The sequence below is a fragment of the Coturnix japonica genome, chromosome 2 (genome assembly GCF_054131305.1).
Source record: "Coturnix japonica strain WE chromosome 2, WE-NBRP24, whole genome shotgun sequence".
NCBI classification, from domain to species: domain Eukaryota; kingdom Metazoa; phylum Chordata; class Aves; order Galliformes; family Phasianidae; genus Coturnix; species Coturnix japonica.
In genome coordinates, this window is record NC_140664.1 from 67,482,811 (window position 1) to 67,552,235 (window position 69,425).

At 44.7% G+C, this 69,425-nt stretch overlaps 2 protein-coding genes, 4 long non-coding RNA genes and 1 pseudogene across 8 annotated transcripts; 5 read left to right on the forward strand and 2 right to left on the reverse strand.

Annotated features, from left to right (window-relative positions):
* Positions 1-5,990: 5,990 nt before the first annotated feature.
* Positions 5,991-8,422, reverse strand: LOC146761890 (uncharacterized). The gene is made up of 3 exons (XR_014942710.1): positions 8,336-8,422; positions 6,558-6,976; positions 5,991-6,136 (listed from the first exon to the last, which is right to left on the reverse strand). It is a non-coding gene; the product is annotated as an uncharacterized LOC146761890 (long non-coding RNA).
* A 564-nt stretch (positions 8,423-8,986) lies between these two features.
* On the forward strand, positions 8,987-11,908 carry LOC146761891 (uncharacterized). The gene is made up of 2 exons (XR_014942712.1): positions 8,987-11,737; positions 11,852-11,908. It is a non-coding gene; the product is annotated as an uncharacterized LOC146761891 (long non-coding RNA).
* Positions 11,909-12,841: 933 nt separating this feature from the next.
* LOC146761892 (uncharacterized) lies at positions 12,842-14,855 on the forward strand. Of its 2 annotated transcripts, XR_014942705.1 has the most exons (5): positions 12,842-12,904; positions 13,157-13,243; positions 13,534-13,830; positions 14,166-14,236; positions 14,696-14,855. XR_014942705.1 is itself a non-coding variant. In XM_085537736.1 (4 exons), exons 1-4 carry the CDS (start codon positions 12,958-12,960, stop codon positions 14,753-14,755), a joined length of 714 nt encoding a protein of 237 aa, XP_085393862.1. In that variant the 5' UTR covers positions 12,938-12,957; the 3' UTR covers positions 14,756-14,855. The 2 variants fall into 2 exon arrangements, 1 of the variants encoding a protein (XP_085393862.1); XM_085537736.1 differs by lacking the exon at positions 12,842-12,904 and having other exon boundaries at positions 12,938-13,243.
* Positions 14,856-18,641: 3,786 nt separating this feature from the next.
* LOC146761893 (uncharacterized) lies at positions 18,642-24,976 on the forward strand. Its single transcript, XR_014942707.1, has 2 exons — positions 18,642-19,659; positions 19,948-24,976. It is a non-coding gene; the product is annotated as an uncharacterized LOC146761893 (long non-coding RNA).
* A 23-nt stretch (positions 24,977-24,999) lies between these two features.
* LOC146761894 (uncharacterized) lies at positions 25,000-44,843 on the forward strand (annotated as a pseudogene).
* Positions 44,844-47,677: 2,834 nt separating this feature from the next.
* On the reverse strand, positions 47,678-54,931 carry LOC146761895 (uncharacterized). Its single transcript, XR_014942700.1, has 5 exons — positions 54,851-54,931; positions 53,067-53,213; positions 52,613-52,656; positions 51,502-51,586; positions 47,678-49,491 (listed from the first exon to the last, which is right to left on the reverse strand). It is a non-coding gene; the product is annotated as an uncharacterized LOC146761895 (long non-coding RNA).
* Positions 54,932-60,423: 5,492 nt separating this feature from the next.
* On the forward strand, positions 60,424-63,576 carry LOC146761896 (zinc finger CCCH domain-containing protein 11A-like). Of its 2 annotated transcripts, XR_014943713.1 has the most exons (6): positions 60,424-61,081; positions 61,361-61,448; positions 61,566-61,628; positions 61,881-61,967; positions 62,258-62,960; positions 63,420-63,576. XR_014943713.1 is itself a non-coding variant. In XM_085540878.1 (5 exons), the coding sequence occupies exons 1-5, from the start codon at positions 61,028-61,030 to the stop codon at positions 62,725-62,727; spliced, it is 762 nt and encodes a 253-aa protein (XP_085397004.1). In that variant the 5' UTR covers positions 60,424-61,027; the 3' UTR covers positions 62,728-63,057. The 2 variants fall into 2 exon arrangements, 1 of the variants encoding a protein (XP_085397004.1); XM_085540878.1 differs by lacking the exon at positions 63,420-63,576 and having other exon boundaries at positions 62,258-63,057.
* Positions 63,577-69,425: the final 5,849 nt, after the last annotated feature.

A 69,425-nucleotide genomic window follows, 5' to 3' on the forward strand; every position in this document is an offset into this window, starting at 1 on the left:
CCAAGGGCTGAAGCAAAAGGCAAAGGGAAAATACAAAACACAAGCGCAGAAGCACCCAGCAAGGCGAACAGGCAAAGGCAATACGTATGCAAAAGGCAACGACAAATGTAAAATGCAAAAGGCAAAAGAGAATAAACAAAAGGAAGATGGTACGTGGCATAGGACAAAAGGCCAAGGCAATAGGGAAATGAAAAAGGAAAAAAGAAAGAGCAAAGGAAAGGGCAAATTGCATACGACAGAAGGCACTGGCAAACGTCAAAAGGAAAACTGAAAATGCAAAGGCAACGGGTAAAAGAAAACAGAAAGAGCAAAAGACAAAGCGTAATGGCAAAGGCAAAACACAAAGGCAAATGGCAAAGTCAAAAGGTAAGTAGTGTAGGACAAAAAGGCAGAAGGGAAATGCAAAAGGTAAAGTGAAAAAGCTAATGCCAAAGGTAGACGAAGAAGGCAATCGGCACAGGACAAAAGGCAAAGGCAAACGCCAAAAGCAAACTGCAAAATGCAAAGGCAAAGGGCAAAAGCAAATGGCAGTGCAAAAAGCAAAAACCTGAGGGCAAATTCAATGGAGGAAAGGCAAAAGGCAAAAGCAAAATAGAAAGGCAACAAGCAAAGTCAAATGTGAAATGCAAAAGGGAAAAGCAAAAGGAAAAGGAAGAAGGCAAATGGCATTGGACAAAAGGCAAAGGCAACAAGCAAAAGGAAATGGCAGTGGCATAAGACAAAACATAAAGGCAAAGGCAAAAGGCAGACTAGGTAAGTGGACTAGGTCAAACAGAATGATACAATGTCATGTCAAAGCAAAGAGTCCAAGGAAGATTAACCAATAAAAAACGCTCCCTGACCTTAATTAACGAGCATTAATGATGCGGTGCTCAGTGACAAAGTGTAGTGGAGGGCTGTTAGAGTTAGGCTAGTATGGTTAGGTTGTGGTTGGACTTGATGATCCTTAATGCCTTTTCCAACCTGAGCAATTCTATGATTCTATGAGATGTAACACCACAGTCCTTGTGGCAGCTGTGATGGAACTTGCAGTGTCTCTGGCTTCCCCACAATCACTTTCTCCAGGCAGATTCTTAGGCCCTGCAACTTCTTGAAAACCAAGTACACACCTCTGTCCAGTTTCCGCACCAGCTCCTGCAGTGACATCTCTGACAGCTTGCTCCTCAAAGGAAAAACCAAGCAGGTGGTTGAGTCACCACCCCTGCATGTGTTTAAGAACAATTTGGATGTGGTGCTCAGGGACATGATTTGGCAGCAGGTTGTCAGGTTTAGGGTACATTTGGTCAGGTTATGGTTGGACTTGACCATCTTTAAGGTCTTTTCCAACCTGAGCAATTCTATGACTCTATGATCCCTATCAAAGCTGACCTTCTGCAGTTTCTATAATCACTCTGCACTCTGCAAAATGTTACTCTCTGCATCCTCCTGCCTTCCAAGTCTAAGTACAGAAGCCTATCTGCCAACCAGTCGTCTTTGCTGGGCTGGTTGCTGATATTACCCACCAACAATGAAGAGACAACAATACAAAGAGAAGTACACCAGCTGAATCAGTCACGCTTTAGACTACCAGATGCTATTAAGATCTAAACTACCTGAGCCGCCACGGGAACACTTCTTCAAGCTACACTATCATCTACTGCAGCTAGGAATTATGCTCTGCGTTCCTAAGCCTATTTCTTCAGCTGATTGGAAAGAATGCTTTAATCAGCAGCACAATATCAAGAGCTCGGTGTTCCAGTTACGTGTAGTAAAACTCGCTCTTAACAGAGACATCTTGAACTATTCTGGAAGCCACTGACTGGTTCCTGTCGACAGGAAAGATCAAATGAAATCCAACAAGCCTGCACTCTCAGCCTGTGCACTCAAGTCACATGACAAGTTCCACTAAAGTGGGATGCGAGAATGACACGAGTCCTCCGGCAGTCAGAAGCTTCATTTTAAAAATAACCACATTTCTCTGAGGCTGTAACAGCAAGTGAAATGAGCTCCCCCCCACGCCCCTGCTCACACAAGTAACCTGCTGCTGGTCGGGGTCCTGATTGGCAGGGAGCTGCAAAAAGTGCTGCCTCACACCAATCCGAGGCTGCCTTCATCAGCACAGGGCAGCACTAAGCCCAGCACCAGGCAGGGCAACTTGCACAGCACACACCAGGCTGTGGCTGGCTCAGCTTCCATGCCGCTGTGCCTGCAGTCCCACTGACCCCATGCTGCAGCGGGCGCTGTGTCATCACAAGACTGAGTGACAACAGAGGCATATTCCCTGTGGGCTCTGCCCCATAAATGCCATCACACAACCTGGTACTCTGAAGTTTACATGGGTTAATACCTTTGGAGCCCTCTCTTCAAAGAGCTAGTTCTACATGTCTGAGTCCCACAAAGGGTGGGCGACGATGACAATCAGCAGTGTGGAAGATACCCTATCCTAAGCACGACTGTTTCCCTAAGACGTTCAAATTAGTGCTGCACAACCCTACTTAATTTTCTGTATTCATCTCTGTATTGATCTCACGTGGGTCAAGATAACACAGTCAGCACCTGCAACGAGTCTAGACCGAGCAAAACTTTTGATGGAGGGAGCAAAGAGGTCAAGACAAGATGATGTAGTGCGATGCATTCAAAGCAGCTGGCCAAGCAAAAGCTATGTGCATGCATTTCCAAGCTGAGCACGCACCTGGAGTTGGGACACTATCACTCATTGTCAGAAAAGAATTCCTGAGTACCCTCCTAAAGAAAGCTATACACCGACATGACTAGAGTCTGTTTACATTAATTAGCCCTCTTTACATTTTAATATGCACCATTTACTACTCCAAAGTTGCACATCCCTTTGCCTTTCCACCTGAAGGGCTTTGAAAAGTCTCTGAAATAGAAATTCCATGACTGCTGTAATACACTTGAGCAGGTATGTGGACTTCCATCCTGAGACATCCAGTGCCTTTTACGGAAATAAAGAATACTCAAGGACTTACCCCACTAAATTCACACTCAGTTTTACACCACTGGTTTTTAGTCTGATAGGCAGGAGGCAGCAAAAGGCAACAAAAGGCAGCTATTCAGCAATCCCAGGAAGTCAGCTGGGCTCTAGGGAGACAAAAAGGGCAGTAAGGTGACAAACAACCATTGCCATTCATCCTTCTTCACAGATCTTAACATCTTTATTTCCTCCTCTCCTTCACACTCTCCCTTTGTCCAGAGGCCAGCAAGTCCTCTCTGATGGCCTGAACTGCTCAGCAAAATGGAAATCAGACAAACTGTTCTCTACTCTGGGAGAGTTCCAAATCTTTTAATCTGGGGCGAAACACGGGTGCTTCACAATATTTTTCCAACCCTTAAAACCACTATCTTTCTTTATGTGTGTATTACCCATCTTGACGTTTATCAACAGTTCCTGAAGATCCTAGAGAAAAGAACCAAGAGACATTCCTCCTTATTTCTCCTATCTCCTGGCCACTACTTTGTGCTCCTCCATAACAATCAAACACTACTGGCATATTCATTATCCTTTCTATTCATAAAATAACAAGTACTTCCACTTGAGGGTTTTGGTTTTTATCTTCATTTCCCCATGCAATTCATTTGAAAATTAGCGATGGACAAACCTCAAGCTTTTGAGAGGTTTGAGCTGGTTATGAGAAGCATCCAGAAGCTCAGAGGCTTAGCCAAAACTAATCTGGACATTTCCAAAGCAAAAAGCTCCACACAGAGGCACAGAAACCCGGTGGCTCAGGACTCCTACCACCACTTGGCTCGCCTCTCTCAACACTGCTCCCTCACCAAACATCCAGGACTGGTTTTTATTACGTCCTTGCCACGGAGAACACAAGATACTCAAGCACACCTTGTTCCATATATACTCCGCAAAGCTATAAACACGTTTTTAAGTCCTACAGGAAACAGAGAAACTTAAAACATATGCCTGAGGCCCCTGTTAAGCAGTAACTGTTTGCTGAATTTGGGCTCACAATAGGATTCCAACTTATCACATCCAAAGCCTTAATGTCCCTCCCAAAAAGCAGCTACTTCATCAAACACAGAAGAAGGAAGGTCGCAGCAACATACACCACACACCAGCCATGCTCGTAAGGACAGGTAACTCTTCTGTGACAGATTCATCAAAACCTTACTGGATTAGCCTTGCTATCACCTGCAACTAGTTCTAAACACTGTTTTGAGGGGTCAGTTCCCAAACTCTGCCAAAAGGCCACATACCATCATGAGATCAGGTACACCTGAGGCAACCACACCACTAAGGCTCCTCTGCTAAACTGAAGCAGTCCCCAGTGATGGTTAAGAAAAAAATAAAAATAAAAAAATGCAGAGTTCCAAACACAAACACTTCTCTCAGTATCCCAACACCTCTGCCTTGTCCATCACTGGCCAGCAGGACTAAAGTCAAAGCAGTGCAAACCACAATCCGAGTGAAGTAGCTGGATGCTCTGTTTCATCTTCTCACAAGGTTAGCAGATCAGAGATCAACGAATGCAGGCTAAGCACAAGTTGCTCACAGAGAACAGGGGCTCTGCTATCACCAGCACCTGCTATACATCAAGAAGGTATGTGTGCTGTAGCATTCATTTTCCTTGACACAACTAGGAGTTCCCCATGACTGTCAGCACTGGAAGGAAAGCAGGCTGAAGAGAAACACAAATAAATCCAGACAGGACAGATAAGCAGGGAGAACAAAGGACGTTTTTTTGGGGGTTTTTTTTGGTTTTTTTTTTTTTGTTTGTTTTGGTTTGGTTGTTGTTTTTTTTGTTTGTTTAAAAAAAGGACAACACGTAAAGAAATCAGGATGGATATAATTTGAAAACACTTTTCATGTGGCCTGGCATCTAAGGGCAAACTGAAGACTACACAGAACACCAACAGAAAAAGAGAGAACTAACAGCCTAGGGAAGTGCCACAGAGAAACTGGGAAGCGACCAAGTCTCTGCTCAGATAACAACTGCTGTGTGAGATAGAAAGCTGATGGTGATACCTTCTGCCAAGGAGGAGGAGAAGGGTGAGGAAGGATGCCATCTGCAGCACAGGCACACACACCAGCGGTATAGCCTAGCTCAGAGCTACAATGCCAAAGTAATTAGAAGGTTTTATTTAACAGCTCTGTAAGGGACGATTCAACTACTTCAAGCTCCAGCAAGCTGCTAGTGACTGATAAACCAAGACTTCTCAGCGACCTCAAAAGCTGACAGCCTTTCAAAAAATAAACTGATTGTATGCTTTTTGAGATGGTTTGTTCAATCTACAGAAATTAATCCAGTAGGCAGCCCAATGGTCAAATTCTGTGCTGCCAGTAGAGCTATTTCATGAGCATTAGGAACAACCCCAGTTACAGAGCTACCACAGCACTGGCAGAAAATACACAGTCACCTAGGAGAATAGAAAAAAAAAGAAACACCTTACCCTAACCTTATCTAACTCCCCTCCCAAATTTAGAATTGAAGCTATGAGTGCAAATGCCATTAAAAAATTGGGGGAAAATTCATCAGGTAATTCCAGGAAGGGCCACCCAAAAGCAAACAGCCTTTAAGCTGCAGCAGCTCAGGGCCAGGCCAGAAGTAAGAATTTTGTTTATATTGTTCATGACATAAGAAACTTTTGCCTGGTGGTAACAACAGTCCATTCCCATTGTGTCCCTCTGTGTTATGAATACTGCAATTGGCCTTCTGAAAGCCTCCTGGATGAATCCACCAAAAGCAAGGAAGCACCCTGCACTTACTCTGAAGACAGAAAGAAAGCAAGGTTCATGGAAACAGGCACACAAGGCTCGCAACCAGACACTGTGCTCCAAATCATGACAGAGATAGGACTATCACAGTGCCAGAACATGGTTTACCACTAAAGGAAACATCCGGGAGCACATTCACAACTTCAGCTCAAGCTGTAACGGCTCAGCATGTTTAGCTTTCTTATCATTCAGCTGGAAAACAAGATACTCCAAAACATCAGCCAGCAAGAACTTGGATGAGCCTGCCCTCTGGTTTTCATGATGACAGACATCATTACTGCCGCCTCTTACACCTTACCAGGAGATGCTTCCATTTATTAGCCTGGACTCGACTCCTTCCACAAGCAGCTGCTCCTAAACTGACCTCGATTCATACAGCGATGCCATCGACTTCTAGCACGAGCTGACCTGAAAGACAGAGAAGAGAAAGCAGGATAGAAACAAACACTGACATAGTATGTTCTAAAATTCTTGAACAAGCACAAGAGACAAAACAGGAGATAAACACATCCGCAGCAACACCCCAGTTCATAAAGAAATGGAAATCCAGCCTGGCCTCAGCAGCCCTTATATATTTCTTACACATTTGATGAAGCTGACTGCAGTTTGAACCAGGAAAATTCACAGTCTCTTGCAAATGTCACCATAAAGCAGAACATGACACAGTAATAAAAAAAAAAACACACACACACACAAAAAAGCAATACAAAGCAAAATAAAGGAAAAAGCAAGCCAAAGACCCGGGAATCAAAGTTTAGCACTGCAAAGGAAAAAAACAGCACAGCACAGCAGAGCCAAGCACAGACGACAAAAAACAAGGAAAACGCACCTCCCTGACATGACATCTTGCCTCCTGAGCAGGTCACGGTGTCCCTCACTCAGGTGCAGGGCAGGAAGGAAGCTGAGACCCTGTTGGATCATTGCTGTGCACTCCCATCTAAAAGGTCCATATGCTCCTTGGGAAGCACAATGCCACCTGTGGAAAAGAGAAAGCAGGAACATGACATGCAGGTGGCTATCACCCAGCAGAAGGCCAGATCCTTCCATCTGTTATCCACTCCTCTTTTTAGTCCTAACAGGGCCCTGAGAATACAGAAACAGCAGTGCTTAGCAGAAGGTCTCAGGGTAGGATCAGTAGAAACTGTCAGGAGGACAACTGGCATCGCGTGGACACAAACAGGCTGTTGGTGCAAGGAAGGAAATGGCACCTGAGCATTTCACCAGACAAGTTCCCTCCTCTCTGTCTTCCTGAAAAGATAAAAGTATAAAAACCTCTTTTCCTCTGAGCAACAACTGGAAACAAGTTCAGAAAATTATTCATTCAAAGGCATTTCTAGGAGATCTACAACAGAGTCCTTCCCAGTTACACGAGCTTACGCTGTGGCCTTTGGAAAAAAAAGCTGCCTTTGTGGACCTGGGTCCTGAGGGCTCCTTTTCATCACCTGTTGGGCACAGCAGGAGAGCTTTTCTTGTACAAATCTATGCCCTGTGAACCTTTCTCCATCCCAACACAAAGTCCAACCTAGAGCTGTGGTGCAGACACTGGATGCAGACCAGAGCAGTAAAAGAACAGAAGAGGGGAAAAACAGATACAGGTAAGACAACTAAAGAAGAGGAAAAGAGAAGAAAAGAAGAAAGGATATAGGTAAGAAAGAAGGACAGAAGATGGAAAGTGCAATAGAGGAAAGGACTGGACATGAGCAGGAAAGGAGCAGATGCAGAGCTACATCAAGGTGTGGCTTCACTCTGTCCCTGCCCACCACTGGCAAAATCCCCCATTGACAGGGATGCTGCTGCCCCAGCAGCTGATGGGGTTGTGGCCTGGGGCTGTGTTCCATGCAGAGCCTCTAAAACCTGCTACAGAACCCCAGTTCCCTGCCACTTCTCTTTTTCAGGTATCCGCACACGAGGAACAGGCGTTCCTCATGCCTTGCATGCTGGTAATTAGTGTGAGTAATTCCTGGGTGGGAATTGTGGGAAGGAAATTCAAGGTTTGGATGGTGAGGGGAAGTGGCATTTGAGGGGAATGGAATATTTTTAGGGGGTGGGAAATGGTTTGGGTGGGATTTTGGAGATCAGACATGACTGTTAGGATGGGGGATATTTGGTTGGAAATATTGTTATTTCTATTACTCATTGCTTTGTATGATAAGTTATTAATTGCTTTGTGTTCCCTCTGCTGCATCTCTGCTTGCAGTCATTTGCACAGTGTCAAAGGTTCTCAGCTCTACATGCCCATCTCCAGGGTAGGATGGGGCACCACAGATGGCAGTGTTCCACAACTGCCAACAGCAGCCCCAGCTCGCCCCTCCACACCTGAGGTGTAAATGGCTGTGAGAGGAATGTCTCTGTGGAAGTGCAGCTCATTCCTCCCCTCTGATAAGGGCAGAAGGCATGAGACAAAAGAGGAAGGCAGAAGGCATCTGCATTTCCCTCATGGCTCTTATTTCCAGTGTTACTGTGGGAAATGAGCTGAGCCACTGTGCCTCTCTGTTATGGCTAGCTCTACAGCTCTGCCACTGTCTTTATACTCAGGTGTTCCTGTGTGTAATGCTCCACACTTGGACCCTGCAGAGCCCAAAGGCCTCCTTGGCTGCTGTTACTCACCTGGAGATTGAGGGAGCTGGGTCTCCACTCTGTACCTGCTTCCAGGTCTCACTTGTAAGACACTGCGAGTCCACCTGGTTGGAACTGAAGTCAATAAACACAAACGTGAAAGAAATAGGAAAGGATTCTTTCATTTCACAGGCTTTAATCTTCATTGAAAGATGTTCTGCTGTGGAGCACAGCTGGAAGCATTTCAAATGTGCAAAAAAGGGGGAGAGCCTGGTTCCTGCCCTCCCTAATCTCATCTAAGAGCTGGCTGTCTAAGAGAAAGAGTCTCTACTTGGAGATCTGCTCCATAGTAACATTTAGTGAATCCTGTTCTTCAGAAAAGTGTATTTGGGATTTTTTGTTTAGATTTGTGTTGGTTTTTTTTCCAGAAATTCTGTTTCTGTTTGCTAGCTCGAGTTCTTCACCATTCTTAGGAAAATTAAAACAGAGTAAAGCAGCTGTATCAGCTCCTGCCTTTCACTACAGTTACCATTTGAGGTTATGGTTAACGGTTGAACTGGAGAGTCTGAGTGCTGCCACAAGGCCCTGGCTGTGCCGGGCCCCTTTCCAGCCTGGGCCCCAAAGCAGCCCCGACTGTGCTGGGTTCCCCTCTCACCTGGGCCCTGCAGTGGCCTCAACTGTGCCGGGTTCCTCTCCAGTCTGGGCCCTGAGCTGGCCCCAGCTGTGCCTGGTCCTCCTCCATCCTGGGCCCCAAGGCCCTGCCTCTGCCTGCTCCCCCTCTGCTCCGGGCCCTGAGCTGGCCCTAACTGTGCCAGGCCCCCCTCTGGCACAGGCCCTGCCTCAAGCCCCACCCCCTGTGGGCAGCACTGCTAGTGCCTGGATTTTTGCTCTCTTCCCTCTTCTTTCCCTGTTCTCTTAACAAATGCATTCAGGTCCCCCAGGATGACGGGCACTGATACTGCTGCATTCTTCCTGAACAAACTTTCTGGACAGCTCAGCTTTTTCTGCAGAGCAGCATGCCTTTGGAAATGCTTGGAGTATGTAAACTAACAGCAAGAGAACACTGAGCTCTTCTGGGTCTTTCTAGGAATGGCAAACAGACAGGAGAGTGTGCCCAGCCTCGTGTGGTTGCTTGTATGCAGAAATCCCTGTCACGGTTGTCAACATCTGTGCTGTTCTGCTTTAAGGCACTAGTGTGTGACAAGAAGCCTAGAGTTACCAATTTAGAGGAGGTAATTAATTGTAACAGTTCCCCTTTCTTCTTCCCTTGACACTTGGGTTATGGAGTTCTCCTTTGCGATGTGCCAGTGTAATATCTCTGAGCCACAGAAGTGCTGCGTTTAGCAAAGCTCATGGCAACAGGCTTTGGACAACCTCAGAGCTTTGTAGATGAGGATAAGATATCCGATGATAAGAGAGAGAAAATGAAGAAGATACAGGTAAGTGTTGTTTATTCCTTCTAGTCAGCACGCCATCCCTAAATCTTCCATGCTATGACTTTTATCTTAAGAGTGATGATCCCTTAACCTCACACCTTTAGCTCAACATTTTCTGTGGAGATTCCCACCAGTGACAAAGTATTAGTGCCGCTTTTCTGCCTATTTCTTATTTGTCTGTATTTTCCAGAATGTGGGGATTTCTTTCATTGCCCACAAACACTGTCCAGTTCAGGAGGAGGCAGGGACGAGAGTCATGAGCAAGGGCAGAATGGTTTCTCTGTTACTGAATGGAATGACAGTGTTTTCTGCATGTGGACTTGCCATAGTGCTTCTTACAAGGCCTAACAGTGGGATGAAATGTGCCCAGAAGCAGGTGTAGTTTTTTTAGGAAGGCAAAAGAGAAATGCAAATAATGCTAAGCGGGGCCACGAAGATGATCAGAGGGCTGGATCACCTTTCCTACGAGGACAGGTTGAGGGAACTGGGCTTTTTTTGCTTGGCTTAAGGGAGACCTAACTGTGGCCTTGTAGTATTTGAAGGGAGCATATGAACAGGAGGGGGAACGGCTGTTTACGAGGGTGGATAGTGATAGGACCAGGCCAGGCAGGATGTGGCTCTGGGCAGCCTGGTCGGTTGGTTGGTGACCCTGCACGCTGTGGTCCTTTTCAACCCAGGCTATTCTATGAGTCTATGACTGTACGATTGTATCAGACCTCAGGGAAGTCACATGGAAGAGGCAAGCCTCTGAAATTAAGCTTGATTCGCTTTGCCCCTCATACACCTGATCACTGCATCCCTTACTTGGCAAATGGTCTTTCTGTGGGGTGTAGATGAGGAAAGGGAAGGAGAAAAATAAAGCAGCTGCTTTGTCCTAGAGCTCTTGTTTCATTGGGGTCTGGCCCTATTTTCTGAAACTAAAAGACCATGTGTGAAAGAAGGACGGGAAAGGTGCAAGGAGGTTTTGGTTTTGGTGCTGACTCCAGCCTGGTGCTTGCTGCTGGGAAAGGCACACTTGGCTCCAAGGAAGGATGCATGGGTGGAAAGCCAGAGGCCAGGGGTCAGGGATCCCCAGCAATAGAGGGCAACAGCCCAACCAAGAGCTGGGGTGATTTGCTTTTAAACTGCATCCAGTGAAGTCCTGTCCCATTGGATCTGACATATGTCTCCCCATTCCCTTCCAGTTTGTGCAGAGGTGGCATGAGACAGAGGGCATTGCTTTCTGCCAGACTGCAGGAGCAGAAGCATTTCAGGTGCCTAAATGGTTTGCTTTCCACATTGTGGTTGAAAGGGGTACATATAGAAGGAGGACTTCCATTCTTGGGGTGGATATGCATATGGGAGGCTACAAAGAGAAGGCTCCATCCTGGCCAGTTCAGCCAGCAGCTGTATCCAGCTGGAAGACGCACCACTCAGTGAGGCCAGCAGTGGTCCAAGGGCCTCAAACCCCAGCCCATGAGGCCGGCACTGGCCCTGGGCCATAAAGCCACAGTAAGGGAAGCCAACATCGGCTCTGGAGACTAAAGCCACAGTCAGAGAGGTGAGCACCAGCCTCGGGGCATACAGATGTGCACCCCTATTCCTTCCCACTATCTCCCCTGGGACTCCATTGAGCACTATGAGGCCACATTAGTCTTGACCGGTTTTTAATGAAAATTGCAAAACCATGACAGCTGCACAAGAGTCACCTTCACTTCCCTGTTGTTTGACTTCAGATCACCCCATGGGCTGACCCTGGTGTTGGTTTCCTTAAATTCGGATCTAGGAGGCATCCACTTCCATTATGATGAAAGCGCAGAAGTCATGCGAGCATTGCTGAGGTCACAATGGTTGGCACGGTGGGAGGAGCACATGTCCCACAGGTGGTGAGCAGAGCTGGTGCTCTGGCGAGCGTGCTGCACGCGGAGACTGAGCTCTGTGCATTTCGTGGAACAGATCACCCTGGCAGAGCCTGTCCGAAGGACTGCTGTGCTGTGTTGGTGAGCTGAGCGCAGCTTAGGCTGAACAGGCCCAACAGGTGAGCTGGGTTTGGTGCTGGCTGGCTGCTGGGAGGTGTCTCTACAGACATGAAATGCTAGGCCGGGGGGAAGTCTCCAGCTCCAGCAGTGCCCCTCCACATGGCTGTTCCCAGGGGAAAGAGGTTCTTGTGGAGATTCCAACCCGTGTTTTGGTGAGGATGATGAAACACCATTCATAAGGAAACCAAGCGCAACTTGTGCCTCACTACCACACGGATGGCTGGGTGCAGAGCTCCTGAGGAGATGGAGAAGAGCACTTGCTGACACAAGCCACGGCAGTCAGACACAAGCTGCAGCTAGCGTTGGGACGTTCTTGCAGCCAGCTGATTCCCAGACCATTCCCTCCACAAGAGACTCAATTGCATGGCAGAAGAAAGCTGGGAATATACTTCTCCCATTGACTTTTCTCTTGTGGATGATTTCTGCAGGATTCCTGTTTGCAGGGAGATTTGGAGGATCGAGGCAATCTTAGGAAGAGTGAAGCCAGCTCTTTCCAAGAGCAGGGAAAGTTCCTGTGGAGAGAGCTTGTGAGAGAACTTGTGCTTCCTCTGACACTTGAGCCATCATGTCTCAGCAAGGAGACAAGTGTGGATCCAATGCCTGCTCTGTGAGCGGAAAGGTATGGCTGGGTTCCTTTGGCTTGACTTTTCTTCTTTGTTCTCATTTTTAAGGGGAAGGAGTGGAGCAGGGGGAGCCCTGCTGGTCCTTTGGGACCTCAGTATGCGGTTGGGTCGTCAGCTCACTGCTGACAGCCTGGGCTAATGGCACGGGCAGGGCTCAGGCTGTATTTTCCCTTAGTGATCAATGATGTCTCAGCACTCTGAAATCCCGTCTCTGGCACGATCTGGAAGCTCTCAGCTGCCCGTTCCGACCTGAGTTTCTTCCTTTCTCTCTTCAGAGGCGGCGCAGCTGCCAGACATCCAGCTGCACCTTTCAGCGCGCAGAGGGACGCAATGGGGATGGACCGTCTTTACTGCCACGCAAAAGTGAGTTTCTCTTCTGTCTGTATAACAGGGTCTTTCTTTAGTGGGGGGTGGACACGGGCTAACAGGACAATACTGCTACTGTCATCTGTGAAATCAACACACGATCTCTTCTTTTAGGGACAGAGCCCGTGCGTTCATTGAATGGTGCTGGGCAAGGTGGGAAACGGAAAGCCCACGCAGGTAAGAACCTCTTGTGAGCTGTGGTGTGGGTACCTGCCACTAAATAGGGCTGCATGAAGGGGTGCATGTGTGATGGAAGAGTGAATAAAGTCCACTGCAGATCTGTGCTGACTGCAGAAATGGCACCATGCTGTAGCAGCAAAAAGGAAAATGGTAGGAACTACACTTGGAGAGTTGAAGTTGGTGGTTGGCTGTGCTCAAATCTTCCTCCCAAGAGATGCTCTTCAAGTGTTTCTTGTTTCTTTCTGCTAGAAGATGACGCAAGCGGCCTTCCAGCAAAGCGCAGCCTTGCGGCAGGTCTGGGGAGGACTGCAGCCTGTGACGTGGCACCCAAGAGAGGTACAGATGCACAACAGGCATCAGGGTTTGATTCGATGTCGTTCTAGTCAGGCTTTCTGTCTTTTCTTTCCTGGGAGTGTTGTTGCTGCATGTTGCTTGAGGTCTTTGTCCCTGGGATTTACAAGTACCTTCCCTGTCCAGATTTGAAATGAAAACCCACACTATACCTAAGATCTGCTGCTGTGAACACTCAAGATGACATTTCCTAGTATTGTGGCCCATTCTGCAGACTGAAAGTAGCCTTGGGCTCCCTTGAAGTCTAACTGCTTCTCCTTTCTTGATTATAATAGATGTACAACATGAGCAAAATGGAAAGAACAACGTGAAAGCACTGCAGAGAGTGCTTTCTGGGAGAGATCATCTCCAGGCTGGAGGGCTTCCAGTAACAGCAGGTCCCAGCTCAGGGAGAAGACCTTCCCTGGCTGTGTGCCCCCGCTCTGTCTCCAAGACCCTGGCTGGAGGGAAACGCAAGGGCTTGGACGAAGAGCAACAGGCAGCAGCGCAGTTGCCTGCTAACAAAAGAGCCAGGGGCCAGAGCACAGGCAGTGTGCCGGCCCCAGCCCCACCACGGAGCTCCAAGCAAAGAGGTAAGAAGGTGCTGAGGCACCGTCCCGGTGAAGTGCTGTCCTTATCAAACACACTGAGTTTGCTTAGGGCTTGCTTTACCTTTTCCTTCTCTGTGGAGGGTAAAAGAGTTGAAGGCTACAAAGTCCAAAGGCAGCGAGGTGCCAGAATACCTAAACGCATCTCTTTCCATTAACTTCACTATGCTCTTCTGTATTTCCCCCTGGAAATGTTACTCACTGAGAGGCTTCCTAGTCCCATTTGCTTTGTCTTTGGACTGCCATTTGTTTTCTCGGCACCCATGTTTCGGCAGCTTTGCTGTTGACAAAATGAATTCATTGGTATTCTTGCTTTCCAGCAAGAAGACAACAACAAAAACAAAGGAAAAGGGAAATGAAAAAGGCTTCTTTGAGAGCTGCACGTGCACTGGTGAGTCCTTGGTGAACACAGACACGCATTCTCTTGTTGGTTTCAGTGCCTACATCTGTCAGACATAAAAGAGATGGTAAAATCCCGAGGGAAGTGATGGAATAGAAAAATTGCCAGCTGTGTGTTTGAGGAAATTACACTGTCAGTGAGAGCTGCCATGGGGAGCTTGGATACCTTGCTCTGGCTTGAGAACAATGTGGTTGGTAACAGCCAGAAGGTTTTGCTGTGATAAAGAAGCTTGCCATGCTGGGCACTGCAACCTTTGAAACGACCTTCCCATGACAGAGCATGAATCTTACCATAGACAACGTGTCATGGGAAGTAGTGTCAGTGACCTGAATGAAAGGAACGTGCTGTTCCGCACGGGGTCATTCTGGAAGTTTACTGGTCAGGCTTTCTTCATGAGATCTCCCTAGATTGTTTCTGTCCTACTTCTACGCTTGCTTTGTTTCTTTCCAGTTCTTCGCAGAGATGAACATACTTGCGGAGATGATGCAGAAGGTGCACATGAAGGACTGAGAGGAAAAGCGTCACAAGGCAGCGGCTGCAGTGCACAGCATTTCAGTTGCAGCCCAACTCAGCATTCCATGTTTTACTACATTCTGGGATTTCTTTTACTTATTTTCTTTTTTTTTTTTTTTTTTTTCCTTTTTTTTTTTTCTTTAATGCATTCAATCAATAAACTATCATAATTACATATTCACAAAGACTGCATAGCCTGATTTGTCCAGTGGCATTCCATGAGCAGCTGCACAGCATTTGGTCCAGAGTAGCATCTACGCATCTTCGGTCCACTATGCAACTTCGGCCCACCACAGCCCATCCCAGCACCGTTCTTCCAGGCAGTGCTCCAAGTGCTCCTGCTGTTGCTAGCACTCATAGAGGTTTCCCATGGAGCTCCATGGCACGCAGGACCTGGCCCCCGCACACAGCTGTACAACCCCACTCCATTGCACAGCCCTGCACACAAACATGGGCAGCTCCTCTCTTGCACACAGCCACATGCCTGCTCATACTTGTATGACCCCAGCCATTTGAATAACACTGTGCACACACATTGATGTGCAACCCTGTCCTTCTGTCTACCCATGTGCATGGGCATCTATGTGTGCCACCATGCCTCCTTTGAACACCCAGGTGCCCACACAACATTCCATGCCCTTGTACTGATACTTGCTGCTACTCCTTCCCAGGCTGAAGATTCTGCACTTGCTTTTGTTAAACCTCTTCACGTTTATTGATGCCCAGCTCTCCAGTCTGTCCAGCTCTTGCTGAATGGCAGCACAGACTTCAGGTGTGCCAGCCATTCTTCCCAGCTTTGTATCATAGGCGTACTTACAGAGCATGGACACTATCCCCTCCTCAAGGTCATCAGTGAAGATACTGAACAAGATCAGACACAGCACCAAGCCCTGGGGAACACTGCAGGCCACAGGTCTCCAAATGGACTCTGTACTGTGATGCCATTATAGAAGGCTGCAGGGTTGGTTGAGCATGACTTTTCCTCGGTGAATCCAAGCTGAATACTGCTGATAAACTTCTTCCTTTCCAATTGCTCGCAGAAGGCATCCAGACCAAACTGTTCCAGCACCTTTCCAGGGACAGAGGTGAAACTGACTGCCATGCAGTTTACCAGATCCTCCTCCTGGTCCTTTCTGAACACTGCAGAGTCACAGGCTCTCCTCCAGTTTTCAGGCACTTCTCTTCTCCAAGACCTGTCAAAGATGACAGAGTTTGGCAATTACCTCTGCCAGCTCCCTCCGCACATGTGGATGCATCCCATCAGAGTCTATGGATTTGTGCACACTGATCTCACCCAGATGCTCCCAGATCACCCCGTCCTCACCCAGAGGAAAGCTCTCCATTTCCCAGGCTTTCTCTCTTCGCTCCAGGGTCCAGGAGTCCCAAGGGGCAGTCTTTAAAGTGAAAACCAAAGTAAAGAAGGCGTTCAGCATGTCCAGCATCTCAGCATCACCCATTTCCAGGACACCCCCCTTCCCTATTTCCTACCTTTAGGGATGAACCAATCCTGAGCTCCAAAGAAGCGCTATTTAAATACTGCCCAGCTCTCATGGCTAGGAATGGATTTCAAATAAGACTCATAGTCATAACGTGGTGTTGAGTGACCTGCAGTAAGCATTGTTACTGCTAGAAATGGCCTGCAGTCTCAAGGAAAGGTAAACAAACCCATGCTAGGTATTACACTGAATCGCATCAGTGCAAAGGGCTTTATGACAGATTGCTTTTGTGTCAGCATCTATCAGATATCAGATGGGTCCCTTGGCTCATTTCCCACTTTGTTAGGAATTTGGAAGCACCGTGGAGGAGCTACATGCAAATCACAGTCAGTTTGACTAAATGGGGTGACAGAAGAGATGGTGTCACTGTGCAGGGAGCACCAGAAAGCCAGGATGACCTGAAAAAACTCTGAACGCAATTGTGAAGTGTAACAGATCCAAGGACTGATATCAGTCACAACCCACAGCTGCAACAAACCATATAGATGTTCTGTTTCTGCCTTTGTAGCTCTACGGACAGACAGACCGTACAAATGTGTGGTGCTCACGGGTACGTCTCAGAAAACCAGTGGTGGAGGAGCACATTTGGCTGCAACATCCTTCCTGCTTCCCTCGAGATGTCGGTCTCCAGCAGGTGGCGCTGTGATTCAACTTTTGCCACCGGAGGAACTTTTTCCTGGGTGCTTTACTTTAATGTGCTCCAAGTGATCAGTGCTATTCCAAGAGACTGAGAGAGATTTCTCATCAGGAAATTAAGGACTGGTTAGATTGGTTCCCTTGATCCACAGTCTTTGCACCATTCAGTGCACTGCAGAACATGCTGTGACTTTTATCTTGAGAGTGATGATCCCTTAACCTCACACCTTTAGCACAACACATTCTGTGGAGATTCCCACCAGTGACAAAGTATTAGTGCCACTTTTCTGCCTCTTTCTTTTTTGTCTGTATTTTCTGGAATGTGGGGATTTCTTTCATTGCCCACAAACACTGCCCAGTTCAGGAGGAGGCAGGGACGAGAGACATGAGCAAGGGCAGAATGGTTTCTCTGTTACTAAATGGAATGACAGTGTTTTCTGCATGTGGACTTGCCATAGTGCTTCTTACAAGGCCTAACAGTGGGATGAAATGTGCCCGGAAGCAGGTGTGTTTTTTAGGAAGGGGATTGAGAAATGCAAATAATGCTAAGGGCGGCCACGATGATGATCAGAGGGCTGGAGCACCTTTACTACGAGGACAGGTTGAGGGAACTGGGCTTTTTTTGCTTGGCTTCAGGGAGACCTAACTGTGGCCTTGTAGTATTTGAAGGGAGCATATAAACAGCAAGGGGGAATGGCTGTTTACGAGGGTGGATAGTGATAGGACCAGGCCAGGCAGGATGTGGCTCTGGGCAGCCTGGTCTGGTGGTTGATGACCCTGCACGCTGTTGTCCTTTTCAACCCAAGCTATTCTATGAGTCTATGACTGTACAATTATATCAGACCTCAGGGAAGTCACGTGGAAGAGACAAGCCTTTGAAATTAAGCTTGAATCGCTTTGCCCCTCATACACCTGATCACTGCATCCCTTACTTGGCAAATGGTCTTTCTGTGGGGTGTAGATGAGGAAAGGGAAAGAGGAAAATAAAGCAGCTGCTTTGTCCTAGAGCTCTTGTTTCACTGGGGTCTGGCCCTATTTTCTGAAACTAAAAGACCATGTGTGAAAGAAGGACGGGAAAGGTGCAAGGAGGTTTTGGTTTTGGTGCTGACTCCAGCCTGGTGCTTGCTGCTGGGAAAGGCACACTTGGCTCCAAGGAAGGATGCATGGGTGGAAAGCCAGAGGCCAGGGGTCAGGGATCCCCAGCAATAGAGGGCAACAGCCCAACCAAGAGCTGGGGTGATTTGCTTTTAAACTGCATTCAGTGAAGTTCTGTCCCATTGGATCTGACATATGTCTCCCCATTCCCTTCCAGTTTGTGCAGAGGTGGCATGAAATAGAGGGCATTGCTTTCTGCCAGACTGCAGGAGCAGAAGCATTTCAGGTGCCTAAATGGTTTGCTTTCCACATTGTGGTTGAATGGGGTACATATAGAAGGAGGACTTCCATTCTTGGGGTGGATATGCACATGGGAGGCTACAAAGGGAAGGCTCCATCCTGGCCAGTTCATCCAGCAGCTGTATCCAACTGGCAGAAGGCCCACTCAGTGAGGCCAGCAATGGTCCAAGGGCCTCAAGCCCCAGCCCATGAGGCCAGCACTGGCCCTGGGCCATAAAGCCACAGTAAGGGAAGTCAACATCGGCTCTGGAGACTAAAGCCACAGTCAGAGAGGTGAGCACCAGCCTCGGGGCATACAGATGTGCACCCCTATTCCTTCCCACTATCTCTCCCGAGACTCCATTGAGCACTATGAGGCCACATTATTCTTGACTGGTTTTTAATGAAAATTGCAAAACCATGACAGCTGCACAAGAGTCACCTTCACTTCCCTGTTGTTTGACTTCAGATCACCCCATGGGCTGACCCTGGCGTTGGTTTCCTTAAATTCGGATCTAGGAGGCGTCCACTTCCTTCCATTATGATGAAAGCACAGAAGTCATGCGAGCATTGCTGAGGTCACAATGATTGGCACGGTGGGAGGAGCACGTGTCCCACAGGTGGTGAGCAGAGCTGGTGCTCTGGCGAGCGTGCTGCACGCGGAGACTGAGCTCTGTGCATTTCGTGGAACAGATCACCCTGGCAGAGCCTGTCCGAAGGACTGCTGTGCTGTGTTGGTGAGCTGAGCGCAGCTTAGGCTGAACAGGCCCAACAGGTGAGCTGGGTTTGGTGCTGGCTGGCTGTGGGAGGTGTCTCTACAGACATGAAATGCTAGACCGGGGACAAGTCCCCAGCTCCAGCAGTGCCCCTCCACATGGCTGTTCCCAGGGGAAAGAGGTTCTTGTGGAGATTCCAACCCGTGTTTTGGTGAGGATGATGAAACACCATTCAAAAGGAAACCAAGCGCAACTTGTGCCTCACTACCACACGGATGGCTGGGTGCAGAGCTCCTGAGGAGATGGAGAAGAGCACTTGCTGACACAAGCCACGGCAGTCAGACACAAGCTGCAGCTAGCGTTGGGACGTTCTTGCAGCCAGCTGATTCCCAGACCTTTCCCTCCACAAGAGACTCAATTGCATGGCAGAACAAAGCTGGGAATATACTTCTCCCTCATGACTTTTCACTTGTGGATGATTTCTGCAGAGTTCCTGTTTGAAGGGAGATTTGGAGGATCGAGGCAGTCTTAGGAAGAGTGAAGCCAGCTCTTTCCAAGAGCAGGGAAAGTTCCTGTGGAGAGAGCTTGTGAGAGAACTTGTGCTTCCTCTGACACTTGAGCCATCATGTCTCAGCAAGGAGACAAGTGCGGATCCAATGCCTGCTCTGTGAGCGGAAAGGTATGGCTGGGTTCCTTTGGCTTGACTTTTCTTCTTTGTTCTCAGTTGTAAGGGGAAGGAGTGGAGCTGGGGGAGCCCTGCTGGTCCTTTGGGACCTCAGTAAGCGGTTGGATCCTGAGCTCACTGCTGACAGCCTGGGCTAATGGCACGGGCAGGGCTCAGGCTGTATTTTCCCTTAGAGATCAATGATGTCTCAGCACTCTGATATCCCATCTCTGGCATGATCTGGAAGCTCTCTGCCAAACTCAGCTGCCCGTTCCCACCAGCGTTTGTCCTTTCTCTCTTCAGAGAGGAGCTCCAGGCCCACCACTGGATGTCACAGGCACCATCACCTGCGCTTCTGGAACCTTTGTGGTGTCACAGTCAGTTCCCAAGACAATGATGGGCCATCCACAAAGACAGCTGGCACCTGTTTACAAGCACCTCATCTCTGTGTCTGAGAGCAGCCCTAGCAGCAGACAGCGCAGATTCATCCTGTCTGGATTATGGTAAAGTGCCACTATTTAGTGTTACTGTTCATTGTGGAGGGGTACTCTTTTCCATTAGGGTTTAAGATTACTCTTTTAGTGATGGTTTAAAATTGTAATGTGACAGTTGTGATTTACCAGTGTTAAAGTCGTCATGACCCTTGAGTGTTAAGTTTTAAGGAAAATGCTTTAGGATGAGGATAAAGGTTACTGTTAGAGGCCAGTGTTTAGGGTAAAGAATTAACAAATTAGGTGAGGATGCAGGGCTACACTTTTAATCTAAACTAACGGATAACAATCAGAGTAGAGTTCAGAATTCATATTTCGGGCTATGGTTAAGGGCAAACATTTGTACATAGGACTAAGGGCGGCCCATTTTTTGTTAGGGATAAGGCTATATCTGTTGTTTTAAAACGCCTAAGGGCTATAAATTTTTAGGGATAAAGATTATCCTTTTTTCTCGGGGTAAAGAACTGCAGGCTATAAATTAAGGTAAGTGATAACGAGATAAAATTTAAAGATTAAGAGAAATGAAAAAAAACGGCATAAGGAAAAAAAAACCACACATTCAACAATTCAACAACAACCGAAACAAAGGAAAACAGATCAAAAAAAGGATAAGGAAAAGAATGCACACCCATGGTGATGCAGAGATGACAACAGAGCCAGAAAAAGGCCAAGATATCACCAACAAAAAAAAGGAAGAGGAATAGGTAGCTACAGGGCATGCTGCCTCCTCCACCAGAGATGCAACAAGAGTATAGCCAGCCTAGAGAAAAGACCATATCTGCCAATAACCAAAAAACAACTCTCAGGAGGAACGCAGAGCACGTGCTTCAAAATAAGGAGGAGGTAAGGATAGTTACTGGGAAATGAATCTCAGAAGTGATAAGAAAAATAGAAAAAGACAGAAAGTTAAGAAAATGGACTGGCAGGAGAGGCACACAGGCAGGAAACACAAAGTGGCAGGACACAAGCACTGGCAGGAGACATGAACTGATCGAAGGCATACACTGGCAGGTAACACACACAAACAAAAAAAAGAAAAAGAAAAAAAAACAGTGCAGAAAAACACTACGCAACAACACTAAGTAAAATCAATGAGGAAAAACACTGAAGAAAATGCATGAATGGAAAGCACTAGGGAAAAGTAGTATCAAAGACAGAATGCAGACATGCAAACAGAGTCTCGAGGACACAAAAAGTAATACATCCATGCCAGGGAGGAGGAATGGGTAGCTACAGGGCATGCTGCTGCCTCAACCAGAGATGCTACATCAGGGTGACAAGCCCAGACTGGGTCTCCGGATGACATTTAGAACAAAAGATATCTTTGTAGGAATGCAAAGCATCTGCAGTCATGCCAAGGAGGATGTAAGGGTAGCTACCAGGCATGGATTTAAGCAGCCATGAGAGTAAAAAGAGAAATATTAAAAGACAGAAAGAAAAAACACACTGGCAGGAGACACACACATGAGAAGGACACACACACACTGGCAGGAGACACACACTGGCAGGACACACAAAGAGGAAAAGAAAGAAAAACAATATTAAAAAATCACTTAGGAAAAAAACTAACAAATTCCACTAAGCAAAAGCACTAAGCAAAAACACTAAGCAAGAACACTATCAGAAATACTAAGAAAACACCTAAGCATAAACACAAAGCAAAAACTAAGGAAGAACAGTATGTAAAAACACAAATGAGAAACAAGGAGCAAAATCACGAATGAAAATGAATAACCTAAAGCTCTAAGCAAAAGAACTGTTCAAAAGCAATAATCAAAAGCACTAAGGAAAATAAATGATCAAAAGCAAAAATCAAGAGCACTAAGCGAATACACTAAAAACGCTAAGCAAGAACGCTAAGCAAAAACGCCAAGCAAAAAAGCCAAGTAAAACACTAAGAAAAAAAACAAAAAAACACGAAGCAAAAACACGAAGCAAAAACACTAGCCAAAAACAAAAAGCAAAAACACGAATGAGAAAAATAAGCAAAAACACAATTAACAAACAATAAGCAAAAGCACTGAGCTAAAAACTAATCAAAAGCACTAATCAAAAGCACTAAATAAACATGCTAACCAAAAATGCTAACCATAAACGCCAAGCAAAAAAGCCAAGCAAAAACACTAAGAAAAATCAATAATCAAAAATACCAAGCGAAAACAAAGGCAATGGGTAAAGGGAAATGAAGGCGCTAAAGAAAAAGCGTAAGGGCAAAAGCAAAGGCAAAACGCAACGACGAAAGGCAAAGTCAAAAGGTAAGTGGCGTAGGACAAAACGCAAGGCAAAAGGGAAATGCAAAATGTAAAGTGAAAAAGCTAATGCCAAAGGTAAACAAGGAAGGCAAATGGCACAGGACAAAAGGCAAAGTCAAATGCCAAAAGCAAAATGCAAAGTCAAAGGGCAAATGGAAATGTCAGTGCGAAAAGCAAAAACACGAGGGCAAATTCAACGGAGGTAAGTCATAAGGCAAAAGGCAACGGCAAAAGGTAAGTGACATAGAAGAAAAGGCAAAAGTAAAAGGGAAATGCAAAAGGCAAAATGAAAATGCTACTGCCAAATGTAAAAAAAATAGACATATGGCACAGGACAAAAGGCAAAGGAAAACACAAAAAGCAAAATGCAAAGGCAACAGGCAAAAGCAAATGGCAGTGTGAAAAGCTAAAACATAAATGCAAAGTCAAAAGGAAAAAGAGAAGATGAATGGATATCAACGAACCTGAAAAAAGTAAAGTCAGCAGTTCATTCCAAGTCAGGAGGAACCATAAACCAAGGCAGAAGAAATAAAAGAGTAAGGAAATTGATTGGAGAAAACCAACATCAAGCCATGCATTAGAAACAACAGCGTCAAATGAACGGAAAAGTAGACACTCACATAGCGAGAAGGAGATGACTGCTGAGTCTGGAGGAGGCCAAAAACTCAGCATCCGTGCCTGGGAGAAGGAAAGGGTAGCTACAGGGCATGCTGCTACTTCCACAAGCGATGCCACGTCAGGGTGGCCAGCCCAGAAGAATCTGCCAATCACCAAAACCAAACATCTCTCTGGAGGAAGGCAAAGCACCCGCAGTCATGCCAAGGAGGAGGTAAGGGTAGCTACCGGGCACAGATCTCGCCAGCCATCAATGAAAAAGCTGCAAGACCACCACGAGGGAACAGGCATCCTTGCCCAGGAGGTGTGGACCCAACTGAGAAAATGAGAAAAAAAAACAACTGCAAATGCATCAAGCAGAGCAGGAAAGCCAAAAGAGGAGGCTGGAGCTGAAGAAGCCAGAAAGGAATAAACCAAACAGAACAACCAAGGGAAAGAGAACATCAGGTAAGTGAAGGCAAAGTAAGAAAAAAGGCACGGGCAAAGGGAGAAGGAAAGCAAAGCCCGGCAAAGAAGAATGAGAAGGAAAGGAGAAACTCAAAGCAAAGAGAAAATAAGAGCCTGGAAAAAAACAGAATGCTCTCAGCAAGGAGAAAGAGAATGCAAAGAAAGGAACTGGAAGGACAAAGAAGCAGCAAGCATGTAACGAAGACCGTGGAAAGCAAAGCCAAAGGGGCACTACAGAAATGCAAAGGGGGGAATACCAAACAAACAGGAAAAACAGAGCAGAGCAAAGGTCTAGAAATACAAACGTCAAGCAAATCACCTGTACACAAGACCATGTCAAAGCAAGGAGTCCAACTAAAAGAAACAGATAAAAACACTCCACAGTGATGAGCCCCGGAAACAAAGAACATTCAAAAGCTACACAAGGCAAAGATACAAAGCAAAAACCAAAGAGCAACGGAAAACAAGGAAGGAGAAATGGAAGCTGAAGAACTAAAATGCCAAGGAAAGGAAAGCAAAATGGCTTCAAACACTGAGAAACACAAAGGAATACCGCATAGTGAAGGATAAAAGAGCTCCAAGAATGGAAAAGGAAAAAAAAAGGGAATTCACATGCCCGGCACAAAACACAAAACTCAAAAGAAATCCATGGCAACAAAGATGGAGCAGCAAAGCAGAACATGAAAAATAAAAAGGGCAAAAGGCAACAGCATAATTAAATGGCATAGGACAGAAGGTAAAATGCAAAGGCAAAAGCAAAAGCAAACTGCCAAATGCAAAGGCAACAGGCAAATGTAACAGGTGAAAGCAAATGGCAGAGGGAAAAGACCAAACGCAACGGCAAAGCTATATGGCATGTGCAAAAGAAAAAGGGAATGGGCAAACAGGAGGTCAAAAGCCAAGGGCTGAGGCAAAAGGCAGAGGGAAAATACAAAACACAAGGGCAGAAGCACCCAGCAAGGCCAACAGGCAAAGGCATTACGCTAAAGGCAAAGACAAATATAAAATGCAAAGGCAATAAACAAAAGGAAAATGGTACGTGGCTTAGGACAAAAGGCCATAGTAATAGGGAAATTGAAAAGGAAAATTGAAAGAGCAAAGGAAAAGGCAAATTGCATACGACAGAAGGCAATGGCTAACGCCAAAAGGAAAACTGAAAATGCAAAGGCAACTGGTAAAAACAAATGAAAGAAGCAAAAGAAAAAGCGTAATCGCAAAGGCAAAAAGCAAAGGAAAACGGCGAAGTCAAAAGGAAGTGGCGTAAGACAAAAGGCAAAGGCAAAAGGGAAATGCAAAAAAGGTAAAATGAAAAAGCTAATGCCAAAGGTAAATGAAGAAGGCAAATGGCACGGGAAAAAAGGCAAAGAAAAATGTCAAAAGCAAAATGCAAAATGTAATAGCAAAAGGCCAAACCAAATGGCAGTGCGAAAAACAAAAACCTGAGGGCAAATTCAACGGAGGAAAGGCAAAAGGCAAAGGCAAAAGGAAAATGGCAGAGGACAAAAGACAAAGGCAAAAGGGAAATGCTACTGTCAAATGTAAATGAAAAAATGCAAATAGCATATGACAGAAGGCAAAGTCAAACACCAAAAGGAAACCGGAAAATACAAAGGCAACAAGTCAAAGCAAATGGCTATGACAAAAGACAAAGCAAAAAGGAAAAGGCGATAGGTAAAAGAAAAACGCAAAGACAAAAGGTAAGTGGCACAGTTAGTCCAAAAGGCAAAGGCAGAAGAAAATTGCAAATGGCAAAATGGCAAAGGAAAGGAAAAGGCAAATGGCATAGGAGAGAAGGCAAAGGCAAATGCCAAAAGGAAAACTGAAAACGCAAAGGAACGTGTCAAAGCAAATGGCTATGGCAAAAGACAGAACATAAGGACAAAGGTGAAAAAAAAAAGAAAGTGAAAAGAAAAGAAAAAGAGAAAGAAAAAAAAAAAAAGAAAAAGAGAAAAAAAAAAAGAAAAAGAAAAAGAGATGAAAAAGAAAAAAAAAAGAAGAAATAAAACAGAAAAAAATAGAAAAAGTCATAAGAAAGAAAAAAAAGAAATAAGAAAAGAAAAAAAAGAGAAAGTGTAAGAAAAAAAGAAAAAATAATATGTAAAAGAAAATAAAATAGAGAAAAAGAAAGAAAAGGAAAAAAAAGAAATAAATGAAAAAAAGTAAAAGAGAAAGAGTAAGAGGAAAAAAAGAAAAAAAACTGAAAAAAAGAAAGAACAAGAAAGAAAAAAATGAAAAAGAAAATGGAAAAATAAAAGAGAAGGAGAAAGAAAAAGTAATAAAAAAACTGAATGAAAAAAAGAAAGGAAGAAAATGAATTAAAAAAAAGAAAGGAAAAAAATGAGATAAAGTACGAAAAAAAGAAAAAGAAAATAGAAAGAAAAAAAAGTAAAAGAAAATTTAAAAGAGAAAGAAAAATGAAAAGAGAAATAGAAAAAGAAAAAAAGGAAAAAAAAAAGATAAGAAAAAGAGAAACTGAAAGAAAAAGAAGAAAAAAAAAGAAAGAGAAAGAGTAAGAAAAATAGAATGAGAAATTAAAATTAAAAGGCAAAAGGAAAGTGGCAAAGGAAAAAATACAAAGGAAAATGCCAAAAGCAAAATGCAAAGGCAAAGGGCAAAAGCAAATGGAATTTTGAAAAACAAACCTGAGGCTAAATCCAACGGAGAAAGAGGCAAAATGCAAAAGGCAAAGGCAAAAGGAAAATGGCAGAGGACAAAAGACAAAGGGAAAAGGGAAATGCAAAAGGCAAAATGAAAATGCTACTGCCATGTGTCAAGGAAAATGGCAAATGGCATATGACAGAAGGCAAAGTCAAACACCAAAAGGAAACCGGAAAATGCAAAGGCAACGGGACAAAGCAAATGGCTATGGCAAAAGACAAAGCATAAAGGAAAAGGTGAAAGGCAAAAGAAAAACACAAAGAAAAAAAGGTAAGTGGCAGAGTTAGTCCAAAAGGCAAAGGCAGAAGAAAATTGCAAATGGAAAAATGGCAAAGGAAAGGAAAAGTCAAATGGCATAGGAGAGAAGGCAAAGGCAAATGCCAAAAGGAAAACTGAAAACGCAAAGGCAACGTGTCAATGCAAATTGCTATGGCAAAAGACAGAACATAAGGACAAAGGTGAAAGAAAAAGAGAAAGAAAAAGATAAAAAGAAAGAAAAAGAGAAAGAAAAAAAGTATGAGAAAGAAAAAAAAGAAGAAAAAGAGAAGGAGGAAAATAAAGAAGATAATAAAGAAAAAGGAAAGAAATGAAACAGAAAAAAATGAAAAAGAAAAAGAAACAAAAAAAGAGAAAAAAAAAGAAACAGAAACTAAAAGAAAAAGAAAGAAAAGTGGAAAAAGAGAAAAAAAAGAAAAAAAGAAAAAACGAGAAAGAGAAAGAAAAAGACAATGAAAATTTTAAAAAAAGAAAAAAAGAGAAAGAGAAAGTTATAAAAAAGTGATAGAAAAAGAGAAGAAAAAGAAATAGAAAAAAAGAGAAAGAAAAGAAAAAAAAGAGGATTGAAAAAAGAGAGAAAGTAAAAAAAAAAAGAAAAAAAACCAAGTAAAACAGAAAGAAAAAAGAAAAGAGAAATAGAAAAAGAAAACAAAAACAAAAGAAATAAAAGAAAAGAAAAAGAAAGAGAAGAAAAACATTTTTAAAGAGAAAGAGGAAGAGGAAGAGGAAGAGGAAGAGGAAGAGGAAGAGGAAGAGAAAGAGAAAGAGAAAGAGAAAGAGAAAGAGAAAGAGAAAGAGAAAGAGAAAGAGAAAGAGAAAGAGAAAGAGAAAGAGAAAGAGAAAGAGAAAGAGAAAGAGAGAGAAAAAAAATTAAAAGGCAAAAGGAAAATGGCAGAGGAAAAAATACAAAGGAAAACGCCAAAAGCAAAATGCAAAATGCAAACACAAAGGGCAAAAGAAAATGGAATTGCGAAAAGCAAAAACCTGAGGGCAAACTCAACGGAGGAAATACAAAAGGCAAAAGGAAAATGGCAGAGGACAAAAGACAAAGGCAAAAGGGAAATGCAAAAGGCAAAATGAAAATGCTACTGCCAAATGTAAAGGAAAAAATGCAAATGGCATATGACAGAAGGCAAAGTCAAACACCAAAAGGAAACCTGAAAATGCAAAGGCAACGGGTCAAAGGAAATGGATATGGCAAAAGACAAAGCATAAAGGAAAAGGCGAAAGACAAAAGAAAAACACAAAGACAAAAGGTAAGTGGCAGAGTCCAAAAGGCACAGGCAAAAGCTAAGAGGCACAGTTAGTCCAAAAGGCAAAGGCAAAAGGCAAAATGAAAATGCTACTGCCAAATGTCAAGGAAATAGGCAAATGGCAAACGACAAAAAGCAAAGGAAAACACCAAAAGCAAAATGCAAAATGCAAAGGCAATGGGCAAAAGCAAATGGCAGTGTGGAAAGCCAAAACATAAGGGCAAAGTCAAAAGGAAAAAGAGAAGATGAATGGATATCAACCAACCTGAAAAAAGTAAAGTCAACCGTTCATTCCAAGTCAGGAGGAACCGTAAACCAAGGCAGAAGAAATAAAAGAGTAAGGAAATTGATCGGAGAAAACCAACATCAAGCCATGCATTAGAAACAACAGCGTCAAATGAGCAAAAAAGTAGACACTCACATGGCGAGAAGGTGATGACTGCTGAGACTGGAGGAGGCCAAAAGCTCAGCATCCGTGCCTGGGAGGAGGAAAGGGTAGCTACAGGGCATGCTGCTACTTCCACAAGAGATGCCACGTCAGGGTGGCCAGCCCAGAAGAATCTGCCAATCACCAAAACCAAACATCTCTCTGGAGGAAGGCAAAGCACCCGCAGTCATGCCAAGGAGGAGGTAAGGGTAGCTACCGGGCACGGATCTCTCCAGCCATCGGTGAAAAAGCTGCAAGAGCACTGCGAGGGAACAGGCATCCTTGCCCAGGAGGCGTGGACCCAACTGAGAAAATGAGAAAAAAAACAACTGCAAATGCATCAAGCAGAGCAGGAAAGCCAAAAGACGAGGCTGGAGCTGAAGAAGCCAGAAAGGAATAAACCAAACAGAACAACCAAGGGAAAGAGAACATCATGTAAGTGAAGGCAAAGTAAGAGAAAAGGCACGGGCAAGGGGACAAGGAAAGCAATGCCAGGCAAAGAAGAATGAGAAGGAAAGGAGAAACTCAAAGCAAAGAGAAAAAAAAAAAAAGAGTCTGGAAAGAAACAGAATGCTCTCAGCAAGGAGAAAGAGAAAGGAACGGGAATAACAAGCAGCAAACATGAAACAAAGACCATGGAAAGCAAAGCCAAAGGGGCACTACAGAAAAGAAAAGGGGAAAATACCAAACAAACAGGAAAAACAGAGCAAAGCAAAGGTCTAGAAATACAAACGTCAAGCAAATCACCTGAACACAAGACCATGGCAAAGCAAAGAGTCCAACTAAAAGAAACAGATAAAAACGCTCCACAGTGATGAGCCCTGTAAACAAAAGAACATTCAAAAGCTACACAAGGCAAAGATACAAAGGAAAAACCAAAGAGCAAAGCAAAACCAGGAAGGAGAAATGAAAGCTGAGGAACTAAAAAGCCAAGGAAAGGAAAGCAAAATGTCTTCAAACACTGAGAAACACAAAGGAATACCGCATAAAGAAAGATAAAAGAGCTCCAAGAATGGAAAAGAAAAAAAAAAAGGAATCCACATGCCCGGCACAATACACAAAACTCAAAAGAAATCCATGGCAACAAAGATGGAGCAGCAAAGCAAGACATGAAAAATAAAAAGGGCAAAAGGCAACAGCAGAAGGCAACAGCAGAAGTCAAAAGGCAAAACTAAATGGCATAGGATAGAGGGTAAAATGCAAAGGCAAAAGCAAAAGCAAACTGCCAAATGCAAAGGCAACAGGCAAATGCAACAGGCCAAAGCAAACGGCAGAGGGAAAAGACCAAACGCAACGACAAAGCTATAAGGCAAGGCAAAAGAAAAAGGCAACAGGCAAACGGAAGGTCAAAAGCCAAGGGCTGAGGCAAAAGGCAAAGGGAAAATACAAAACACAAGGGCAGAAGCACCCAGCAAGGCCAACGGGCAAAGGCAATAAGCCAAAGGCAAAGACAAATGTAAAAGGCATAAGGCAAAAGGAAATAAACAAAAGGAAAATGGTACATGGCATAAGACAAAAGGCAAAGGCAATAGGGAAATGAAAAAGGAAAAATGGAAGATTAAAGGAAAAAGGTAAACTGCATACAATAGAAGGCAACAGGAAACGTCAAAAGGAAAACTGAAAATGCAAAGGCAATGGGTAAAAGAAAATGGAAAGAGCAAAAGACAAAGCGTAATGTCAAAGGCAAAACGCAAAAGCAAACGGCAAAGTCAAAAGGTAAGTAGTGTAGGACAAAAGGCAAAGGCAAAAGGGAAATGCAAAAGGTAAAGTGAAAAGCTAGTGTCAAAGGTAAACGAAGAAGGCAAATGGCATAGGACAAAAAGGCAAAGGAAAACGCCAAAAGCAAACTGCAAAATGCAAAGGCAAAGGGCAAAAGCAAATGGCAGTGTGAAAATCAAAAACCTGAGGGCAAATTCAATGGAGGAACGGCAAAAGGCAAAAGGCAACGGCAAAAGGAAAGTGACATAGAAGAAAGGCAAAGGTAAAAGGGAAATGCAAAATGAAAATGCTACTGCCAAATGTAAAGGAAAAAGCAAATGGCATATGACAGAAGGCAAAGTCAAACACGAAAAGGAAACCCGAAAATGCAAAGTCAGCGGGTCAAAGCAAATGGCTATGGCAAAAGACAAAGCATAAAGGAAAAGGCGAAAGGCAAAAGAAAAAGGCAAAGACAAAAGGTAAGTAACAAAGTCCAGAAAGCAAAAGCAAAAGCTAAGTGGCACAGTTAGTCCAAAAGGCAAAGGCAAAAGGGAAATGCAAAAGGCAAAATGAAAATGCTACTGCCAAATGTCAAGGAAGAAGGCAAATGGCACAGGACAAAAGGCAAAAAAAAACGCCAAAAGCAAAATGCAAAATGGAAAGGCAATGGGCAAAAGCAAATGGCAGTGTGGAAAGCCAAAACATAAGGGCAAAGTCAAAAGGTAAAGGAAAGATGAATGGATATCATTGAACCTGAAAAAAGTGAAGTTAAGCATTCATTCCAAGTCAGGAGGAACCGTAAACCAAGGCAGAAGAAATAAAAGAGTAAGGAAATCGATCGGAGAAAACCAAAATCAAGCCATGCATTAGAAACAAAAGCGTCAAATGAGCAAAAAAGTAGACACTCACATGGCAAGAAGGAGATGACTGCTGAGTCTGGAGGAGGCCAAAAACTCAGCATCCGTGCCTGGGAGGAGGATAGGGCAGCTATAGGGCATGCTGCTACTTCCACCAGTGATGCCACGTCAGGGTGGCCAGCCCAGAAGAATCTGCTGATCACCAAAACCAAACATCTCTCTGGAGAAAGGCAAAGCACCCGCAGTCATGCCAAGGAGGAGGTAAGGGTAGCTACCGGGCACGGATCTCTCCAGCCATCGGTGAAAAAGCTGCAAGAGCACTGCGAGGGAACAGGCATCCTTGCCCAGGAGGCGTGGACCCAACTGAGAAAATGAGAAAAAAAAACAACTGCAAATGCATCAAGCAGAGCAGGAAAGCCAAAAGAGGAGGCTGGAGCTGAAGAAGCCAGAAAGGAATAAACCATCAGAACAAGCGAGGGCAAGAGAACATCAGGTAAGTGAAGGCAAAGTAAGAGGAAAGGCACGGGAAAGGGACAAGGAAAGCAAAGCCAGGCAAAGAAGAATGAGAAGGAAAGGAGAAACTCAAAGCAAAGAGAAAAAAAAAAAAAGGAGTCTGGAAAGAAACAGAATGCTCTCAGCAAGGGGAAAGAGAAAGGAACGGGAATAACAAGCAGCAAACATGGAACAAAGACCATGGAAAGCAAAGCCAAAGGGGCACTACAGAAAAGCAAAGAGGGGAATACCAAACAAACAGGGAAAACAGAGCAAAGCAAAGGTCTAGAAATACAAAAGTCAAGCAAATCACCTGAACACAAGATCATGGCAAAGCAAGGAGTCCAACTAAAAGCAAAAACCTGAGGGCAAATTCAACGAAGGAAAGGCAAAAGGCAAAAGGAAAAAGGAAAATGGCAAAAGGACAAAAGACAAGAGCAAAAGGGAAATGCAAAAGGCAAAATGAAAATGCTACTGCTAAATATAAAGGAAAAAGCTAAATGGCGTATGACTGAAGGCAAAGTCAAACACCAAAAGGAAACCCGAAAATGCAAAGGCAACGGTCAAAGCAAATGGCTATGGCAAAAGACAAAGCATAAAGGAAAAGGCGAAAGACAAAAGGTAAGTGGCAGAGTCCAAAAGGCAAAGGCAAAAGCTAAGTGGCACAGTTAGTAGGAAAGGCAAGGGCAAAAGGGAAATGCAAATAATGCTAAGGGGGGCCACTAAGATGGTCAGAGGGCTGGAGCACCTTTCCTATGAGGACAGGTTGAGGGAACTGGGCTTGTTCTGCTTGGAGAAGAGAAGGCTTCAGGGAGAGTTCATCATGGCCTTCTAATATTTGAAGGGAGTGTATAAACAGGAGCAGGAACAACTGTTTACGAGGGTGTATAGTGATAGGACAAGGGGGAATGGTTTTTAAGTGATACGGGGAGGTTTAGGTTGGATATTAGGTTGATGTTTTTCACACAGAGGTTTGTGATACACTGGAACAGGTTGCCCAGGGGGGTTGTGGATGCCCCACCCCTGGAGGCATTCCAGGCCAGGCTGGACGTGGCTCTGAGCAGCCTGGTCTGGTGGTTGGTGACCCTGCACGCTGTGGTCCTTTTCAACCCAGGCTATTCTATGAGTCTATGACTGTACGATTGTATCAGACCTCAGGGAAGTCACATGGAAGAGACAAGACTTTGAAATTAAGCTTGATTCGCTTTACCCCTCATACACCTGATCACTGCACCCCTTACTTGGCAAACGGTCTTTCTGCGGGGTGTAGATGAGGAAAGGGAAGGAGGAAAATAAAGCAGCTGCTTTGTCCTAGAGCTCTTGTTTCATTGGGGTCTGGCCATATTTTCTGCAAAACATCATACATGCATACAGTACTAATGGGGTCTAGTGGGGTCTAGTCTTTGGATTTGCATTATCAGCACAGAAAAATACAGCAGTTAAATTATGTAACTGTAGCAACAGTTGGTTTACCTTTTCCCTTTTCAGCAGTTTCCTACTGGCATCAGCTTTCATGGCAGATGTAATCTGTGGAACTATTGTTCTACCAATGGTGATGACATGGTCTCGAAGTTACTACCTTTGGGTGCTGCGGTCTTCTTTGGAATGCCAAATTCAGAATCCAAGTCAGAAATTACAATTTCAATCTTCTTGGCCTTGGGAGCCCTTTTAGGTTTAGGTGGTACATCTACTTTTGCTCTTAGAAGTTCAGAGATAACGAATATGTTACATTTACATATTGCTCAGAAATATCAAATTTTAATAGATTACAGTCACAGTCCAATTTTGTTGTATCTATAACCACAGAGTATGTTCAGAATAAGATTTCCTCACTGCATATTTTAAATCATCCTTATCGGTTACAGGCAAGATCAATCTCACAGATACACCTTTCTGATACTACAGCTAGGCTATGCGTGTACCATGTGCCTACAATACAAAGCCATATTCCTCTAAGGATCAGAACCTCTTATTTCTTTTCCCCTGCATAAATCTCAGTACCATTACTCTTAAGACTACTGCATTAAGTTTCTATTTACGACATAAAACCCCACACATATTCTGTAGAAATTGCTAATGGTAATCAGATCAGTGAAAACAAGCTCACCATCGTCAGTCTTCTGCGAGTAGGATGGGAATGAGAAAATGTTCCCAAAATCTTGATTTTTCTTCTCGAAACATTTTTCTACCTCCAGACACAAGAAGAAATTGCATTAATTGCATTAACTACATATTGAAATATGCATACATTATAGCATCCATAAGAGAATAAATTATTGTTTTCACACTGTAACACGTATCTAGCATTTCAACAGACAAATCCTTAATAAAATCACTATCCTGTCATGCACCGTAACCATCTTAAATTAACAGCACTACATTTTTATCAATAGTTCTGTATGCCTGTTGGTACAAGAATGAAAACAGAAATTTTTACTAAATACATTTAACAGATGACATTACTGACACTCTATCACAACTTGGTGAGCCATGTCTTCCCTGCCCAAGTCAGTTGCAATGATGAGATTATAATATACACTCTTATTCCTCCCCAGAAATGTATATATTTTATTTTACATCTTATGTGTAGATTAATAATTAATATTCTGTCAGTTTTCTTTAGAGGTTTCTGAATTAAAAAAATATCACAGAATCACAGAATTGTAGGGGTTGGAAGGGACCTCTAGAGATCATCGAGACCAACCCCCCTGCCAAAGCAGGCACCCTACACCATGTCACACAGGTAGGCGTCCAGGCGGGTCTTGAACATCTCCAGAGAAGGAGACTCCACCACCTCCCTGGGCAGCCTGTTCCAGTGCTCCGTCACCCTGACTGTAAAGAAGTTCTTCCACACATTCGTGCGGAACTTCCTATGCTGTACTTTCATCCCATTACCCCTAGTCCTATCCCCACGCACTACTGAAAATAGACCAGCCTCACCACTCTGGCTCCCACACCTCAGGTATTTATAAACCTGGATCAAGTCCCCTCTCAGCCTTCTTTTTTCAAGGCTAAACAGACCCAGTTCCCTAAGTCTCTCCTCGTAGGGGAGATGCTCCAGGCCCTTCACCATCTTAGTGGCCCTCTGCTGGACTCTTTCCAAGAGATCTCTGTCTTTTTTGTACTGGGGAGCCCAGAACTGGACACAATATTCCAGATGAGGCCTCACCAGGGCAGAGTAGAGGGGGAGGATCACCTCCTTCGACCTGCTGGACATGCTCTTTTTAATACACCCCAGTATGCCATTGGCTTTTTTGGCTACAAGGGCACACTGCTGGCTCATGGTCAATCTGTCGTCCACCAGGACGCCCAGGTCCCTCTCTGCAGAGCTCCTCTCCAGCAGGTCTTCCCACAGCCTGTACTGGAGTATGCAGTTATTACTACACAGGTGCAAGACTTTACACTTGCTTTTGTTAAACCTCATCCGGTTTCTTACTGCCCAGCTCTCCAGCCCGTCCAGGTCTCGCTGAATGGCAGCACAGCCTTCAGGCGTGTCAGCCAATCCTCCCAACTTCGTGTCATCAGCAAACTTGCTGAGGGTGGTCACTATCCCCTCATCAAGGTCACTGGTGAACATGTTGAACAAGACCGAACCCAGTACAGACCCCTGGGGGACGCCGCTAGTTACAGGCCTCCAGCCAGACACCGCACCGCCAACAACAACCCTCTGCACTCTGCCAGTCAGCCAATTCTCGACCCACTTCACCGTCCACTCATCTATCCCATACTTCCTCAGCTTTGTTACAAGGATGTCATGGGGGACAGTATCAAAAGCCTTACTGAAATCAAGGTAGACTACATCTACCGCCCTCCCCCTGTCCACCCAGCTAGTGGCATCTTCATAAAAGGCCACCAGGTTGGTCGAGCACAACCTCCCCTTGGTGAACCCATGCTGAGTACTCCTGATAACCTCCTTATCACCCAGTTGTCTGGAGATGGCATCCAGCACAAGCTGTTCCATCACCTTCCCTGGGACAGAGGTGAGGCTGACTGGCCTAAATATTTTAAATATTTTAAAAATAAATGTATTTAAAATATACACTGCTAAGTTACAATACTTACTCTAGAGATGGCTTTGTTTTGACTGGAGAAAAGTCATATTCATCCTATTCTAAATTGTCAGAGGGAACAAACTCCTCCTCTCTGTCATTTATACCTGGAGAAGTTTTTACTTTAAGCTCATCTAAGTCATTGTTATAGTTGGCATCATCATCGACATCGTCGTCTTCTTCTGAAAAGTCAAATGTGTACTTGGGCCTCTCAGCTGAAAGAAAAATGCATTTTTACACATTTCAGTATAGTTATATTACCACATAAATAAATGAAAGGGGAAGTTACTCAGCAGGGCCTGCCTCAGATTACAAAAGAACTTGAGAAAAAAAAGAAGTCTTATTTGAACCTAGAAGAATGGAGGCGCATAATTTAAACTGCTAGCAAACATCAGAAGTTGTGCAACCAGCGGGAACAGGGAGGTGATCCACCTGTACTCAGCTCTGGCCAGGCCGCACCTTGAACATCATGTTCAGTTTTGGGTCTTTCACTACATGAAAGAATCCACGCCCTGAAGCATGCCCAGAGAAGGACAACAAAGCTCTAAGGAGACTGGGGCATGTTATGGCTGGGAGAACTGGGATCGTATGCTGTAAGTAATACAGAATTGTTTTGAAGTCTTTCTACACATCTCTTTAAGGAAGAAAATAAGATGAAATACTTATTGTGGTATATTTCCCATCTCATAATGTGTTAAGAATACAATTAATGCAAAATTAGTTCTCATTCAAGCTTAATGATGACTGTGTAAAGATATCTCACCAGGCTCCTCCTTCTCTTTCTTTACTTTAGGGATATTAGCTGCTGAGGCTGCTGTATTCACTGAGTCATCCCCACCACCCTCAGCTTGCACACCACCAAATTCTTCACCAAATTCCATTTTTATTGCTACAGTATCAGCATCACCCTAAAAATACTAACAAGTTGGTCAAAATAAAATTATACCTTTATATTTCAACAATAAACTGCAATACAATTCTTAGAAAAGAATAAATTCAAGTAGACTATAATATTAACAATTTTATTAGTATTGGAAGGGAAGAAAAAAAAAAAGCAACAAAATAACTCCAGCAATAAGTAGTCATAATAGGCTTTCAAATATAAAATAAGTCCAGCATTAATTTCTTTACACATTGAGTTAGCAAAACATCATACCTACATACAGTACTAATGGGGTCTAGTCTTTCGATTTGCATTAGGATTGTATCAGACCTCAGGGAAGTAACATGGAAGAGACAAGCCTCTGAAATTAAGCTTGATTCGCTTTGCCCCTCATAAACCCGATCACTGCATCCCTTACTTGGCAAATGGTCTTTCTGTGGGGTGTAGATGAGGAAAGGGAAGGAGGAAAATAAAGAAGCTGCTTTGTCCTAGAGCTTTTGTTTCACTGGGGTCTGGCCCTATTTTCTGAAACTAAAAGACAATGTGTGAAAGGAGGACGGGAAAGGTGCAAGGAGGTTTTGGTTTTGGTGCTGACTCCAGCCTGGTGCTTGCTGCTGGGAAAGGCACACTTGGCTCCAAGGAAGGATGCATGGGTGGAAAGCCAGAGGCCAGGGGTCAGGGATCCCCAGCAATAGAGGGCAACAGCCCAACCAAGAGCTGGGGTGATTTGCTTTCAAACTGCATTCAGTGAAGTCCTGTCCCATTGGATCTGACATATGTCTCCCTATTCCCTTCCAGTCTGTGCAGAGGTGGCATGAAACAGAGGGCATTGCTTTCTGCCAGACTGCAGGAGCAGAAGCATTTCAGGTGCCTAAATGGTTTGCTTTCCACATTGTGGTTGAATGGGGTACATATAGAAGGAGGACTTCCATTCTTGGGGTGGATATGCATATGGGAGGCTGTACAGGGAAGGCTCCATCCTGGCCAGTTCATCCAGCAGCTGTATCCAACTGGCAGAAGGCCCACTCAGTGAGGCCAGCAATGGTCCAAGGGCCTCAAACCCCAGCCCATGAGGCCGGCACTGGCCCTGGGCCATAAAGCCACAGTAAGGGAAGCCAACATCAGCTCTGGAGACTAAAGCCATAGTCAGAGAGGTGAGCACCAGCCTCGGGGCATACAGATGTGCACCCCTATTCCTTCCCACTATCTCCCCTGGGACTCCATTGAGCACTGTGAGGCCACATTAGTCTTGACCGGTTTTTAATGAAAATTACAAAACCATGACAGCAGCACAAGAGTCACCTTCACTTCCCTGTTGTTTGACTTCAGATCACCCCATGGGCAGACCCTGGCGTTGGTTTCATAAAATTCAGATCTAGGAGGCGTATACTTCCATTATGATGAAAGCGCAGAAGTCATGCGAGCATTGCTGAGGTCACCATGGTTGGCACGGTGGGAGGAGCACGTGTCCCACAGGTGGTGAGCAGAGCTGGTGCTCTGGCGAGCGTGCTGCATGCGGAGACTGAGCTCTGTGCATTTCGTGGAACAGATCACCCTGGCAAAGCCTGTCCGAAGGACTGCTGTGCTGTGTTGGTGAGCTGAGCGCAGCTTAGGCTGAACAGGCCCAACAGGTGAGCTGGGTTTGGTGCTGGCTGGCTGCTCAGAGTAGAGTTCAGAATTCACATTTGGGGCTATGGTTAAGGGCAAACATTTGTACATAAGAATAAGGGCGGCCCATTTTTGATTAGGGATAAGGCTATATCTGCTGTGTTAAAACGCCTAAGAACTAGAAATTTTTAGGGATAAAGATTACCCTTTTGACTCAGGGAAAAGAACTGCAGGCTATAAATTAGGGTAAGTTATAACGAGATAAAATTTAAAGATTAAGAGAAATGAAAAAAACAGCATAAGAAAAAAACCAAAAAACCCATTCAATAACAACTGAAACAAACAAAGAAAACAAATCAAAACAAGGATAAGGAAAAGAATGCATTCCCATGGTGATGCAGAGATGACAACAGAGCCAGAAAAAGGCTATGATATCACCAGCAACACAAGGGAAGAGGAATAGGTAGCTACAGGGCATGCTGCTACCTCCACCAGAGATGCAACAAGAGTATAGCCATCCTAGAGAAAAGACCATATCTGCCAATAGCCAAAAAACAACTCTCAGGAGGAACGCAGAGCACGTGCTTCAAAATAAGGAGAAGGTAAGGATACTTACTGGGAAATGAATCTGAGATGCGATAAGAAGAAAAGAAAAAGTCAGAAAGTTAATAGACTGGCAGGAGAGGCACACAGGCAGGAAACACAAAGTGGCAGGACACAAGCACTGGCAGGAGACACGAACTGACCGGAGGCAAACACTGGCAGGTAACACACATGAACATAAATAAAGAAAAAGAAAAAAAAAACAGAACAAAAAAACCCACTAAGCAACAACACTACGAAAAATCAATGAGGAAAAACACTGAGGAAATGTATGAAGGGAAAGCACTAGGGAAAAGTAGTATCAAAGACAGAATGCAGAAATGCAAACAGAGTCTCGAGGACCCAAAAAGCAATACATCCATGCCAGGGAGGAAGAATGGGTAGCTACAGGGCATGCTGCTGCCTCAACCAGAGATGCTACATCAGGGTGACAAGCCCAGATTGGGTCTCCGGATGACATTTAGAACAAAGCATATCTTTGTAGGAATGCAAAGCATCTGCAGTCATGCCAAGGAAGAGGTAAGGGTAGCTACCAGGCATGGATTTAAGCAGCCATGAGAGTAAACAGAGAAGTATTAAAAGACAGAAAGAAAAAAAAACACTGGCAAAAGACACACACATGAGAAGGACACACACACTGGAAGGAGACACACATTGGCAGGACACACAAAGAGGAAAAGAAAGAAAAACAATATTAAAAAGTCAATTAGGAAAAAAAATAAAGGAAAATCCACTAAACAAAAACACTAAGCAAGAACACTATCAGAAATACTAAGAAAAAACAAAAAAGAAAAACACGAAGCATAAACACTAAGCAAAAACAAAAAGCAAACACAAGAATGAAAAAAATAAGCAAAAACACGAATAATAACAATAAGAAAAAGCACTAAGGAAAAAACTAATCAAAAGCACAAATCAAAAGCACTAAAACATGCTAACCAAAAACGCTAAGCAAGAACGCTAAGCAAAAACGCCAAGCAAAAACACTAAGAAAAATCAATAATCAAAAATACCAAGCAAAAACAAAGGCAACGGGTAAAAGCAAATGAAGGAGCAAAAGAAAAAGCGTAATGGCAAAAGTAAAGGCAAAACGCAACAACAAAAGGAAAAGTCAAAAGGTAAGTGGCGTAGGACAAAACACAAGGCAAAAGGGAAATGCAAAATGTAAAGTGAAAAAGCTAATGCCAAAGGTAAACAAGGAAGGCAAATGGCACAGGACAAAAGGCAAAGTCAAATGCCAAAAGCAAAATGCAAACGCAAAGGCCAAAAGCAAATGGCAGTGCGAAAAGCAAAAACCTGAGGGCAAATTCAACAGAGGTAAGACAAAAGGCAAAAGGCAAAGGTAAAAGGTAAGTGACATAGAAGAAACTGCAAAGATAAAAGGGAAATGCAAAAGGCAAAATGAAAATGCTACTGCCAAGTGTCAAGGAAAAAGGCAAATGGCATAGGAATACCGCATAGGGAAGGATAAAAAAGAGCTCCAAGAATGGAAAAGGAAAAAAAAAAAAAGAATCCACATGCCCGGCACTAGACACAAAACTCAAAAGAAATCCATGGCAACAAAGATGGAGCAGCAAAGCAAGACATGAAAAATAAAAAGGGCAAAAGGCAACGGCAAAATTAAATGGCATAGGACAGAAGGCAAAAGGCAATGGCAAAAACACAAGTAAACTGCCAAATGCAAAGGCAACAGGAAAATGCAACAGGCCAAAGCAAATGGCAGAGGGAAAAGACCAAACACAACGACAAAGCTATAAGGCAAGGGCAAAAGAAAAAGACAATGGGCAAACGGAAGGTCAAAAGCCAAGGGCTGAAGCAAAAGGCAGAGGGAAAATACAAAACACAAGGGCAGAAGCACCCAGCAAGGCCAACAGGCAAAGGCATTATGCTAAAGGCAAAGACAAATATAAAATGCAAAAGGCAATAAACAAAAGGAAAATGGTACGTGGCTTAGGACAAAAGGCCATAGCAACAGGGAAATGAAAACGGAAAAATGAAAGAGCAAAGGAAAAGGCAAATTGCATACGACAGAAGGCAATGGCTAACGCCAAAAGGAAAACTGAAAATGCAAAGGCAAATGGTAAAAACAAATGAAAGAAGCAAAAGAAAAAGCGTAATGGCAAAGGCAAAAAGCAAAGGAAAACGGCGAAGTCAAAAGGAAGTGGCGTAAGACAAAAGGCAAGGCAAAAGGGAAATGCAAAAAGGTAAAGTGAAAAAGCTAATGCCAAAGGTAAACAAAGAAGGCAAATGGCACAGGACAAAAGGCAAAGGAAAACGCCAAAAGCAAACTGCAAAGGCAAAGGCCAAAAGCAAATGGTAGTGCGAAAAGCAATAACCTGAGAGCAAATTCAATGGAGGAAAGGCAAAAGGCAAAAGGCAAAGGCAAAAGGAAAATGGCAGAGGACAAAAGACAAAGGCAAAAGGGAAATGCAAAATGAAAATGAAAATGCTACTGTCAAATGTAAATGAAAAAAGTGCAAATAGCATATGACAGAAGGCAAAGTCAAACACCAAAAGGAAACCTGAAAATGCAAAGGCAACAGGTCAAAGCAAATGGCTATGGCAAAAGACAAAGCATAAAGGAAAAGGCGAAAGGCAAAAGAAAAACGCAAAGACAAAAAGGGAAGTGGCAGAGTCAGTCCAAAACGCAAAGAAAAAAGGGAATTGCAAATGGCAAAATGGCAAAGGAAAGGAAAAGGCAAATGGCATAGGAGAGAAGGCAAAGGCAAATGCCAAAAGGAAAACTGAAAACGCAAAGGTACGTGTCAGAGCAAATGGCTATGGCAAAAGACAGAACATAAGGACAAAGGTGAAAGAGAAAGAGAAAGACAAAGACAAAGAAATAGAGAAAGAAAAAAAAAAGAAAAAGAGAAAGAAAAAAAGAATGAGAAAGAAAAAAAAAGAAAAAGAAAGAAAAAGAGAAAGATAAAGAAAAAAAGAAGATAAAGAAAAAGAAAAAAAGGAAAAGAGAAAGAAAAAGAAAAAACTGAAAAAGAAAAATATAAACAAAAAAAAGAGAAAAAGAAGAAACAGAAAAACTATAAGAGAAAAAGAAAGAAAAAAAAGAAAATGAAAAAAAAAGAAAGAGAAAGAAAAAGTTATAAAAAAGTGAAGAAAAAAAGAGAATAAAAATAAAAAAAAAGAGGACGAAAAAAAAGAAAGGGGAAGTAAAAAAAAGAAAAGAAAAACGAAAAAAAAAAAGTAAAAAAAAGAAAAGAAAAACGAAAAAAAAGAAGTAAAACAGAAAGAAAAAGGAAAAGAGAAATAGAAACAGAAAACAAAAAAAAGAAAAAAAAGAAAAGATAAAAAGACAAGGAGAAAGAAAAATTAAAAAAAAAGAGAAAGTAAGAGAAAGAGAATGAGAAAGAAAAATTAAAAGGCAAAAGGAAAATGGCAGAGAAAAAAAAAAAAAGGAAAAGGCCAAAAGCAAAATGCAAAATGCAAAGACAAAGTGTAAAAGGAAATCAAATTGCAAAAAGCAAAAACGGGAGGGCAAATTCAACGAAGGAAATACAAAAGGTAAAAAGGAAAATGGCAGAGGACAAGAGACAAAGGCAAAAAGGAAATGCAAAAGGCAAAATGAAAATGCTACTGCCAAATGTAAACGAAGAAATACAAATGGCATATAACAGAAGGCAAAGTCAACACCAAAAAGAAACCAAAAAATTGCAAAGGCAACGAGTCAAAGCAAATGGCTATGGCAAAAGACACAGCATAAAGGAAAATGCAAAAGGCAAAAGAAAAACACAAAGACAAAAGGTAAGTGGCAGAGTCCAAATGCAAAGGCAAAATACAATTGCAAACATCAAAATGGCATAGGAAAGAAAAAGGCAAAGGGCATTGGAGAGAAGGCAAATGCCAAAAGTAAAACTGAAAATGCAAGGGCAACGTGTCAGTGCAAATGGCTAAGGCAAAAGACAGTACAAAAGGACAAAGGCAAAAGAGAAAGAAAAAAAAGAAAAAAAAAAAAGAAAAAGAGAAAAAATAGAAAAAAAAAACGAAAAAGAAAAGGAGATAAAAAATAGAATAAAAAAGAAAAAAAAAAGAAAAAAAGAGAAAGAGAAAAAATGAAAAAGAAAAGTAAAAGAAAAAAAGAGTAAGAGGGAGAAAAAGAGACAAAATAAAGGAAAAAAGGAAAGAAAGAGAAAAAATGAAAAAGAAAAAAAGAAAAAGGAAGAGTAAGAAAAAGAGAAAAAAAAGAGAAAGAAAAAAAAAGAAAGAAAAAAATAAAGAAAAGGAAAAAAAGAGAAGAAAAAATTAAAATTAAAAGTAAAATAAAAAGACCACGGCAAAAGGAAAATGGCAGAGGAAAAAATACAAAGAAAAACGCCAAAAGCAAAATGCAAAATGCAAAGACAAAGGGCAAACCAAATGGAATTGCGAAAAGCAAAAACCTGAGGGCAAACTCAACTGAAGAAAAGCAAAAGGAAAAAGACAAAGGCAAAATGAAAGTGACATAGAAGAAAGGAAAAGGCAAAAGGGAAATGCAAAAGGCAAATGAAAATGCTACTTCCAAATGTAAAGGAAAAAGCAAATGGCATATGACAGAAGGCAAAGTCAAACACCAAAAGGAAACATGAAAATGCAAAGGCAACGGGTCAGAGCAAATGGCTATGGCAAAAAACAAAGCATAAAGGAAAAGGCGAAAGGGAAAAGAAAAACGCAAAGACAAAAGGTAAGTGGCAGAGTCCAAAAGGCAAAGGCAAAAGGGAAATGCAAAAGGCAAAATGAAAATGCTACTGCCAAATGTAAAGGAATAAGGCAAATGGTACAGGACAAAAGGCAAAGGAAAACACCAAAAGCAAAATGCAAAGGCAACAGGCAAAAGCAAATGGCAGTGTGAAAAGCCAAAACATAAGGGCAAAGTAAAAAGGAAAAAGAGAAGATGAATGGTTATCACTGAACCTGAAAAAAAGTGAAGTCAACTGTTCATTCCAAGTCAGGAGGAACCGTAAACCAAGGCAGAAGAAATAAAAGAATAAGGAAATGGATCAGAGAAAACCAACATCAAGCCATGCATTAGAAACAACGGCGTCAAATGAACGGAAAAGTAGACACTCACATGGCGAGAAGGAGATGACTGCTGAGTCTGGAGGAGGCCAAAAACTCAGCATCCAGGCCTGGGAGGAGGAAAGGGTAGGTACAGGGCATGCTGCTACTTCCACAAGTGATGCCACGTCAGGGTGGCCAGCCCAGAAGAATCTGCCAATCACCAAAACCAAACATCTCTCTGGAGGAAGGCAAAGCACCCGCAGTCATGCCAAGGAGGAGGTAAGGGTAGCTACCGGGCACAGATCTTGCCAGCCATCGGTGAAAATGCTGCAAGTCCACCACGAGGGAACAGGCATCCTTGCCCAGGAGGCATGGACAGACCTGGGAAAATGAGAAAAAAAACAACCGCAAATGCATCAAGCAGAGCAGGAAAGCCAAAAGAGGAGGCTGAAGCTGAAGAAGCCAGAAATGAATAAACCAAACAGAACAAGCAAGGGGAAAAAAACATCAGGCAAGTGAAGGCAAAGTACAAGGAAAAGCATGGGCAAGGGGACAAGGAAAGCAAAGCCAGGCAAAGAAGAATGAGAAGGAACGGAGAAACTCAAACCAAAGAGAAAAAAAAGAGTCTGGAAAGAAACAGAATGCTCTCAGCAAGGAGAAAGAGAATGCAAAGAAAGGAACGGGAATAACAAATACGCAACGAATATGAAACAAAGGCCATAGAAAGCAAAGCCAAAGATGCACGACAGAAATGCAAAGGGGGAAATACCAAACAAACAGGGAAAACAGAGCAAAGCAAAGGTCTAGAAATACAAACGTCAAGCAAATCACCAGAACACAAGATCATGGCAAAGCAAAGAGTCTAACTAAAAGAAACAGATAAAAACGCTCCACAATGATGAGCCCTGGAAACAAAGAAAGAACATTCAAAGGCTACACAAGGCAAAGTTACGAAGGAAAAACCAAAGAGCAAAGCAAAACCAGGAAGGAGAAATGAAAGCTGAGGAACTAAAAAGCCAAGGAACGGAAAGCAAAATGGCTTCAAACACTGAGAAACACAAAGGAATACCGCATAGTGAAGGATAAAATAGCTCCAAGAATGGAAAAGGAAAAAAAAAAAAAAAAGAATCCACATGCCCGGCACTAGACACAAAACTCAAAAGAAATCCATGGCAACAAAGATGGAGCAGCAAAGCAAGACATGAAAAATAAAAAGGGCAAAAGGCAACAGCAAAAGGCAACGGCAAAATTAAATGGCATAGGATAGAAGGTAAAATGCAAAGGCAAAAGCAAAAGCAAACTGCCAAATGCAAAGGCAACAGGCAAATGCAACAGGCCAAAGCAAACGGCAGAGGGAAAAGACCAAACACAACGACAAAGGTATAAGGCAAGGGCAAAAGAAAAAGGCAACGGGCAAACGGAAGGTCAAAAGCCAACGGTTGAGGCAAAAGGCAAAAGGAAAATACGAAACACAAGGGCAGAAGCACCCAGCAAGGCCAACGGGCAAAGGCAATACGCCAAAGGCAAAGACAGATGTAAAAGGCAAAAGGCGAAAGGCAAAAGGCAATAAACAAAAGGAAAACTGGTACATGGCATAAGACAGAAGGCCAAGGCAATAGGGAAATGAAAAAGGAAAAATGAAAGAGCAAAGGAAAAAGGTAAACTGCATAAGATAGAAGGCAACAGGAAACGTCAAAAGGAAAACTGAAAATGCAAAGGCAACGGGTAAAAGAAAATGGAAAGAGCAAAAGACAAAGCGTAATGTCAAAGGCAAAACGCAAAAGCAAACGACAAAGTCAAAAGGTAATTAGCGTAGGACAAAAGGCAAAGGCAAAAGGGAAATGCAAAAGGCAAAATGAAAATGCTACTGCCAAATGTCAAGGAAAAAGCAAATGGCATATGACAGAAGGCAAAGTCAAACACGAAAAGGAAACCTGAAAATGCAAAGTCAACGGGTCAAAGCAAATGGCTATGGCAAAAGACAAAGCATAAAGGAAAAGGCGAAAGGCAAAAGAAAAACGCAAAGACAAAAGGTAAGTGGCAGAGTCCAAAAAGCAAAGGCAAAAGCTATATGGCCTAATTAGTCCAAAAGGCAAAGACAAAAGGGAACTGCAAATGGCAAAATGGCAAAGCAAAGGAAAAGGCAAATGGCATAAGAAAAATGGCAAATGCCAAAAGGAAAACTGAAAACGCAAAGGCAACGTCTCAATGCAAATGGCTATGGCAAAAGACAGAACATAAGAACAAAGGCAAAAGAAAATGAAAAGGAGAAAGAAAAGAAAAACAAAAAGTGAAAGAGAAAGGGAAAGAAAAAAAGAAAGAAAATAAAGAGAAAGTGTAAAATAAACATAATGAAAATGAAAAATAAAAAATAAAAGAAAAAGAGAAAGAAAAAAGAAAATGAAAAAGAGAAATAAAAAGGCAAAAGGATAATGGTAGAAGAAGAAAAAAAAACAACACCAAAAGGAAAATGCAAAATGCAAAGGCAAAGGGCAAATAGAAATGGCAGTGTGAAAAGCAAAAACCTGCGGGCAAATTCAACAGAGGAAATGAAAAAGGCAAAAGTCAAAGGCAAATGCAAAAGGAAAATGGCAGAGAACAAAACTCAAAGGCAAAATGGAAATGCAAAAGGCAAAATGAAAATGCTACTGCCAAATATAAAGGAAAAAGGTAAATGGCATATGACAAAAGGCAAAGTCAAACACCAAAAGGAAACCTGAAAATGCAAAGGCAACAGGTCAAAGCAAATGGCTATGGCAAAAGAGAAAGTTTAAATGAAAAGGCAAAAAGCAAAAGAAAAACGCAAAGACAAACTGTAACTGGCACAGTTAGTCCAAAAGTGAAAGACAAAAGGGAATTGCAAATGTCAAAATGGCATAGAAAAGGAAAAGGCAAATGGCATAGGACAGAAAGCAAAGGCAAATGCCAATAGGAAAACTGAAAAAGCAAAGGCAACATGTCAATGGAAATAGATATGGCAAAAGACAGAACATAAGGATAAAGGCAAAGGAAAAACAAAAAGAAAAGAGAATGACAGAAAAAAAAAGAAAGAAAAAAAAGAAAAAGAATGAAAAAGAGTAAAAAATCGAAAAAAGAAAAAGAAAGAAAAAGAAAATAAAAAGTAAAGAAAAAAGAGAAACAAAAAGAAAAAGAGAGAAAAAAGAGAGAAAGAAAAAGAGAAAGAAAAAAGAAAAAAAAAACGAGAAAGAAAAATAAAAAGAAAAAGAGGAAAAAAATGCAAACGAAAACGCCGAAAGCAAAATGCAAAATGCAAAAGCAAAGGGCAAAAGCAAATTGCAGTGTGAAAGGCAAAAACCTGAGGGCAAATTCAACTGAGGAAAGGCAAAAGGAAAATGGCAGAGTACAAAAGACAAAAGCAAAAGGGAAATGCAAAAGGCAAAATGAAAATGCTATTGCCATATTTCAAGGAAAAAGGCAAATGGCATATGAAGGAAGGCAAAGTCAACACCAAAAGGAAACCAGAAATTGCAAAGGCAACGGGACAAAGAAAATGGCTATGGCAAAAGACAAAGCATAAAGGAAAAGGCGAAATGCATAAGAAAAACACAAAGACAAAAGGTAAGTGGCAGAGTTATTCCAAAAGGCAAAGGAAAAAGCTAAGTGGCACAGTTAGTAGAAAAGGCAAAGGCAAAAGGGAAATGCAAATGGCAAAAGGCAAAAGGGAAATGCAAAAGGCAAAAGGCAAAATGCTACTGCCAAATGGAAAGGAAAAAGGCAAATGGCATAGGACGAAAAGCAAAGGAAAACACCAAAAGCAAAATGCAAAGGCAACAGGCAAAAGCAAATGGCAGCGTGAAAAGCTAAAACATAAATGCAAAGTCAAAAGGAAAAAGAAAAGATGAATGGATATCAACGAACCTGAAAAAAGTAAAGTCAACAGTTCATTCCAAGTCAGGAGGAACCGTAAACCAAGGCAGAAGAAATAAAAGAATAAAGAAATGGATCAGAGAAAACCAACATCAAGCCATGCATTAGAAACAACAGCGTCAAATGAACGGAAAAGTAGACACTCACATGGCGAGAAGGAGATGACTGCTGAGTCTGGAGGAGGCCAAAAATTCAGCATCCGGGCCTGAGAGGAGGAAAGGGTAGGTACAGGGCATGCTGCTACTTCCACAAGCGATGCCACGTCAGGGTGGCCAGCCCAGAAGAATCTGCCAATCACCAAAACCAAACATCTGTCTGGAGGAAGGCAAAGCACCCGCAGTCATGCCAAGGAGGAGGTAAGGGTAGCTACCGGGCACGGATCTCACCAGCCATCGGTGAAAAAGCTGCAAGACCACCATGAGGGAACAGGCATCCTTGCTCAGGAGGCGTGGACCCACCTGGGAAAATGAGAAAAAAAGCAACTTCAAATGCATCAAGCAGAGCAGGAAAGACAAAAGAGGAGGCTGGAGCTGAAGAAGCCAGAAAGGAATAAACCAAACAGAACAAGTGAGGGCAAGAAAACATCAGGCAAGTGAAGGCAAAGTAAGAGGAAAAGCACGGGCAAGGGGACAAGGAAAGCAAAGCCAGGCAAAGAAGAATGAGAAGAAAAGGAGAAACTAAAAGCAAAGAGAAAAAAAAAAAAAGAGTCTGGAAAGAAACAGAATGCTCTCAGCAAGGAGAAAGAGAATGCAAAGAAAGGAACGGGAAGGACAAAGAAGCAGCAAACATGAAACAAAGACCATGGAAAAGTACATCAGCTGAATTAGTCATGCTTTAGACTATCAGATGCTACTAAGATCTAAACTACCTGAGCACCTACAAAAACACTTCCTCAAGCTCCACTATCATCTACTGCAGCCAGGAATTATGCTCTGCGTTCCTAAGCCTATTTCTTCAGCTGATTGGAAAGAATGCTTTAATCAGCAGCACAATATCAAGAGCTCGGGGTTCCAATTACGTGTAGCAAAACTCGATCTTAACAGAGACATCTTGAACTATTCTGGAAGCCACCCATTGGTTCCTGTCGTCAGGAAATATCAAATGAAATCCAATAAGCCTGCACTCTCAGCCTGTGCTCTCAAGTCACATGACAGGATCCACTAAAGTGGGATGTGAGAATGACACAAGTCCTCCGGCAGTCAGAAGCTTCATTTTAAAAATAACCACATTTCTCTGAGGCTGTAACAGCAAGTGAAATGAGCTCCCCCCCACGCCCCTGCTCACAGAAGTAACCTGCTGCTGGTCGGGGTCCTGATGGGCAGGGAGCTGCAAAAAGTGCTGCCCCACACCAATCCGAGGCTGCCTTCATCAGTACAGGGCAGCACTAAGCCCAGCACCAGGCAGGGCAACTTGCACAGCACGCACCAGGCTGTGGCTGGCTCAGCTTCCATGCCGCTGTGCCTGCAGTCCCACTGACCCCATGCTGCAGCGGGCGCTGTGTCATCACAAGACTGAGTGACGACAGAGGCATATTCCCTGTGGGCTCTGCCCCATAAATGCCATCACACCACCTGGTACTCTGAAGTTTACATGGGTTAATACCTTGGGAGCCCTCTCCTCAAAGAGCTAGTTCTACAAGTCTGAGTCCCACAAAGGGTGGGGGACGATGACAATCAGCAGTGTGGAAGATACCCTATCCTAAGCACGATCATTCCCCTACGACGTTCAAATTAGTGCTGCACAACCCTACTTAATTTTCTGTATTCATCTCTGTATTGATCTCACGTGGGTCAAGATAACACAGTCAGCACCTGCAACGAGTCTAGACCGAGCAAAACTTTTGATGGAGGGAGCAAAGAGGTCAAGACAAGATGATGTAGTGCGATGCATTCAAAGCAGCTGGCCAAGCAAAAGCTATGTGCATGCATTTCCAAGCTGAGCACGCACCTGGACTTGGGACACTATCACTCCTTGTCAGAAAAGAATTCCTGAGTACCCTCCTAAAGAAAGCTATACACCGGCATGACTGGAGTCTGTTTACATTAATTAGCCCTCTTTACATTTTAATATGCACCATTTACTACTCCAAAGTTGCACATCCCTTTGCCTTTCCATCTGAAGGGCTTTGAAAAAGTCTCTGAAATAGAAATTCCATGACTGCTGTAATACACTTGAGCAGGTACCTGGACTTCCATCCTGAGACATCCAATGCCTTTTACGGAAATAAAGAATACTCAAGGACTTACCCCACTAAATTCACACTCAGTTTTACACCACTGGTTTTTAGTCTGATAGGCAGGAGGCAGCAAAAGGCAGCGAGAGGCAGCTATTCAGCAATCCCAGGAAGTCAGCTGGGCTCTAGGGAGACAAGAAGGGCAGTAAGGTGACAAACAACCATTGCCATTCATCCTTCTTCACAGATCTTAACATCGTTATTTCCTCCTCTCCTTCACACTCTCCCTTTGTCCAGAGGCCAGCAAGTCCTCTCTGATGGCCTGAACTGCTCAGCAAAATGGAAATCAGACAAACTGTTCTCTACTCTGGGAGAGTTCCAAATCTTTTAATCTGGGGCGAAACACGGGTGCTTCACAATATTTTTCCAACCCTTAAAACCACTATCTTTCTTTATGTGTGTATTACCCATCTTTACGTTTATCAACAGTTCCTGAAGATCCTAGAGAAACAAACCAAGAGACATTCCTCCTTATTTCTCCTATCTCCTGGCCACTACTTTGTGCTCCTCCATAACAATCAAACACTACTGGCATATTCATTATCCTTTCTATTCTTAAAATAACAAGTACTTCTACTTGAGGGTTTTGGTTTTTATCTTCATTTCCCCATGCAATTCATTTGAAAATTAGTGATGGACAATCCTCAAGCTTTTGAGAGGTTTGAGCTGGTTATGAGAAGCATCCAGAAGCTCAGAAGCTTAGCCAAAGCTAATCTGGACATTTCCAAAGCACAAAGCTCCACACAGAGGCACAGAAACTAGGTGGCTCAGGACTCCTACCACCACTTGGCTCGCCTCTCTCAACACTGCTCCCTCACCAAACATCCAGGACTGGTTTTTATTACGTCCTTGCCAAAGAGAACACAAGATACTCAAGCACACCTTGTTCCATATATACTCCGCAAAGCTATAAACACGTTTTTAAGTCCTACAGGAAACAGAGAAACTTAAAACATATGCCTGAGGCCCCTGTTAAGCAGTAACTGTTTGCTGAATTTGGGCTCACAATAGGATTCCAACTTATCACATCCAAAGCCTTAATGTCCCTCCCAAAAAGCAGCTACTTCATCAAACACAGAAGAAGGAAGGTCGCAGCAACATACACCACACACCAGCCATGCTCATAAGGACAGGTAACTCTTCTGTGACAGATTCATCAAAACCTTACTGGATTAGCCTTGCTATCACCTGCAACTAGTTCTAAACACTGTTTTGAGGGGTCAGTTCCCAAACTCTGCCAAAAGGCCACATACCATCATGAGATCAGGTACACCTGAGGCAACCACACCACTAAGGCTCCTCTGCTAAACTGAAGCAGTCCCCAGTGATGGTTAAGAAAAAAATAAAAATAAAAAAATGCAGAGTTCCAAACACAAACACTTCTCTCAGTATCCCAACACCTCTGCCTTGTCCATCACTGGCCTGCAGGACTAAAGTCAAAGCAGTGCAAACCACAATCCCAGTGAAGTAGCTGGAAGCTCTGTTTCATCTTCTCACAAGGTTAGCAGATCAGAGATCAACGAATGCAGGCTAAGCACAAGTTGCTCACAGAGAACAGGGGCTCTGCTATCACCAGCACCTGCTATACATCAAGAAGAAATGTGTGCTGTGGCATTCATTTTCCTTGACACAACTAGGAGTTCCCCATGACTGTCAGCACTGGAAGGAAAGCAGGCTGAAGAGAAAAACAAATAAATACAGACAGGACAGAAAAGCAGGGAGAACAAAGGACAGGGACTGATCTTGAACTAAATAAATTAGAGAACAGCCTCAAAAGGAATAATGGACAAGTCTGAAATGGTGATTGCTATAGAAAATTCCAGAGTATTCCTCTTGGTTTTTGTTGTTGTTGTTGCTGATTTTTTGGTTTTTTTGTTTGTTTGTTTTGTTTTGGTTGTTGTTTGTTTGTTTGTTTGTTTAAAAAAAGGACAACACGTAAAGAAATCAGGATGGATATAATTTGAAAACTCTTTTCAAGTGGCCTGGCATCTAAGGGCAAACTGAAGACTACACAGAACACCAATAGAAAAAGAGAGAACTAACAGCCTAGGGAAGTGCCACAGAGAAACTGGGAAGCGACCAAGTCTCTGCTCAGATAACAACTGCTGTGTGAGGTAGAAAGCTGATGGTGATACCTTCTGCCAATGAGGAGGAGAAGGGTGAGGAAGGATGGCATCTGCAGCACAGGCACACACACCAGCGGTATATCCTAGCTCAGACCTACAATGCAAAAGTAATTAGAAGGTTTTATTTAACGGCTCTGTAAGGGACGATTCAACTACTTCAAGCTCCAGCAAGCTGCTAGTGACTGATAAACCAAGACTTCTCAGCGACCTCAAAAGCTGACAGCCTTTCAAAAAATAAACTGATTGTATGCTTTTTGAGATGGTTTGTTCAATCTACAGAAATTAATCCAGCAGGCAGCCCAATGGTCAAATTCTGTGCTGCCAGTAGAGCCTTTTCATGAGCATTAGGAACAACCCCAGTTACAGAGCTACCACAGCACTGGCAGAAAACACACAGTCACCTAGGAGAATAGAAAAAAAAGAAACACCTTACCCTAACCTTATCTAACTTCTCTCCCAAATTTAGAATTGAAGCTATGAGTGCAAATGGCATTTAAAAATTGGGGGAAAATTCATCAGGTAATTCCAGGAAGGGCCACCCAAAAGCAAAAAGCCTTTAAGCTGCAGCAGCTCAGGGCCAGGCCAGAAGTAAGAATTTTGTTTATACTGTTCATGACATAAGAAACTTTTGCCTGGTGGTAACGACAGTCCATTCCCATTGTCTCTCTGTGTTATGAATACTGCAATTGGCCTTCTGAAAGCCTCCTGGATGAATCCACCAAAAGCAAGGAAGCACCCTGCACTTGCTCTGAAGACAGAAAGAAAGCAAGGTTCATGGAAACAGGCACACAAGGCTTGCAACCAGACACTGTGCTCCAAATCATGACAGAGATAGGACTATCACAGTGCCAGAACATGGTTTACCACTAAAGGAAACATCCGGGAGCACATTCACAACTTCAGCTCAAGCTGTAACGGCTCAGCATGTTTAGCTTTCTTATCATTCAGCTGGAAAACAAGATACTCCCAAACATCAGCCAGCAAGAACTTGGATGAGCCTGCACTCTGGTTTTTACGATGACAGACATCATTACTGCCGCCTCTGACACCTCACCAGGAGATGCTTCCATTTATTAGCCTGGACTCGATTCCTTCCACAAGCAGCTGCTCCTAAACTGACCTTGATTCATACAGCGATGCCATCGACTTCTAGCACGAGCTGACCTGAAAGACAGAGAAGAGAAAGCAGGATAGAAACAAACACTGACATAGTATGTTCTAAAATTCCTGAACAAGCACAAGAGACAAAACAGGAGATAAATACATCCGCAGCAACACCCCAGTTCATAAAGAAATGGAAATCTAGCCTGGCCTCAGCAGCCCTTATATATTTCTTACACATTTGATGAAGCTGACTGCAGTTTGAACCAGGAGAATTCACAGTCTCTTGCAAATGTCACCATAAAGCAGAACATGACACAGTAATAAAAAAAAAAAAATAAAAAAAAATAGCAATACAAAGCAAAATAAAGAAAAAAGCAAGCCAAAGACCAGGGAATCAATGTTTAGCACTACAAAGAAAAAAACAGCACAGCAGAGCCAAGCACAGACGAAAAAAAACAAGGAAAACTCACCTCCCTGACATGACATCTTGCCTCCTGAGCAGGTCACGGTGTCCCTCACTCAGGTGCAGGGCAGGAAGGAAGCTGAGACCCTGTTGGATCATTGCTGTGCACTCCCATCTAAAAGGTCCATATGCTCCTTGGGAAGCACAATGCCACCTGTGGAAAAGAGAAAGCAGGAACATGACATGCAGGTGGCTATCACCCAGCAGAAGGCCAGATCCTTCCATCTGTTATCCACTCCTCTTTTTAGTCCTAACAGGGCCCTGAGAATACAGAAACAGAAGTGCTTAGCAGAAGGTCTCAGGGAAGGATCAGTAGAAACTGTCAGGAGGAGAACTGGCATCGCGTGGACACAAACAGGCTGTTGGTGCAAGGAAGGAAATGGCACCTGAGCATTTCACCAGACAGGTTCCCTCCTCTCTGTCTTCCTGCAAAGATACAAGGTTAAAAACCTCATTTCCTCTGAGCAACAATTGGAAACAAGTTCAGAAAATTATTCATTCAAAGGCACTTCCAGGAGATGTATAACAGAATCCTTCCCAGTTACACGAGCTTACGCTGTGGCCTTTGGAAAAAAAAGCTGCCTTTGTGGTCCTGGGTCCTGAGGGCTCCTTTTCATCACCTGTTGGGCACAGCAGGAGAGCTTTTCTTGTACAAATCTATGCCCTGTGAACCTTTCTCCATCCCAACACATAGTCCAACCTAGAGCTGCGGTGCAGACACTGGATGCAGACCAGAGCAGTAAAAGAACAGAAGAGGGGAAAAACAGATACAGGTAAGACAATTTAAGAAGAGGAAAAGAGCAGAAAAGAAGAAAGGATACAGGTAAGAAAGAAAGAAGGACAGAAGATGGAAAGTGCAATAGATGAAAGGACTGGACATGAGCAGGAAAGGAGCAGATGCAGAGCTACATCAAGGTGTGGCTTCTCCCTGTGTCCCTGTCCACCACTGGCGAAATCCCCCACTGACAGGGATGCTGCTGCCCCAGCAGCTGATGGGGTTGTGGCCTGGGGCTGTGTTCCATGCAGAGCCTCTATAACCTGCTACAGAACCCCAGTTCCCTGCCACTTCTCTTTTTCAGGTATCTGCACACGAGGAACAGGTGTTCCTCATGCCTTGCTTGCTGGTAATTAGTGTGAGTAATTCCTGGGTGGGAATTGTGGGAAGGAAATTTAAGGTTTGGATGGTGAGGGGAGGTGGCATTTGAGGGGAATGGAATATTATTTGGGGGTGGGAAATTGTTTGGGTGGGATTTTGGAGATCAGACATGACTGTTAGGATGGGGGATATTTGGTTGGAAATATTGTTATTTCTATTACTCATTGCTTTGTATGATAAGTTATTAGATGCTTTGTGTTTCCTCTGCTGCATCTCTGCTTGCAGTCATTTGCACAGTGTCAAAGGTTCTCAGCTCTACATGCCCATCTCCAGGGTAGGATGGGGCACCACAGATGGCAGTGTTCCACAGCTACCACCAGCAGCCCCAGCTCACTCCTCCACACCTGAGGTGTGAGTGGCTGTGAGAGGAATGTCTCTGTGGAACTGCAGCTCATTCCTCCCCTCTGATGGGGGCAGAAGGCATGAGACAAAAGGGGAAGGCAGAAAGCATCTGCATTTCCCTCATGGCTCGTATTTCCAGTGTTACTGTGGGAAATGAGCTGAGCCACTGTGCCTCTCTGTTATGGCTAGCTCTACAGCTCTGCCACTGTCTTTATACTCAGGTGTTCCTGTGTGTAATGCTCCACACTTGGACCCTGCAGAGCCCAAAGGCCTCCTTGGCTGCTGTTACTCACCTGGAGATTGAGGGTGCTGGGTCTCCACTCTGTACCTGCTTCCATGTCTCACTTGTAAGACACTGCGAGTCCACCTGGTTGGAACTGAAATCAATAAACACAAATGTGAAAGAAATAGGAAAGGATTCTTTCATTTCACAGGTTTTAATCTTCATTAAAAGATGTTCAGCTGTGGAGCACAGCTGGAAGCATTTCATATGCGAAAAAGGGGGAAGAGCCTGGTTCCTTCCCTTCCTAATCTCATCTAAGAGCTGGCTGTCTAAGAGAAAGAGTCTCTACTTGGAGATCTGCTCCATAGCAACGTTTTGTGAATCCTGTTCTTCAGAAAAGTGTATTTGGGATTTTTTGTTTAGATTTGTGTTGGGTTTTTTTTTTCAGAAATTCCTTTTTTTGGATACTAGCTCGAGTCCTTTGCCATTCTTAGGAAAATTAAAACAGAGTAAAGCAGCTGTATCAGCTCCTGCCTTTCACTACAGTTACCATTTGAGGTTATGGTTAATGGTTGAACTGGAGAGTCTGAGTGCTGCCACAAGGCCCTGGCTGTGCCAGGCCACCTCCGGCCTGGGCCCCAAAGCAGCCCCGACTGTGCTGGGTTCCCCTCTCACCTGGGCCCTGCAGTGGCCTCAACTGTGCTGGGTCCCTCTCCAGTCTGGGCCCTGAGCTGGCCCCAGCTGTGCCTGGTCCTCCTCCATCCTGGGCCCCAAGGCCCTGCCTCTGCCTCCTCCCCTCTGCTCCGGGCCCTGAGCTGGCCCTAACTGTGCCAGGCCCCCCTCTGGCACAGGCCCTGCCTCAAGCCCCGCCCCCTGTGGGCAGCACTGCTAGTGCCTGGTTTTTTGCTCTCTTCGCTCTTCTTTCCCTGTTCTCTTAACAAATGCATTCAGGTCCCCCAGGATGACGGGCACTGATACTGCTGCATTCTTCCTGAACAAACTTTCTGGACAGCTCAGCTTTCTCTGCAGAGCAGCATGCCTTTGGAAATGCTTGGAGTATGTAAACTAACAGCAAGAGAACACTGAGCTCTTCTGGGTCTTTCTAGGAATGGCAAAGAGACAGGAGAGTGTGCCCAGCCTCGTGTGGTTGCTTGTATGCAGAAATCCCTGTCATGGTTGTGAACATCTGTGGTGTTCTGCTTTAAGGCAATAGTGTGTGACAAGAAGCCTACAGTTACCAATTTAGAGGAGGTAATTAATTGTAACAGTTCCCCTTTCATCTTCCTTCCACACTTGGGTTATGGCGTTCTCTTTTGCAATGTGCCAGTGTAATACCTCTGAGCCACAGCACTGCTGCGTTTAGCAAAGCTCATGGCAACAGGCTTTGGACAACCTCAGAGCTTTGTAGATGAGGATAAGATATCCGATGATAAGAGAGAGAAAATGAATAAGATACAAGGTAAGTGTTGTTTATTCCTTCTAGTCAGCACGCCATCCCTAAATCTTCCATGCTATGACTTTTATCTTGAGAGTGATGATCCCTTAACCTCACACCTTCAGCACAACACATTCTGTGGAGATTCCCACCAGTGACAAAGTATTAGTGCCGCTTTTCTGCCTCTTTCTTTTTTGTCTGTATTTTCTGGAATGTGGGGATTTCTTTCATTGCCCAGTTCAGGAGGAGGCAGGGACGAGAGACATGAGCAAGGGCAGAATGGTTTCTCTGTTACTGAATGGAATGACAGTGTTTTCTGCATGTGGACTTGCCATAGTGCTTCTTACAAGGCCTAACAGTGAGATGAAATGTGCCCGGAAGGGGGTGTAGTTTTTTAGGATGGCAAAAGAGAATTGTAAATAATGCTAAGGGGGGCCACGAAGATGATCAGAGGGCTGGAGCACCTTTCCTACGAGGACAGGTTGAGGGAACTGGGCTTGTTCTGCTTGGAGAAAAGAAGGCTTCAGGGAGACCTCACTGCGGCCTTGTAGTATTTGAAGGGAGCATATGAACAGGAGGGGGAACAACTGATAAACTTCTTTCTTTCCAATTGCTCGCAGAAGGCATCCAGACCAAGCTGTTCCAGCACCTTTCCAGGGACAGAGGTGAAACTGACTGCCGTGCAGTTTACCAGATCCTCCTCCTGCTCCTTTCTGAAGACTGCAGTGTCACAGGCTCTCCTCCAGTTTTCAGGCACTTCTCTTCTCCAAGACCTGTCAAAGATGACAGAGTTTGGCAATTACCTCTGCCAGCTCCCTCCGCACATGTGGATGCATCCCATCAGAGTCTATGGATTTGTGCACACTGATCCCACCCAGATGCTCTCAGATCACCGCCTCCTCACCCAGAGGGAAGCTCTCCATTTCCCAGGCTCTCTCTCTTCCCTCCAGGATCCAGGAGTCCCAAGGGGCAGTCTTTGAAGTGAAAACTAAAGTAAAGAAGGCGTTCAGCATCTCCACAATCTCAGAATCACCCATTTCCAGGACAGCACCCTTCCCTTTTTCCTACTCTTAGGGATGCACCAATCCTGAGCTCCAATGTAGCGCTATTTAAATACTGCCCCCCTCTCATGGCTAGGAATGGATTTCAAGTAAGACTCATAGTCATAATGTGGTGTTGAGTGACCTGCAGTAAGCATTGTTACTGCTAGAAATGGACTGCAGTCTCAAGGAAAGGTAAACAAACCCATGCTAGGTATTACACTGAATAGCATCAGTGCTTTATGATAGATTGCTAAATGGGGTGACAGAAGAGATGGTGTCACTGTGCAGGGAGCACCAGAAAGCCAGGATGACCTGAAAAAACTCTGAACGCAATTGTGAAGTGTAACAGATCCAGGGACTGATATCAGTCACAACCCACAGCTGCAACAAACCATATAGATGTTCTGTTTCTGCCTTTGTAGCTCTACGGACAGACAGACCGTACAAATGTGTGGTGCTCACGGGTACGTCTCAGAAAACCAGTGGTGGAGGAGCACATTTGGCTGCAACATCCATCCTGCTTCCCTCGAGATGTCGGTCTCCAGCAGGTGGCGCTGTGATTCAACTTTTGCCACCGGCGGAACTTTTTCCTGGGTGCTTTACTTTAATGTGCTCCAAGTGATCAGTGCTATTCCAAGAGACTGAGAGAGATTTCTCATCAGGAAATTAAGGACTGGCTAGATTGGTTCCCTTGATCCACAGTCTTTGCACCATTCAGTGCACTGCAGAACATGCTGTGACTTTTATCTTGAGAGTGATGATCCCTTAACCTCACACCTTTAGCACAACACATTCTGTGGAGATTCCCACCAGTGACAAAGTATTAGTGCCACTTTTCTGCCTCTTTCTTTTTTGTCTGTATTTTCTGGAATGTGGGGATTTCTTTCATTGCCCACAAACACTGCCCAGTTCAGGAGGAGGCAGGGACGAGAGACATGAGCAAGGGCAGAATGGTTTCTCTGTTACTGAATGGAATGACAGTGTTTTCTGCATGTGGACTTGCCATAGTGCTTCTTACAAGGCCTAACAGTGGGATGAAATGTGCCCGGAAGCAGGTGTGTTTTTTAGGAAGGGGATTGAGAAATGCAAATAATGCTAAGGGCGGCCACGATGATGATCAGAGGGCTGGAGCACCTTTACTACGAGGACAGGTTGAGGGAACTGGGCTTTTTTTGCTTGGCTTCAGGGAGACCTAACTGTGGCCTTGTAGTATTTGAAGGGAGCATATAAACAGCAAGGGGGAATGGCTGTTTACGAGGGTGGATAGTGATAGGACCAGGCCAGGCAGGATGTGGCTCTGGGCAGCCTGGTCTGGTGGTTGATGACCCTGCACGCTGTGGTCCTTTTCAACCCAAGCTATTCTATGAGTCTATGACTGTACGATTGTATCAGACCTCAGGGAAGTCACGTGGAAGAGACAAGCCTTTGAAATTAAGCTTGAATCGCTTTGCCCCTCATACACCTGATCACTGCATCCCTTACTTGGCAAATGGTCTTTCTGTGGGGTGTAGATGAGGAAAGAGAAAGAGGAAAATAAAGCAGCTGCTTTGTCCTAGAGCTCTTGTTTCACTGGGGTCTGGCCCTATTTTCTGAAACTAAAAGACCATGTGTGAAAGAAGGACGGGAAAGGTGCAAGGAGGTTTTGGTTTTGGTGCTGACTCCAGCCTGGTGCTTGCTGCTGGGAAAGGCACACTTGGCTCCAAGGAAGGATGCATGGGTGGAAAGTCAGTGGCCAGGGGTCAGGGATCCCCAGCAATAGAGGGCAACAGCCCAACCAAGAGCTGGGGTGATTTGCTTTTAAACTGCATTCAGTGAAGTCCTGTCCCATTGGTTCTGACATATGTCTCCCCATTCCCTTCCAGTTTGTGCAGAGGTGGCATGAAATAGAGGGCATTGCTTTCTGCCAGACTGCAGGAGCAGAAGCATTTCAGGTGCCTAAATGGTTTGCTTTCCACATTGTGGTTGAAAGGGGTACATATAGAAGGAGGACTTCCATTCTTGGGGTGGATATGCACATGGGAGGCTACAAAGGGAAGGCTCCATCCTGGCCAGTTCATCCAGCAGCTGTATCCAACTGGCAGAAGGCCCACTCAGTGAGGCCAGCAATGGTCCAAGGGCCTCAAACCCCAGCCCATGAGGCCGGCACTGGCCCTGGGCCATAAAGCCACAGTAAGGGAAGTCAACATCGGCTCTGGAGACTAAAGCCACAGTCAGAGAGGTGAGCACCAGCCTCGGGGCATACAGATGTGCACCCCTATTCCTTCTGTCATGGTTTAATAATTTTGTAATTTTTGCTATCAGTATTCCACATCATAACATCATATAAAGCATGAATAATTTTACTGAATCTGCAACTTACAGAAGAAGACTACATCTCCCAGGGAACAACACGATAGGTCACGGGACCTGGACTCTATATTAACTCTGTCGCAGAACAGACTGACGTCTTTCGAGTTCTGGCGTTCAGGGGAGTGTGTGGGAGCCTTCAGCCGTTCGCCTAGATTCACAGTAGGCCTCTCGGTTACGGGACTCATTCTCTCTCCTATTTTGCTTGATTCGTTAGCTCAATTTTCAATTATATTGTATTATATTGTGTTATCCTGTATTTCGATATAGTATTTAGTAAATAAGTGTGCCTCCTTAGATCGTTGCCGCTGTTTTCTTTTCCTAATTAACTTTTTTTTCCTTTCGGCCCAGAACCCCTCCGGGGCCCACGGCCCCCTGTCACGGACGCAGGTGGATTTTTCATTTCAAACCGTGACACCTTCCCACTGTCTCTCCCGGGACTCCATTGAGCACTATGAGGCCACATTAGTCTCGACCGGTTTTTAATGAAAATTGCAAAACCATGACAGCTGCACAAGAGTCACCTTCACTTCCCTGGTGTTTGACTTCAGATCACCCCATGGGCTGACCCTGGCGTTGGTTTCCTTAAATTTGGATCTAGGAGGCGTCCACTTCCTTCCATTATGATGAAAGCGCAGAAGTCATGCGAGCATTGCTGAGGTCACAATGGTTGGCACGGTGGGAGGAGCATGTGTCCCACAGGTGGTGAGCAGAACTGGTGCTCTGGCGAGCGTGCTGCACGCGGAGACTGAGCTCTGTGCATTTCGTGGAACAGATCACCCTGGCAGAGCCTGTCCGAAGGACTGCTGTGCTGTGTTGGTGAGCTGAGAGCAGCTTAGGCTGAACAGGCCCAACAGGTGAGCTGGGTTTGGTGCTGGCTGGCTGTGGGAGGTGTCTCTACAGACATGAAATGCTAGGCCGGGGAGAAGTCCCCAGCTCCAGCAGTGCCCCTCCACATGGCTGTTCCCAGGGGAAAGAGGTTCTTGTGGAGATTCCAACCCGTGTTTTGGTGAGGATGATGAAACACCATTCAAAAGGAAACCAAGCGCAACTTGTGCCTCACTACCACACGGATGGCTGGGTGCAGAGCTCCTGAGGAGATGGAGAAGAGCACTTGCTGACACAAGCCACGGCAGTCAGACACAAGCTGCAGCTAGCGTTGGGACGTTCTTGCAGCCAGCTGATTCCCAGACCTTTCCCTCCACAAGAGACTCAATTGCATGGCAGAACAAAGCTGGGAATATACTTCTCCCTCATGACTTTTCTCTTGTGGATGATTTCTGCAGGGTTCCTGTTTGAAGGGAGATTTGGAGGATCGAGGCAATCTTAGGAAGAGTGAAGCCAGCTCTTTCCAAGAGCAGGGAAAGTTCCTGTGGAGAGAGCTTGTGAGAGAACTTGAGCTTCCTCTGACACTTGAGCGATCATGTCTCAGCAAGGAGACAAGTGCGGATCCAATGCCTGCTCTGTGAGCGGAAAGGTATGGCTGGGTTCCTTTGGCTTGACTTTTCTTCTTTGTTCTCATTTGTAAGGGGAAGGAGTGGAGCTGGGGGAGCCCTGCTGGTCCTTTGGGACCTCAGTAAGCGGTTGGATCCTGAGCTCACTGCTGACAGCCTGGGCTAATGGCACGGGCAGGGCTCAGGCTGTATTTTCCCTTAGAGATCAATGATGTCTCAGCGCTCTGATATCCCATCTCTGGCACGATCTGGAAGCTCTCAGCTGCCCGTTCCGACCTGAGTTTCTTCCTTTCTCTCTTCAGAGGCGGCGCAGCTGCCAGACATCCAGCTGCACCTTTCAGCGCACAGAGGGACGCAATGGGGATGGACTGTCTTTACTGCCACGCAAAAGTGAGTTTCTCTTCTGTCTGTAAAGCAGGGTCTTTCTTTAGTGGGGGGTGGACACGGGCTAACAGGACAATACTGCTACTGACATCTGTGAAATCAACACACGATCTCTTCTTTTAGGGACAGAGCCCGTGCGTTCATTGAATGGTGCTGGGCAAGGAGGGAAACGGAAAGCCCACGCAGGTAAGTACCTCTTGTGAGCTGTGGTGTGGGTACCTGCCACTAAATAGGGCTGCATGAAGGGGTGCATGTGTGATGGAAGAGTGAAGAAAGCCCACTGCAGATCTGTGCTGACTGCAGAAATGGCACCATGCTGTAGCAGCAAAAAGGAAAATGGTAGGAACTACACTTGGAGAGTTGAAGTTGGTGGTTGGCTGTGCTCAAATCTTCCTCCCAAGAGATGCTCTTCAAGTATTTCTTGTTTCTTTCTGCCAGAAGATGATGCAAGCGGCCTTCCAGCAAAGCGCAGCCTTGCGGAAAGACTGGGGAGGACTGCAGCCTGTGACGTGGCACCCAAGAGAGGTACAGATGCACAACAGGCATCGGGGTTTGATTCGATGTCGTTCTAGTCAGGCTTTCTGTCTTTTCTTTCCTGGGAGTGTTGTTGCTGCATGTTGCTTGAGGTCTTTGTCCCTGGGATTTACAAGTACCTTCCCTGTCCAGATTTGAAATGCAAACCCACACTTTACCTAAGATCTGCTGCTGTGAACACGCAAGATGAGATTTCCTAGTATTGTGGCCCATTCTGCAGACTGAAAGTAGCCTTGGGCTCCCTTGAAGTCTAACTGCTTCTCCTTTCTTGATTATAATAGATGTACAACATGAGCAAAATGGAAAGAACAACGTGAAAGCACTGCAGAGAGTGCTTTCTGGGAGAGATCATCTCCAGGCTGGAGGGCTTCCAGTAACAGCAGGTCCCAGCTCAGGGAGAAGACCTTCCCTGGCTGTGTGCCCCCGCTCTGTCTCCAAGACCCTGGCTGGAGGGAAACGCAAGGGCTTGGACGAAGAGCAACAGGCAGCAGCGCAGTTGCCTGCTAACAAAAGAGCCAGGGGCCAGAGCACAGGCAGTGTGCCGGCCCCAACCCCACCACGGAGCTCCAAGCAAAGAGGTAAGAAGGTGCTGTGGCACCGTCCCGGTGAAGTGCTGTCCTTATCAAACACATTGAGTTTGCTTAGGGCTTGCTTTACCTTTTCCTTCTCTGTGGAGGGGAAAAGAGTTGAAGGCTACAAAGTCCAAAGGCAGCGAGGTGCCAGAATACCTAAACGCATCTCTTTCCATTAACTTCACTATGCTCTTCTGTATTTCCCCCTGGAAATGTTACTCACTGAGAGGCTTCCTAGTCCCATTTGCTTTGTCTTTGGACTGCCATTTGTTTTCTCGGCACCCATGTTTCTGCAGTTTTGCTGTTGACAAAATGAATTCATTGGTATTCTTGCTTTCCAGCAAAAAGACAACAACAAAAACAAAGGAAAAGGGAAATGAGAAAGGCTTCTTTGAGAGCTGCACGTGCAGAGGTGAGTCCTTGGTGAACACAGACACGCATTCTCTTGTTGGTCTCAGTGCCTACATCTGTCAGACATAAAAGAGATGGTAAACTCCTGAGGGAAGTGATGGAATAGAAAAATTGCCAGCTGTGTGTTTGAGGAAATGACACTGTCAGTGAGAGCTGCCATGGGGAGCTTGGACGCCTTCCTCTGGATTGAGAACAATGTGGTTGGTAACAGCCAGAAGGTTTTGCTGTGATAAAGAAGCTTGCCATGCTGGGCACTGCAACCTTTGAAACGACCTTCCCATGACAGAGCATTAATCTTACCATAGACAACTTGTCATGGGAAGTAGTGTCAGTGCCCCTAATAAAAGGAACGTGCTGTTCCGCACGGGGTCATTCTGGAAGTTTACTGGTCAGGCTTTCTTCATGAGATCTCCCTAGATTGTTTCTGTCCTACTTCTACGCTTGCTTTGTTTCTTTCCAGTTCTTCGCAGAGATGAACATACTTGCGGAGATGATGCAGAAGGTGAACATGAAGGACTGAGAGGAAAAGCGTCACAAGGCAGCGGCTGCAGTGCACAGCATTTCAGTTGCAGCCCAACTCAGCATTCCATGTTTTACTACATTCTGGGATTTCTTTTATTTATTTATTTATTTATTTATTTATTTTTCCTTTTTTTTTTTCTTTAATGCATTCAATCAATAAACTATCATAATTACATATTCACAAAGACTGCACAGCCTGATTTGTCCAGTGGCATTCCATGAGCAGCTGCACGGCATTTGGTCCAGAGTAGCATCTACGCATCTTCGGTCCACTACGCAACTTCGGCCCACCACAGCCCATCCCAGCACCGTTCTTCCAGGCAGTGCTCCAAGTGCTTCTGCTGTTGCTAGCACTCATAGAGGTTTCCCATGGAGCTCCATGGCACGCAGGACCTGGCCCCCGCACACAGCTGTACAACCCCACTCCATTGCACAGCCCTGCACACAAACATGGGCAGCTCCTCTCTTGCACACAGCCACATGCCTGCTCATACTTGTATGACCCCAGCCATTTGAATAACACTGTGCACACACATTGATGTGCAACCCTGTCCTTCTGTCTACCCATGTGCATGGGCATCTATGTGTGCCACCATGCCTCCTTTGCACACCCATGTGCCCACACAACATTCCATGCCCTTGTACTGATACTTGCTGCTACTCCTTCCCAGGCTGAAGATTCTGCACTTGCTTTTGTTAAACCTCTTCACGTTTATTGGTGCCCAGCTCTCCAGTCTGTCCAGCTCTTGCTGAATGGCAGCACAGACTTCAGGTGTGTCAGCCATTCCTCCCAGCTTTGTATCATAGGCGTACTTACAGAGCATGGACACTATCCCCTCCTCAAGGTCATCAGTGAAGATACTGAGCAAGATCAGACACAGCACCAAGCCTTGGGGAACACTGCAGACCACAGGCCTCCAAATGGACTCTGTGCTGTGATGCCATTATAGAAGGCTGCAGGGTTGGTTGAGCATGACTTTTCCTCGGTGAATCCAAGCTGAATACTGCTGATAAACTTCTTCCTTTCCAATTGCTTGCAGAAGGCATCCAGACCAAGCTGTTCCAGCACCTTTCCAGGGACAGAGGTGAAACTGACTGCCGTGCAGTTTACCAGATCCTCCTCCTGCTCCTTTCTGAAGACTGCAGTGTCACAGGCTCTCCTCCAGTTTTCAGGCACTTCTCTTCTCCAAGACCTGTCAAAGATGACAGAGTTTGGCAATTACCTCTGCCAGCTCCCTCCGCACATGTGGATGCATCCCATCAGAGTCTATGGATTTGTGCACACTGATCCCACCCAGATGCTCTCAGATCACCCCCTCCTCACCCAGAGGGAAGCTCTCCATTTCCCAGGCTCTCTCTCTTCCCTCCAGGATCCAGGAGTCCCAAGGGGCAGTCTTTGAAGTGAAAACCAAAGTAAAGAAGGCGTTCAGCATCTCCACAATCTCAGAATCACCCATTTCCAGGACAGCCCCCTTCCCTATTTCCTACTCTTGGGGATGCACCAATCCTGAGCTCCAATGTAGCACTATTTAAATACTGCCCAGCTCTCATGGCTAGGAATGGATTTCAAGTAAGACTCATAGTCATAATGTGGTGTTGAGTGACCTGCAGTAAGCATTGTTACTGCTAGAAATGGCCTGCAGTCTCAAGGAAAGGTAAAAAAACCCATGCTAGGTATTACACTGAATAGCATCAGTGCAAAGGCTTTATGATAGATTGCTAAATGGGGTGACAGAAGAGATGGTGTCACTGTGCAGGGAGCACCAGAAAGCCAGGATGACCTGAAAAAACTCTGAACGCAATTGTGAAGTGTAACAGATCCAAGGACTGATATCAGTCACAACCCACAGCTGCAACAAACCATATAGATGTTCTGTTTCTGCCTTTGTAGCTCTACGGACAGACAGACCGTACAAATGTGTGGTGCTCACGGGTACGTCTCAGAAAACCAGTGGTGGAGGAGCACATTTGGCTGCAACATCCATCCTGCTTCCCTCGAGATGTCGGTCTCCAGCAGGTGGCGCTGTGATTCAACTTTTGCCACCGGAGGAACTTTTTCCTGGGTGCTTTACTTTAATGTGCTCCAAGTGATCAGTGCTATTCCAAGAGACTGAGAGAGATTTCTCATCAGGAAATTAAGGACTGGTTAGATTGGTTCCCTTGTTCCACAGTCTTTGCACCATTCAGTGCACTGCAGAACTAATGAATGGCTGCACGAAGTAGATGCAGTGAAAGCTAAATGACAGCTTTAGATGGAAAAGAATGGGAGTAGCTGCTTTCCCCAAAGTCATGGCCCTTATTCAATTGCATTAGCCCTTTTCTCCTTGAATAACAGAGGCTTCCCAGATGCTGAAGCCTATGTGATCTGAAATGACCCGGTAGTCGAGCAGTAGTCATTTTGAGATGCTAGGTGCCTTGGTTTGAAAGGATTGATACATTGTGAAAGGTTCACATTTTGTCCTGTTGCATTTCATAGAGGATCCTCCTTGGGGAAGGAGCAGTGATGCTTAACTGAACTGACATAGGGCTGGGAACTGATTTCTCTGCAGTGGAGGTAAGGCTTCCTGCAGTGCTTTTCTCTTTGTTAGAATCAATTGCCCATCCAGAAGTCACTGTCTGCTTCTGTTCTGTAGCACAAACTGACCAAAGTATCAGACAGTTCAGACAAAACATACCTCTAAGTGCTAGACATAAAGTGGAGTGCAAACCTACAGCATGCTTTCTGTCACTCTGTCTCCTTAGTTGCAGACTGTGGTCTCTGGGGTATTACTGATGGGCAGGCAGGTGTTCGTTCTCTGTGCATCCCACCACTGATGTATGGCCATCTGCCTCCTGCTGTGGTGCTGGCAGCAATGTGCAGCAACAGGGCAAAATCTCCAGAGAGCTCTCTCCATCCTACTTGCCAGTCCCTATGACCAAGTCACAAGCCTGGAAATCAAAATACATACTGTCTGCCACTCAACTTCAAATGTGTTGGGCTTGAATCGCCCAGCAGAGACCTCACCTCACAAAATCCCCCCTGAGTGCCACCAGCCAAGCAGGACAGTGAAGAGGCACATGCACAGAGCTCTGAGTCCATCTACTGCTGACTTTGGCCAAAAATGAGGCAGGCACTCTGGACACTGGCAAGGTAGGCCTGCTGGTTCCTCCCAGCAAATGAAATGACAGATCCCTCCTGGCTGAGTCCCACAGCTTCTTTTCAGCATCCAGGTCACGGGGACAGGAGCCCAAGTGGCTCTCTGCTCGAGTGAGGATGCCAGTCAGGAAGTCAGCCATTGCATCTGAAGCAAGATGAAACAAACAGTCGGGTTGTGTGGCACAAAACTCTCTAAAATAATTGCAGATGGACCTCAGTGTTCACATTAAGCTGATACTGCACTGAGTTCTGTCAAATGAAAGAGAAATGTGATGGTTTCTCCCAAAGAATTGCTTGCTTCCCCAGGCAGGTGCACTGGAAGACCCAGAACACTGAACTTTATTTTAAGTACCCAAGCACGAAGCTTACTTCTCTCCTCTGCCAAGGGAACAACCACTTCAAAGCACCTCTGGAGAGATTACTCAGGTCAACCAGTACTGGCAGCAAGGTTATCACTTGTGATTTCAGCACGTGTTTGTTTGTTTCTTTGTTTAATAGGTACAAAGTGTAAAAGGAAGATTTCTGCCTTTACCTGGAAATGGTTGGGAATATTGTCATTTCTTTACTGTTTAGTCTGTTAATGTGTTAAATGTTTGGTGCTCACTTGGGTACATCTCTGCCTGCAGTCATTCCTGCAGCACCAAAGGCCACCCAGACCTCCATGCCCACCTCTGGGGATGCTGGAGTGGTTGCAGTGAACCAAGAGCTGCAGCTCCTCCAGACTGAATGTCTCCAGCACCATCGTTGCTGTCAACGTCTCTGTGGCCTTGTGTTGTTCTCATGGAAGGAGATGGTCATGTACTGTACAATGGCTGTGTTAACTGGGGGCACTGGGCAGTACTGGTGCCACTGGGAGGCTATCGAAGGATGCAGACAGCACTGTGGTGGCTCCAGGCAGTACTGGGGGATACAGAGTTGGCACAAAGAGAGTCTAGACAATACTGGGAAGCAATGGGAGCTTACTGGGGAACTGCAAGGAGCATGAGGGGACACTGGAGAGCTCTGGACAGCACTTGTGGTGTTGGAGGACGTACAGGCAGTACCCAGGTGGCACATATTAAGCTCATTCATTTCCTGTTCTCCAGCATCTCACGCAAGGTATTAAATGACCCACTTTTTTCATGGGGGAGACTTTCCCCTTGGGGCTGACTTCCCCCCCACCCCAGCGCTGCTCAGCAATCCCCTGGCTCTATGTTGATGCATTCCCACCTGATGCTGTCACTCAGTGACACACTAGCCACCAACAGACTCACTGTGGGTCCTGAGGATGGCTGGGGGTGGCACCACTGCACGTCGCACGAGGGGAAACAGAGGCAACAAGGTGAGCCAAGCGCTGCAGGGCAGAAGTTTGGCAGGATGTCACAGCGGGCACGGGGATGGCTTTTGCTCTGAGTGCTGCTGAGTCAAAGCCAAGCGTTTCTTTCCTGGAATGAAAGGCTTTTTCTCAAACTCAAAGTGTCCTCATTTCCCCCCCTCATCTTCCACTTCTCCCTCTCCTTTCCTCCCCCTCCAGCTTCTGGGGGCAGACAGCTGAGGGGGTCCCACTCTGCAACCCTTTAGCCCCTTTTCTTACCCCAAATGGGGACAGGAGCAAAGGCCTCCCATGCCCCTCCCACCCTTCCCAAGCTTCTGCTTTTTGCTGCCTTTTTAGCCCCAAATGAGTCACTCGGGGATTTTTTTTTTGGGGGGGGGGGGGCTATTTCTTCACTGAGCAAGTAGAGGGGGTCTCCTATGTGATGTTGAGGGGTTGGATGCACATGGGTGCTGCAGCAGCCCCCAGTCCTGCTGCTGTCCCTATTATCCCTTATTTACAGGTGATTCCATACGGGTGGACCCCAGCCAAGCTGAGGACAGGGGACAGACCCTAGAAACTGGTTCTCATCAGCAGAGTGATGCTGGGTACTCAGGACAATCCCCAGGCCTACAAGGCGGGGAGACACCAGTGGCTCTGTCCCTATTTGTCCTAAAGAGTCACCAGGAAGAGGATGGAACAAGGCATCAAGCTAGGGATCAATTCTAGGGATGGCAGCGGTGGGGGGTAAAGGGACAGCAATGAACTGAGACCCACCAGCAGCCAGGGCACAGCGACATGGTGGCAGTAATGTCCCCAAAGCCCTGGGGGCTCTGGAAAACCCAGCACAGTCATTCAGTGCTGTGCCTCAAAACTCCTGTGTGTTCCGGTAAGGAAAGAGTCCATGGCACACGCATGAGACCAGCCACACACAGCACTTCCCTTGAGTGGGGATGAGTTCCTCAGCCTTCATCCCCAGCCCAGTAACACTGCACAGCACTGCACTCTTCCTTCCGGGGCCTCCACAAGACCTGAGTTTGGGTTGCGGTGCAGAAGGAATTGTCCCTGCATCCCAGTGGCATCCCGCTGCATCATGTCAGTGCTCCCACAGCCCAGGGCTACTGAGCAGTGCTGCATCCAAAAAGCCAAAGCCAAATGAATGCATGTCATCCTGACTTGCGGAATAAAACTCTGTAATCCAGAGATGGGTTATAAAGCAGGTATGTTTATTCCAGTGCCGGGTGCAAGGGGGATAGCTCCACCAAACTTGCACACCAACTTGTAAAATCGTGACACAGATATAGGTACATCTAATACATAGTCAATGATTTCTCAGAATTCTAATACATAGTCAATAGTTCTCGGAATTCTGATACATATTCAGTAGGTCTTTAGCATGAAGACCCCCTCTTGTTCTTATCAGGAGGGATGAAACTCCTCTTCTGGTAGTTCACAAGTAGTTATTCTCCTCCTTGCCTGATGTCGTCCGTGAGGTCTCACTCCTTATCTGCATCCTC

Excerpts from the sequence above, each read along its gene's own strand:
- LOC146761896 (XM_085540878.1), top strand. The coding sequence starts at position 61,028 with ATGTCTCAGCAAGGAGACAAGTGCGGATCCAATGCCTGCTCTGTGAGC. Across the intron at positions 61,082-61,360 it reads CCTGCTCTGTGAGCGGAAAG|AGGCGGCGCAGCTGCCAGAC; the intron begins GTATGGCTGGGT and ends TTCTCTCTTCAG. Across the intron at positions 61,449-61,565 it reads GTCTTTACTGCCACGCAAAA|GGACAGAGCCCGTGCGTTCA; the intron begins GTGAGTTTCTCT and ends CTCTTCTTTTAG.
- LOC146761892 (XM_085537736.1), top strand. The coding sequence starts at position 12,958 with ATGAAGGGGTGCATGTGTGATGGAAGAGTGAATAAAGTCCACTGCAGA. Across the intron at positions 13,244-13,533 it reads TGACGTGGCACCCAAGAGAG|ATGTACAACATGAGCAAAAT; the intron begins GTACAGATGCAC and ends TGATTATAATAG. Across the intron at positions 14,237-14,695 it reads TGAGAGCTGCACGTGCACTG|TTCTTCGCAGAGATGAACAT; the intron begins GTGAGTCCTTGG and ends GTTTCTTTCCAG.